Source organism: Oreochromis niloticus, linkage group LG22, assembly GCF_001858045.2.
Source record: "Oreochromis niloticus isolate F11D_XX linkage group LG22, O_niloticus_UMD_NMBU, whole genome shotgun sequence".
NCBI lineage: Eukaryota > Metazoa > Chordata > Actinopteri > Cichliformes > Cichlidae > Oreochromis > Oreochromis niloticus.
Window position 1 is genome coordinate 30,879,203 of NC_031985.2, and position 72,089 is coordinate 30,951,291.

The following is a 72,089-nucleotide window of genomic DNA, read 5'->3' on the forward strand; positions in this document are numbered from 1 at the left end:
CAACTACATCACAGAGCCGGCAACAGAGGTGAGGCGCATTCAGCCGAATGACAAGTAGCAGCAGAGTTCAGAGCCGTGGAGTTGGGGGCAAAGAGCTGAACAAAGTTTCGTATTGTTTTCGGCATGAGTGATGCATTCACTGCACGATTGCAAGAGGTTTGGTTAAGGCTTGTCAGATGTTCATGGAGAAGCTGTTTGAAAAGAACTGCTTAAAAGCTTTTCAGCACTTCTTTGCATTATGCTAGCTACTGTCACCAGGGAGCTTGTGTTTTTGGTAGCTTTGGAGCTTACACGTGTCATTCTGTCTGTAACTGCAAAAAAAGGTTTGAATGAACTGGAGTGGGGTCAAATTTGCCTTACATCCACCAAGGTCTTCAAGGTCAACTTAATGGTTAATTTATTCGGAAATTGACAAAAAGCCGTCTAAATATGAGTCTTACAAGTTTAGTGTTTATTGTCAACATATAGAAAGTACACTACAAAGATTTAGAACAGGGGAGGGCAACTCAAGGTCTTGAGAGCTGGTGTCCTGCAGGTTATAGATCTCATCCTGAGTCAACACACCTGAATCAAATGATTAGTTCATTACCAGGCCTCTGGGGAACTTCAGGACATGTTGAGGAGGAATTTAGCCATTTGAATCAGCTGTGTTGGATCAAGGCCTGGAATTTCCTACCCATGATTTAGAATATGTCACATTGACCTCTGACCTCTCTTTCAAGGTCAATAGATTGATCTGAAGGTCAAAATGATAACAATAATACTATATAGAGCTATTTAAAACTGTTTCTTTAAAAGTTGGAAAATATTTATTTACTAAACATTTAAACAAATTTGGGGAAAAAAAATTCTACTCGTGTGCTATAGCCACATAAATAAAAACTAATTGAACTCAACATTATGTCAAGTATATTAAAATGGGTTTCAACCATTGGGTTCAACAGGGTAAATAACAAAATCCTGGACTTTGTACTTGTTTCCACTGCACTAAAAACTTCTTAAAATATGTTCAAAAAGAACAAAGAAACAAAATAGATATATACAGGATACAATGCTGTTCCCTTAAAAATAAGTACTGCCTAGAGAGCAAGCTGCCTTGGCACTCCTCTAAGTGCTTCTTGTTAAAAATAAAGCAATTAAGTAAAACAACTCCACAATGCAGCAAATAAAAGAAGCCCCAAGATGGAACTGGCATATAACGTTTGGTCTAGTTACTTAGACTTAGACTATATGTTTGTTTGTTTTTCCTAACCTTGCAAAGTGCTTTGGTTGAGAGACTTCTGTATATAATTAACCAAGCAGTCCATGTGTAATTGGGATTTTACTGGAAAGTAATGACTATTGGTTTACTAACTCAAGTAACTGATCCCAGTGCTGTCCATGAAAACTCATTTAATTACGCCTTTGAAATGCCTCCTTACTCTTATTGTATTGCATCTTCTCGGAGTTGCACATGAAATTCTAAAATTGGTAAAATGTGTGCCAAAACACAGCGCAGATAGTCACAAGAAGCAGATATCCTCCTACATATCCTAACACTTTCCTACTTCCTGTGTAGACAGGAAGCTGAGAGCCAAAATATATCAGCAGAAATGTTGTACTTGTTGCTGGAAAACATATGGTGAACACTGAGAGCTGTTTTTACAGAGCTGTTTCTAGCCCTGTCTGAGGATATGAATGAGTGATGGATAAGTATTAAGTGGCACCTGTGTAATTTTTCTTTTAGTGGATTTGGAGGTGTGATGACAGGAAGTCAATGAAGATTGTACACAATCACAAAGGTATCACATGTCAAACCAACCCATGTTGGTTGAAAAACAAAGCAAAGCAAAGCAACTGCTCCGTTCTTCAGGTTCTTTTGTCCTCAGTATCACCAACATCTCTTAGGACGCATGAAGCTCATTTATACTGGATGATAAAAGAGTTCATGTTATATTGTGAGAACAGATTGTCTGAGCACACACTGATTCAAGAACTTCTATTCTCTAAGTAATAATTTAATGATAATTTATTATTATCAGTTCAGTTTTGAACACCTATCCAGTTTAGGGTCACGGTGGGGTTGGAGGCTATTACAGCTGTCCTGGATCAAGAGGTGGGAAACACCCTGGACAGGTCACCAGTCTGTCAGAGGGCTAACACAGAGAAGCAGACAACCATTCTGCTATTGTACAATGTGTACAGCCAAAGACTAGAGTCATCCAAACTTCCTATGTGGCATTACTCATCAAACTAAATGCAAGTATGTTACAAATCTGCCACAAATATACACGGTTTGCTTTGGTGGTTTGGTGTGGAAGTTTGTTTCTGCCTCTGAAAAAAAAAAAAGATGTCATCCATAACTTGAAATTTTGTGTTATTTTTTATGTTTTCTCAGTGGCAGAAACAAGCTTCTACAGTTTGGGGTGGGTAGCCAAATACTCGAGCACTTCTAATTGAAAATCGAATAATTGTTTTTGATTGAAGTGTCCATTCCTAGTTTTGGCTGAGCCAGCATGATGATCGTTGCATTTAATGAGCCTGTTCTGTATATAATGAATGCTCTAAAAACCCTTTATTAGCCACACTGCTGTCCTTTTGTTTGGTTAAACTATGATCCAATCCTTAAGTGAAGTCAGGCTGGGAAAAAAAGGAAAAAAAAGGTTATTTCGTCTTTTACTGAAACATATTGATCTGCATTGTTTTGCCTTTTCTCTTATTGATTACAGAGTGGCATTTGATACAGTCTGAAATGATACATCCTGGCAAACGCTCCTAGAAACAGATATTAAAGGCCAATTCCTGGACTCAGTAATGAATATGAACAAAAATAATGTGATTTTGTTCATATCTGCTTTGTGTAAGTTTTACCGGGATTGTGTTGAATATGTTGAAAAGCGATCAGGCTTATAATATGATTATGATGTCTACATAAAAAAGCAAGGTCATTTGCAAAGCAATATGATGTAGCTATTAAAAAGCTATATGAAGATAGGTTTTATTTCACGTAAAGGTGCAGACCTAGAGTTCTTTAACTTCCTCAATGATATAAAACATTAGGGTTAATTTAGGCCTGCCTTTCATTTGCTGCATGAACAAGCTTGATGTGTTTCCCATTCATGTGGCTATTATGGCTCCATAGGCCACGCTACCTCTTCCACTTCTGTTGTACCTTTGTTTGGGGAAATAAGCATAAAACAGTGGGCCCATAAAATAACGAGCTCTCTGAACCATTCCAATAAAAAAGAGCACACATTTTGGCATGAATCATTTGAAATATGTTCATGCTTGACACAAAGTCAGCATAGAAATTAGCCACCTGAAAAAAAGCCTGTTTGCTATCTGCATTACAGACCTCCATTCAGCTACAGTCAACAGTTGACCTAATCATCCTAAATATTCATCCACTTTTTGTTTGTGACCTTTTAATACAGGATGCACATCTCTGAGCAGTACAAAGAGAAATGGTTCCAAGAAAGATGTACGACTCTTCAGAAGAGAAACACAAAACAAGTTTGAGTAAGGTCAGAAAATCACAACTGTGTGTAAAAGAATTTTGTATTTTTTTCTTACTTCCTAATGAAGAATAATGTTTAAACCCTATTAAGTCCACCACTACTGATGTAGATCCTCATTTTTTCCTCTCTTTTTCTTGACCTTTGTTAAATTCAGGTGACAAATAGGACCCAACAGGTACCAATGACAGAGGGGAAAATTGTTGAGCTCTTATATTATCTCAGAGAAAATGTTCAGGAGCCAGTCGGGAGCTGTTTGTGGATTCAGACATCGGGTAGATGGAATCAAACTAAATCAAACTGGATTTAGCCGCACAAATTAGCTCTTACATGTGTTGTTTGCTAGTTGATACCAAAGTGTCCAAAAGATGTACTGGCTGAAGAGCTGATGAGCAAACTTACTATGTGCTAGCTTCTACAAGAATAAAAATGAATGATGAGCATACAGACCATACTGAGTAAAAGTTCCTAACTGTAGCAATGTATTACTGATGTAACTATGATCAGTAATTAGCTTGTAGCTTGTAACATTATGATGAGCCTTTTACTGAACCATGACGCTGTAGTTGTCCTTGTTTTCTGAATATATGTTGCCACATTTGTTACTCTAATCAATATAAATATCGTTAAAGACTTTATGTAGACACCTCTTACACCCAACTCAATTCAGTTGAGTTCTATTTATATAGCATCAAATCAGAACTACAGTTGCCTCAAGGTGCTTTAATATTGTAAGGTAAAGACCCCACAGCAATACAAAGAAAAGCCCAACAATCAGACAACAAACTATGAGCAAGCGTTTGGTGACAGTTGGAAGGAAAAACTCCCTTTTAACAGGAAGAAACTTCAGGCAAAACCAGCCTCAGGGAGGAGTGGCCCTCTCCCATGACCAGTTAAGGCTGAGGGCACACTTAGCAATAAACTAGTTTGAAAGTAAGTAGCGGGTATGCAGGAATTTAACAGCATTTAAAGATTATCCCTAATCGTAGCCACTGCTTGATAGCAACCCCAGATATTTAAATCACTGTGTCATTGTTTCATGTTAATTTTTCATAAGGGGTTACAGTGCCATTTTAATTCCCAATTCCCAGCTTGTCAGAAATGTTTTTGATTGTTTGCCATCAAGTTACTTTTAGCAGAATCCACGGAGGTGCTGTTTAATACAGCTCCAGCAACAACACAGTTTCTTGTAAAGCAGTTTTTGTCTTTGTTGAGCACGCATTAAATTGTGAATACAACTCAACAGGATGTATTGCTGCACAGAAATTAGATACATTTTTCCACACTGATACATAAGTGTATCGAGGTAGACAAGCCTTAATAGACCCATGGGACACATCTGTTTTTTGTCCACTGAAATGTGTAACACAGCTTATGTTATGACAATCTAAGCATTCAAAGTAAGTAGCCCCAGATGCCATTGACTGTCACCAGATCAGGCAGGGCCAGATATAGTTTACTATACTGGACACATGTTCCAGTCATCATCCCATCATATGTGTATATACAGCTAAATATAATAGTGTGAGTAATAAAAAAGTCATGGTGTCATTTTAATTCTCAGCAGTGAACCCTCTGTGCTAACGCCACCGGCTACACAGTAAACTTAACTCACTTCCCCAGCCTCCTCCTGCATTAGCATTTAGATTTAAGTGAAATCAGAATGTTTTTCCTGTATGTGTTCTTGCTCAGTCAGGTGTTGTGTACCTAGGGCTCTGCTGGGGGGTGGAGGGTTGTGAGCTTTGAGACTGTCTGTGTCACCTTATCTCACAGAGATTTGTTTCTGGGGCATTGGTGCAGAACCAAGCCACCAAATTCAAATCTTTGTTATCAATGCAGTAAAACCGTGATGCGAGAGTCCTGACTGAAAGGCAGTAATCTGATTGGCACGTGAGGCGACCCTGTCACATATAGAAAATTATATGAAAATATGCGATCAGTGATATAAGCGTGCACACACAAAGAGCACACATATTGTAGGCTTAGGTCACATGGAAATTGGTCTCTTTCTCATACAGGCAGTGTCAGATTAAATTGGAAACACTACGGATTCTTTTAGTATCTTATTTAGCAAAACAGAGCTGAAGACTTAGTAGCTCGTAACAACCCTCGTCCTTCTACTTGGTGTGTAAGCACAGACTGGTAGACATGTAACATGAACTGACCACTTATCTTTGGATTGATGCCTTAACATTTTACTTTTGGGCAACCACCATGGATGTTTTGTTTGTTTGTTTTGTGTTGTCTGTTTTTAAGTCCAAAATGAAGCTAACACTAGCAAACTTTATTTGCGAGCTACATCCAGCAACTGTTCAAATGCTTAGTGACAGACTAATAAAAAAGTACAATTTAACTCACCAAAATATTAGCAAAGAGGTTTTTGGACAGTCTGTTCCACACTAAAGGGCATATTATTTTTCAGAAAAATCCATTACAATGCTTTGAATAGGAAGAGGAGAAACCTAGCATGTAGCTGCTAGCTAAAGCTGCTAGTGCTAGCACATTTATGACCAATGTTAAGTCTTGACAAAATCCACATAGGTTAGTTATTTTTTGAAAAAAACAGTTTGTGTTTCTTGTACTAAGCTTAAAATATGTAAATAATAAAGCTAACCTTGGGTCTTTATGGAATTCTCTGTAGTGTTGATTTAGCAATAGCACTACATGAGATTTTCTTAACTAGGTAGCCATTTCTTCAAAGAAGGTATATGTTTATAAATCTGATTATTGTACTGCTGGCTTACTTTTTACAACCAATTACATAAAAGGAAAACAGGCAACAGTCAAACCTTGATACAAGCATGCTGCTGGGACAGTAACAATGTGACAGTTTATTTCACTCATAAGGCTCAGTGGCATGAAGATTGACAGTGATGAAGTCTAATCAATCATGTGCAAGCTTCACACAGTTGAAGGGAGCTCCATGGAGAATGATAAGGAAGGAATTATAGTTCTAAGATCAGCTGCATGTTTATCGCAGGGCCAGGACAACTTAAAGATATGCTCATGCTTAACATGAAATTCCTAGTAAATTAGTCAGTGTTACAAATCATTTTACAACCAAATTTTTTTGTATGAAACTTCGTAAGTGTATGCATGTGAAGATGTTGGACATCAAATACTGCCATTTTTCTAGATGTAGCTGGCATCACAATATGCACAAGATGTCTTTTGGTATTGATACTATCTTTTAGCATATGGGTAGATGCTGAAAGACAGACTGCGATCTAAAGAGCAATAAAAAAAATGATAAATCCCTCAAATCACCAGTGCTCATGAAAGGGAGTAACAATGAAAAGAAAAATGGAAATACAATAGCTAAAAAGGTCAAAAAAAAAATCATAGCTCATGGTAGGGTTTGTAGGTTTGGACAAGAAAATATAAGGCCTTTGTTTTACAGCGTTAAATACATTAAAAATTCACGCGTATCGGTTCAGGCCTCCTTCAGGGTTTCGACACACATACCAGCAGAGCAATTAGAGCTTCCTTCGTCACAGTTGTGCAACACTAAGTGCATGTGCCATTTTCTTTCTAGCCTCTAGGGGCAATGGTGTCACCCAAGAAGTAGAAAGCCCTCTCACAGGCAGTTTTACAACTTTTCAAACCAACGAAAGCATACATGCAGGAAATTAGTTTTAAAAAACCCCACATACATAGATACATTTAAGCCACAGCAATATCAATTATACAGCATTTTCATGAATGGAAGACCATAGTCAAACAATGCAAGTTCGAAGTCTTTAACAAAGTCATGTTTTCTACTTCTTGCCTGATTAGATATTAATTAAAGCCACTGATTATTGTTGGCTGATGGATGGTTGAGGAAACATTTTATTTTCACTACTTTAAGAGTTTAGTTTGAGTCTCAGTTGAGCCTTGATAAGTTTAATCACCGCAACGAAGAACAATTGTTGCTGCTCATTTTTCTGTGCCTTTGTCCAAACAGTTGAAAAAGAAGGCAATCAAATCTGAAGTGCAGACTGCCATGGTTGATAAGGGTGTTTTGTCCCTTGTTAGCCCTGACCCAGTTACTCTTTCTAAGGAAAAGTCTGCTTCTGAGCTCCGAATTGAGATGCACTGCTTACAGATTAGGAAGAGTGAACTTACACAGGAAGCTTCCCTGAGCAAGAAACCATAACTTCAGTGGACATCAAAATTGGCCTCCATACTCTACCTTTGAGATCACACAGCCGCACCGATTTCTCCCAGCTAATCAGTATGCATATTGATTTGTAATATGAAATCAATGTAAGTGAGGATACACATGCAGGATCTTCTGCATGAGCTCCTGAACAGTCTAAGCTGCAGCTGATGGTGCTGCTATATCAAAACGTAGCTAACCTTCTGCCAATGTTACATAATGATAAGCCATCACGGAAGATTTGAACTACCTGTGTAACCTCTCTAGAGTCCAGGTATTGCCTCATGCTACCAGTAGCACACCAATCATACCAATGCAACTAAAACTTATTAACCCCCTCTACTACTTAACTGACCACATCGATATCCCAGAAATGTAACTGACTTGATGATGTACCCAAAAAGAGTTTCTCTACATTTATTGATCAGTGTAAAAGAGCAGACTTGAAGAACACTGATTTGATTCCTTTTTACTGGCACTTTAATTACTGCATTGTTACAATTAGTCAGACGTGGTTTAATTGCTCCCATTAAGGTGAAGGTTATCTCTGGAAGGAAAAAGTCTCCATGGAGAAACTCCACACTGGTGAAAAATGAAAAAAGAGAGTGTAGGAAAGCTGAGCGCAGATGGAGAAAAACAAACCTCCAGGTTCATTATGACATCTATAAAGAGAAACTTCACAATTATAACTTACAACTGAGGAGTGCAAGGAGGTCCTACTTCTCTGACATCATCACCAAAAACAGTCATAACGCTCGGGTCTTATTTTCTACAGTTGACAGGCTAACAAACCCTCCTGTGTCAGTGGCAGCTGAACTTCATTCGACCATGGCCTGCAATGACTTTGCCAAATTCTTCACAGAAAAAATCCAAAAGATTAGACAAGCAATTAATACATCAACAGCAGATCCAGGAAATGCACTGTGTCCACCGAAAAACTGTTTAAACACCATCAAACAGTTTCACCCTATTAACAGCAAAGACATGGAGGACATCTTAGGTCAACTGAACTCCTCCTCTTGCTGTTTAGATGTCCTGCCAACAAGTTTTTTCAAAAAGGTCACAAAGACTTTGGAGTCAGACCTGTTACAGATCGTCAACTTTTCTTTAATGTCAGGTGTGTTTCCAGAATCACTAAAAACTGCTGTAATTAAACCTATACTGAAAAAGGACAATCTTGACAAGACACAAATGAATAACTACAGGCCGATCTCAAATCTCCCATTTTTAAGTAAGATTATTGAAAAAGCAGTTTCTCAACAGCTCAATTACTTCTTAAAACAGAATAACTGCTATGATGCCTTCCAGTCAGGTTTTAGACAGAACCACAGCACTGAAACCGCTCTGACCAAAGTGTTTAATGACATATGTCTGAATACAGACAGTGGAAAAATGTCAGTCTTAGTTTTACTGGATCTCAGTGCAGCATTTGATACAGTTGACCACAACATATTACTCAAACGACTGGAGAACTGGGCAGGTCTTTCAGGAACTGTACTAAACTGGTTCAAAACATACTTAGAAAACAGGAAATACTTTGTATCAATAGGTAACTTCACATCTGAGCAGACAAGTATCACATGTGGAGTTCCCCAAGGTTCCATCTTGGGACCCCTTCTGTTTAACATTTACATGCTCCCACTGGCACAGATTATAAAGAACAACAAAATAAACTATCATAGCTACGCAGATGACACACAAATATATATCACAATATCACCAGGAGACTGAGGCCCTGTACAGGCTCTTGGTAAATGCATTGAGGAAATTAATGACTGGTTGTGCCACAATTTTCTCCAGCTAAACAAAAACAAAACTGAGGTAATAGTCTTTGGTGCCAAAGAAAAACGATTACAGGTCACCAGAGAACTTCAATTTATACACCTAAAAACCACAAACCAGGCGAGAAATTTGGGTGTAGTGATGGATGCAGACCTAAACTTAGAAAAACACATTAAGACAATAACAAAATCAGCTTACTATCACCTCAAGAATATTTCAAGGATAAAAGATCTGATGTCTCAACAGGATCTGGAAAAACTAGTCCATGCATTCATCTTTAGTACGCTTGATTACTGTAACAGCATCTTTACAGGTCTCGAGTCCTCATTAAGACCAAAAAAGTGGACCACATCAGTCCAGCTCTGAGGTCTTTACACTGGCTGCCTGTCCGTCAGAGGATAGACTTTAAAGTTCTGATGCTGGTCTATAAAGCTCTGAATGGTTTAGGACCGAAATACATCAGTGACCTCCTGACCCAGTATGAACCTTCCAGATCCCTCAGGTCATCTGGGTCCGGTCTGTTATCAGTCCCCAGAGTCAGAACCAGACACGGAGAAGCTGCATTCAGCTTTTATGCTCCTTATATCTGGAACAAACTCCCAGAAAGCCTCAGATCAGCTGAAACACTCAGTTTATTTAAATCCAGGTTGAAGACTCACCTATTCTCAGCTGCATTTGAATAAAGCACCAAATCCACACTTAAGTTTAAATTTCAAAACCTACTTTTTAACTACTGATTTTATCTACTGTTCTGATTTTATCTACTGTTTTGATATTTGATTTTATATACTGTTTTGTTTGTTTGTTTGTTTGCTTGTTTTAATCAAATTTAAATCATGCTTTTTATTTGTTTTTGTTTTTAATGTCTCTGTAAAGCACTTTGAATCACCTTGTTGTTGAATTGTGCTATATAAATAAACTTGCCTTGCCTTGCCTAAATTAAACATGCACCTTACCAGTTTTGCACACTGGAAAACTGCACTTAACGCTGCACATTCTATTTAAATTTGACATGAATAAGTCCTTTACAAGCATCCACATGTGATCATTTCGGAGTGCCACTATAGCCTTGACCCAGTGGTGTGAGACACCAGCAGCTTTGACAAAACGCCAGCATTTTACGCTCTGTCTTACAGGTGGTTCTTGCCCGAGGCTCACAATGGCAGCGGCTTTTTCCAGGATTCAAAGGATTGCTCACTATAATCTTTTAGTGAGTGAGGGCATTTCACAGAACTTCATCATCCACTGAAAACATTTCTCCTTCACGTTTTTTTTCTCCCTGTGTTTCAACATTCATACACAGAATTCTTCAACAGCGATGACCCACTCCACACACTCCCCAATCACCCAGTGTAAACACAGATGAAGCTTTATAGTGTAAACATCATTGAACCTTTATAAGAAATAGATTTCTAGCTTCTTCATCCTTCAGTCCATGGGAGGATTTCCACTTTGAAGAAAGTTACTTTGTGCTTTTATATTTAAAAAAGAAGAAGAAGAAAGCACAGTGTGACGTAAGATGATGTTCATTCTAAAGGCTGATGCTACTGCTTCTTAGATACGTGATAGTCACCATATATATCCTGTAGAGAACTGTATTATTGTTTTCTGTTGTAATCAGTGAGAGATTTGTGTCATCTTCATGAGGATGAGCAACAAAGGGGATTCATGCACACAGCCATGAGAATGCATTATTATGCCCGTCATGTTGCATTCGGTGACTCAGATTTTTCCGGTGTCCCGGGTGCAGTTTTCCCTTAGTGTCAGTGCAGGTGTGATAAATGAGGGTCATTTGGACTTTAATTGAAGGTCAGCTGCGGCTGAGCCTTTAGTTGTAGAAACAGCTTTGAGATTTTGTGTCATATTTTGAAAAAAAAAAAAAAGTTTGTACCTTTTTCTGGCCTTGACCCAGGTTAAACACTGACACCTGAATCCTGGTTCTAAAAGAAATGTGTTAACCTGAAGGTAACCACCGCTCCCACCGAGAGAAGCTGCCACTGTGATTAGAAGCATTTACTGCCCAGCCTTCTCTTTTGGTCGGGTTGTGGAGGTCGCTCGTGTTAATCAGAGGATCAATCATGCTAATGAAGCCTTGTGCTCCTTCTTAGCAACCCAGTGCAGACGCTTTTCCGCGCACTGTGGACCGCGTGTGAATTTCTATGTTTTATAATAACACCTTCTTGGGTGCTTGGCTGCACTGTAGGTGGACAGCTCATTGTCAGCTCTTCAGCCTCAACATATCTCTTGCACGCACGCGCACACACACACACACACACACGCTGCATGCAACCACACATAGATTGCCCCATCATTAGAGTCTGGAGAACAGACACAGACATGAGAGGGGGGTGGAGTGGAGATGGATAGACAGAAAAAGGAAGAGGGGAAAAAAGAAGATGGATTCAGGAGGGAGGACATTCGGGTGCATCATTAGCACCGGAGATGGAGAGATCCAGGAATAGGGAAATATAATGGAGATAAGACAGTTCATTTGAGATTTTAAATGTACAAAAATATGCAAAAACACGGTAATGAGACGAGGCTTTTAACTGTGCGCACCCTGTCATTCCTGCACAAAGCAGTATCCCAGATCTGGCCTAATTATCGTTTGCTTGAAATTGTCATACAAAGGGCAACATACATTTGGCCCAAACTAATTAATCAGAAGTTTTTATTGTGATTAAAAATAAACGTAGTAATATTTTGTGAACGTGTTGCAGATCCTTTCTACTCAGATTTCAGGCCAATTTTTTCTTCTCAGAACAGATACGGAGATGAAACAAAATCCGAATGTGAGTTAATTATAATAAGCAGAGACAATTCGCTAGACAGACTCTCCAGATTATTCAAAAAGTCCCACGTAGATGTTTTATTTACAAGTGGGTTTCAGAAAAGTTGTGAGGTTCTGTAAAACAGGAAAAAAATGGAGGAATCATCTAATAATTCAACGCTATACTAAATGAAAACAAAACAAAAATGTCATAAATTATTACTTGTATTCTTGTTGTTGTTGTTGTTGTTTTGTTTGTTATAGTCAATATAGGGTTTTTTTTTCCCCAGTGCCAATAAAACATTTTCCTACTGGAGGTTTCTTCCTGTTAAAAGGGAGTTTTTCCTTCTCACTGTCGTCAAGCGTTTGCTCCAAGGGCGTAGATTTGGCTTGGACGGAAGGGACATGTCCCCACCAATATCCAGCGATTGTTGAATTGTCCCCACCAATAATTTGATCTCTTCCAGTAAAGAAAAACAAACCTGATAGAAAGAAAAAAAAAACGATCTGTCAAGGTCTCATTCACCCAGCGGTGCAGAAAGAGTTAAATTACGTTCTCTACTGGAGTCTTACCTCATGTGACAAATATGGCCAATGTGATTGGCTGTGCCTTTCAGGGAGCTCTGTTTAGTTTTAGTAGCGGCAAGCCTGCGCTGCGAGGACCTGCGAGGAGGAGAGGAGGATGGCAGCAAAAAGGAAGAACCTGGATATAAGAAAGTATTTTTCAAAGAAACCTGTAAGTCACTTAAAGTCAAGTTCACTCATAAAATGTGTCCGTCACAATAACGTTACAGGCTATGTTAGGCCATACATCCCAACCCTCACGATTTTTCTGGGAGAATCCCGAATTTCAGTGCCCCTCCCGAAAATCTCCCCGAGCCACCATTCTCCCCAATTTCTCCCGATTTTCCACCCTGGCAACAAAACTGAAAACCATATCCCAGATTGGCACTGCCAATTCCAGTTTCCAACAATGGCTACTACTACTGCAGCTAATTAGTTTTAATATTACTCTTATTACTCTTTCTGGGTCACAAAATAAACTTTAAACATATTTTCAGGTGAGAATGTAGCTGTGTAAACGTCAAATAACTTAAACATGTTTGGCCTTTTTCAGTGCTTTAGTTGTGTTTTATTTGTTTTATTTGTTGGTGAGTAAATTGGTTTGGCTGAGTTTAAAGTTATTAGATTAAATTAGATTAAATAAAACTTTATTAATCCCTCGGGAGGATTCCTCCGGGGTTCTCACACAGCTAAATAAACTGCTGTGTGAAAACAGCAGTTTATTCGACCATCTCACACTTCTGTTCTGGTCGAGAATCTACGCCAGCGTCCGGTTATATTTTAGACAGCAAGGAGCAGACGACAGAGGTGACGTAATTCTGAAGGCTAGACCGTCCAATTTCACAGTCGCTCATTTCCGGTCTACCCGGCTTTCGGAGGACCCGGCCCACTTAGACCGCGAAGGCCGGGTCCTCAGGTGGACGCAGCCTCTGAATTTGGACACCCCCAGCCTGTTTCCGGATGGACAATAATAACGATGACATTTAACTTATTTTCTCCGAGGAGAGGGCATGTGTTTGGCTCCTTCACATAGTGGACATTGAGTTGTTGTGTGGGACACCAGTAGTCCATGTCTCTTACTGTAACAGTAGTTCATGTTTATAATAAGAAATCCCAGCTCACTGACTTGATCGGGGCAATAGTGCCTAAAATGTTGCATAATTTTGCTGAGAGATCTTTTACTTTGTGGTAATCTTAGATGAGTAGTTTTGTGGACAAAACCCACCAGGTCATTCAGTGTTCCCTTAGTGCTAATGTGTAAGAGATGTTGTTGTACTATAACTGAAGTAATGTTGTTAAGTCCTTAAAGTCATATTCTTTAATTGTCATGACTGTATTTGAAGCTATTTTTATTTTAGTATGATACCTGATTTACAGTGGCTTGCAAAAGTATTCGGCCCCCTTGAACTTTTCCACATTTTGTCACATTACAGCCACAAACAGAAATCAATTTTATTGGAATTCCACGTGAAAGACTAATACAAAGTGGTGTACACGTGAGAAGTGGAACGGAAATCATACATGATTCCAAACATTTTTTACAAATAAATAACTGAAAAGTGGGGTGTGCGTAATTATTCAGCCCCCTGAGTCAATACTTTGTAGAACCACCTTTTGCTGCAGTTACAGCTGCCAGTCTTTTAGGGTATGTCTCTACCAGCTTTGCACATCTACAGACTGAAATCCTTGCCCATTCTTCTTTGCAAAACAGCTCCAGCTCAGTCAGATTAGATGGACAGCGTTTGTGAACAGCAGTTTTCAGATCTTGCCACAGATTCTCGATTGGATTTAGACACCAGACAGGTCAGGGATAAAGTTACTGAGAAATTTAAAGCAGGCTTAGGCTACAAAAAGATTTCCCAAGCCTTGAACATCCCACAGAGCACTGTTCAAGCCATCATTCAGAAATGGAAGGAGTATGGCACAACTGTAAATGTACCAAGACAAGGCCGTCCACCTAAACTCACAGGCCGAACAAGGAGAGCGCTGATCAGAAATGCAGCCAAGAGGCCCATGGTGACTCTGGACAAGCTGCAGAGATCTACAGCTCAGGTGGGGGAATCTGTCCATAGGACAACTATTAGTCGTGCACTGCACAAAGTTGGCCTTTATGGAAGAGTGGCAAGAAGAAAGCCATTGTTAACAGAAAACCATAAGAAGTCCCGTTTGCAGTTTGCCACAAGCCATGTGGGGGACACAGCAAACATGTGGAAGAAGGTGCTCTGGTCAGATGAGACCAAAATGGAACTTTTTGGCCAAAATGCAAAACGCTATGTGTGGCAGAAAACTAACACTGCACATCACTCTGAACACACCATCCCCACTGTCAAATATGGTGGTGGCAGCATCATGCTCTGGGGGTGCTTCTCTTCAGCAGTGACAGGGAAGCTGGTCAGAGTTGATGGGAAGATGGATGGAGCCAAATACAGGGCAATCTCAGAAGAAAACCTCTTGGAGTCTGCAAAAGACTTGAGACTGGGGCGGAGGTTCACCTTCCAGCAGGACAACGACCCTAAACATAAAGCCAGGGCAACAATGGAACGGTTTAAAACAAAACATATCTATGTGTTAGAATGGCCCAGTCAAAGTCCAGATCTAAATCCAATCGAGAATCTGTGGCAAGATCTGAAGACTGCTGTTCACAAACGCTGACCATCTAATCTGACTGAGCTGGAGCTGTTTTGCAAAGAAGAATGGGCAAGGATTTCAGTCTCTAGATGTGCAAAGCTGGTAGAGACATACCCTAAAAGACTGGCAGCTGGAATTGCAGCAAAAGGTGGTTCTACAAAGTATTGCACACCCCACTCTGCAGTTATTTATTTGTAAAAAATGTTTGGAATCATGTATGATTTTCGTTCCACTTCTCACGTGTACACCACTTTGTATTGGTCTTTCACGTGGAATTCCAATAAAATTGATTCCTGTTTGTGGCTGTAATGTGACAAAATGTGGAAAAGTTCAAGGGGGCCGAATACTTTTGCAAGCCACTGTATATGGAATATGGCTGAAGTAAACTAAAGCCTAAAATACTTCGTCAGTCATTTGTTTAATAGTAATTTAACATTATATAATTCACATATAAAACTATGAATTGTAATTTTTAAATGGTTTAAAAGCATGTAGAATAGCATATGTAGACAAGTATATTTCTCCTTTTTTTATCAAGAAGCAAAAACAAAAAGGAAAAATTAAGAAACAGGGCAGGGTTCAGTGGCTGAATCATCCGTCCCCACCAATGGCAAAACCAAATCTACGCCCTTGGTTTGCTCACAGCAGGTTGGTCTCTGCCTAACAGTATGTAGGGTCTTGAAGGTTGCTGTGACTTGATGCTATGTAAATAAAACTGAATTTTAATTAAACCCCAGCATCCGTGATGCCATGTGCACTCTTGCACATAGCACAGGTAACTTGTGAATCCATGAAGGTCCCATTAATGCTGAAGGCAATATTGGAGTAAAGTATGCTGTTTTTAAATGTTCCATTTTTAAAGAAAAAAACACAGCTCAAGGAGGCCCCTTACTTACAAGGACCTATAAGTGTTTTATTATCTATTACCAGGCCCTGAATAAGCATTACCCATTTTTCCCTCCACTTACTAAATGTTTAAAGAGTCTTAAAAAAAGAGGTCCAACACACTGGTAAACTTTATCTTTTTTAATTTGGAATGTGCTGCCTGCATTGATTTCCAGTCGATCTACATTCCTACATTCACCTGTGGTCCTGAGCTCTCAGTAGTGAACAAAAGAATGAGCACAAGCAGCAGAAATGAGCTTTCTCCAAAGAGTGGCCACAGGGGTTTCGCTTACAGTCGCCACTCGTCTGCATCAAAAGCAGCTTGTTGACAATGGTTTGGGCATCTGACTGGGGTACCTCCTGAGTGAGGACCCAGACATGTCCTACTGGGAGAAAACCTGAGGACAGACCCCAGATGAACAGACCCAGGCCCCGCTGAAGAGATTATATCTGTCAGCTGGCCTGGGAACACTTAGGTGTTCTCATGGATGAGCTGGAGGATGTGCTCGGGGAGAGGGCGGTTTGGGCTTCTCTGCTGCACCTGTGACTTGGCACAGGATAAATGGTGGGGATGGATGAATGGATGGATTAAAAACATTTGATTAGCTCTAACATTTAATATGCCGTTTTGTATGATTGTGAGTGACATTTCAACAACTGATCTGATGTATGTTTTCCATAGCCTATAGTAATTTTTGGAAACTGGATGGACAGATTGGAATTTCTGTCTCCTTTAATGAGTCAATGCTCACCAAAATGTGGATCATGGAAAAGTGATATTACTTTGTAATGAGAGGAACTCTTAGATTTTAAAGATGTAGCAGCACCCATTTATCTTAGCTTATTCTGCCGGACCTGAAATAGCAACAGTGCCTGGAGTTTGATTATCATTAATTTAGTTTAATTTCCTCTGCCATAACTGAAACATTCATATCTGCACATGAATTATTGGGTTTGAATACCCTACAAAAGCTAGCATCGCCAGAAAAAGCCTGTATGATGGACTTGAAATTTTAAGCAGGGCTCAATATTTCAACAGTGCATTCCAGGAAACCGCATGGAAGTTGTATTGACTTCTATCACTTGTGTTTCACTTTAGCTCTCAGAGTATATTGAGTTTATTGAAACATCAGCCGGTCTCCAAGGTACAAAATTGGGGTATGAAAAATAGACGAGGCTAAAAATATTGGCTTAGGGAGAGATTGATGAGAGGGATGAGGGGATGACAAAGCTGCACAGAAGGAACATTTGATCTTAGTCCTTTAATTCACAGTGGACAAGACTGTCCCGTTACATTTCTGTAGTACATGTCTTGCAGTAACAGTGACCCATATGAGACATTCTTAGTTCTTATGAGCCTTCTATGACCTGGGAGAGTCCACTAAACATGGGGTAGTCGAGCTGGCACGATCACTAACAGGTTAATTTACTGCTGATCATCATTAGCCATGCAAGCTGTTATCCTGATTTTTTTAAATAAGTTGTAGAGTTGAGTAGTTTGAACGTTAGAGAGTCAAAGCTTAAATGGAGGAGGGATAGTGGATATACTGGACTCAGGATGTCAAAAATGGAACTGCCAGCCGGGATGATGGATTGATGGATGACATGAAGAGAATTCTGGGATAGGGTGAGATGGAGGCAGATGATATGCTGTGGTGACCCTGAAGGGGACCTGCCAAAAAAGGAAGAAAGACCAGATTAATATATTTCAGTATGAACTTAAAATGATTGGTTACTGAAAAGTATATTTATTGTAATTTGTCTTTGAGTCTCCAAGGAACAGGCTTATTTTAGCAGACGCTTTAGATACATGATCTGATTGGAACCTGATGAGTTAGGTTGCGTTCTTCTAGCTGTACCTGAGAAGCTTGTAAAGTGCAGTGGAGTGCAGTTTCTCACTAGAGAGGAGTTACCTACTGCTGCAGCGCTGTCGCAATGTTTAATTACTTAATTTATTATGTCTTTAACTTTCCCACCTGCCTCCATATGAGGAGTTTTGTTGGTTGCTGTTCTTCCCCACAGGCTGATTGAAGGAGAGGTTATGAGAATGTGTCAATACTGTGGCAAAAATACCACAAAGCCCAGTCTAGGTCTTGGTCAGGAGGCTTCTGAAAACTCATCATGTGGTATCTTTAATCAGGTGATCACAAAGATTTTAGCACTTAGCTGTTTCCCTAAAGAAGAAATGCCACTGTGCGCCATACTAGCTTATGTATAAAGTGAAGTGTATCACCACTTGTTCAGCTGTCTTTCAGTAAGATGTCAGATGTTACACGTTTAAAATTAATTTAAGAGTTCTTCCAAAACACGCTCATCTCAGTGTGTGCAGTGAATACATAGCAGAAAAGCAGTGGGAGAAAATTTGGACAGCAAACAGACTGTGAATGGAAATATGAGTCTGAAATACAAAATAAGTATTTTTTTAAATAATGGAAGAAAGGAGGGAGCAGAGGTAATGACAGAAGCAACGAGTATTCTCACCAACTTTAAAAAGAAAAGTCTTTTTTTTTAAAGAGCTGAGGTGGTTAAATATATATTTATACATGTGTGAGTGTGCATGCGTGACTGTGTGTGAGAGACCTCGTCTGCACATGTAGCTGTGTGTGTGTAAGAAAGCTGTCAACTACTCCAGACGAGAGAGTTCCAGCAGTGTGTCAACCTAATGGGCAGAAACTGGGGCATAGTGAATAATTCAGCAGCTTTTTAGGGGGAGAGGAGACGCTTCCAATATCTTCCCTTAGGAGAAATGGAAGGACCCTGGTCTCATAATACAGTCACACACACAACACAGTATGTGAGCAAGACGAGTATGCCATCAATTCAGTCTCTGCCAACAGGTTGTGCTAAACTATGTATCTAAGCGGCTAGCTTAAACCCACTGAGACTCTGCGTGTTATTTAAGGGAAATGAGCAAAGCTGTGGAGAAATTGTGTGTTGGTCAACTCGCTTACAGAAGTATCAGAATCACTGTTGTGTGCCTTGGGAGACGCAGCATTGCATCACCACCATCCACAGTTGTCAGGAGTAAAAGTAAAGCCATGTAACAAACAACTACAACCCCACATGGAGTTAAAGTGCATTTACATTGAGATATCTTCAAAAACAACAGGCGAACAAGTGGAAAAAAACGGATACGTGGATGGATTTCTTGAACGGCTGTTGGTGCCTTTGTGATGCCACAGACTGCGAAAGCGAAGCATAACCAACTTCAAAACGAACAGAGAAGCAAAGACGGCACATTTACTGCTTTTCCCTTCATATCCATTTAACCGCACAACCAACTGTAGCTACTGCACGACTATTAGTGCTCGAGGCAGCTTGCTGAGTCATTTAAAAGTGGATAGCTTTTTAAATAATGTTACAGACAGGCATGCCAAGGCCGTCAGAGAACAAGCATTGGCAACTCTACACACAAAACTTTTGGAATAAAACACAAAAATTTATACAAAGCTGGGAGTTATGTAGTGCTTAATCCCCTTAAACTGTCTGTGGGAGAAGATTTTTGATCTCAGCAGTGGATTTGCTCACAAAATTTCTGGATAAAAATCCTCTCAAAAAAGAAATACCCAAAATTGAAAAGTGTTTGCAAACCTTTTGCTTTTCACTCATGCTTTTCCCAACTGCTGTGATTCACAGGAAAGATTTATTCGGAAATGGCCAAAATCAGTATGTTGTAATGTTGTGCGAGCTCACCTGTCGTCACAAGGCGAGAGGCAGGCAACACCCTGGGGTGTCATGAATCACTGGCAAAGGGACCTAAACGGACAGTCGCAGGCAGGCGAGATTAAAGAAAAAGTGAACCTTCATTCAGGACAATTACGGTGTTCAGAATAAAGCCCATGAAAGGAAGACTCAAACCAAATCCACAGTAGGGAAGACAGCACCATTTTTACACAAAAGGGTACACAAGGGAAGGTGGAGAGCTAAAACCAATCGAGATGACAAAGGAGGAAGTAAAATGAGACATAAAATACAGGATTACCGAAATAAAAGAGGACATGCTTAACTAGAACACCAGACAGAAGAACTTGACACAGGAGGGTAGACTAGAGAAAGCCATAACTCAAACAGACTTAAACTGAACAGGTTCTACTATACCACTTCTTACACTCTGCTTGAGCACCCACAACACTTCATACTACAAGCCTCATTCACACAAGCACTCGTTTCTTTGCCTAAGTGCTTTCTGTCCAGCATTAACACGCCAGTGAACACACTGGGAGAAACTCAGGGTTAACTATTTTGCCAAAAAGATACTTTGGTGCACAGACTGAAATACGACCAACCCCTTCTATGCCACAGCCACCCCAAGTTGAGACTAACTAAAAACCTAACAGGAACACAGAGCAAGGATCTCTACTGAATCAACAGAAATAAATGCTTCAACTATATAAAAAAAGAAGAAGAAGAAAAACAGAATCTAAAAAGCCTCAAATTGAATGCCCTGGGTTCAAGATCCAGAACCATGACATGGACAACCCACAAATCCATCAGAGGATCAGGGCTGCCACACAGAAACAGACAAACAGGCAGCTTTTCATGTGCACACCTGCAAACAATTTCAAATAACCATTAGCCAGACTGTGAGAAGAAGCTGGGAAACTCCACACAGTGTGCTCCAGCCACACAGGAGGTTAGACGTGGAACTAAACATTTGTGCTGTGGTGTGATAGAACAACTACTGCACCACCATTTAAGACTTGAGAGTGACAAACTTTGATCAGATCAACTAGCCAGGTGTTGCTAAACAAATGCAATTAATCAAATGCATTTGTTTAGCAACACCTGGCTGTTCATTAGCCACTTAATTCCTATAGAAGCAGTAAGGTTGGTTTTCACACCCTGCTTCTGCACTTTGGTTTCATGTTTGTTAAATAAGGTTGTATTGATGTAATTTTAAAACCCACTAAGGTTTTTATTGATTACGTTTATTATTTCCCGATAACACTTAATTATATTTAACCCAGTAGTAAATTGTTGCACTGACCTCCTGTGAACCATAGCATCAATTTTAAAATATTGTTGCTCACCTATAAATACTTACATGGGTTCGCTCAACGTTATCTAGCAGATCGTTTATGTTCCCATGCCTCATGCCACTCACTTAGGTCTGTTGATCAGAACCTTCTAGTACAGGCTGGCTTGTGCAGACTAACAGTCTTCAAATCCCTTAAACTTAAAACATGCTGCTTTTCATTAGCTTTTTCATCTTCAGAATAGCTTTAGCTTACTGAGTCATTTTCCATATTGCATCTCTTTCATTAATATCATTTTAATCATTATTTATATTACATTTTTCACTCTAATTTTATCCGTGAAATTATTATTTTTATCCTTTTTTCTTTCCTTCAATCAAGTGTATTGTTTTTTGATGATTTTACTTGTGCAACTGCTGTGTTGAAATGTGCTAACCTGACTTGGCAAGCATAAGGATTTGAGCAAGTTTGACAACAGCCAAAGACCAGTCAGGGTGTCCATGCTGACATGCTACGTCATGTGGACGATGGAGTGTCAGCGTCGCTTACCTGGGGAACACATGGCACAAGGATGCATTATTGGAAGAAGACCATGTTTGAGCATTGCCTTCTTGAAGTGGGTTCTGTTGCAATGCAATGCATTGTGGGAAATGTTGTCCCCCACGGAAAACCGCCAAAACATTACACCGTTGTAATTTGAAGTAACATTCGATAACTTCTAAAGTTACAATTACTTGGATTTGAATTTATTTATAACACATTCACTGTGCACAAAGTACGAATATATTTCCAGTTAAAAATAAAAAAAGACTGTTTATCGAAATAAATTTAAACAAATCAAAACAACAAACACGTTAGACTTACCAAATTCAGGGCCGCTGATGAAAAAATTAAGGTGGTGGTCGTGGTGGTTTGAAGTTGGGGACCCTTAATCCACACGGGCTGGCCAAATCTTCCCCGCATCAAGGTAAATTCAAGATGGCTGACTCAGCTTTCCTGAGGGAGCGACAAGACTCCACCCACCAGAACATCACTAATATATGCTTCTTAAACTTTTTGAGCGTTCCAAACAAATTAGCTAAAAAATATTGAGTCCTATTCAATTAAAGTTGCATAAAAGTCAACAGAGCTCAATACTTTATAGTTTGCTCAACTACAAAACGACATTTGAGTGTTGTGAGCTTATTAGTTATGAGCTAGAACAACTGTTAGCGATTACAGTGTGGGAAACCTTGGGTCCTGTATCCATGTGGATGTTACTTTGGCACGTACCACCTGCCTAAGCATTGTTGCAGACCCTGTACACCCTTTCATGGAAACGGTACCCCCTGATGGCTGTGGTCTCTTTCAGCAGGATAATGTGGCCTGCCACAGAGAAAAATGGCTCAGGAACGGTTTTGTGAGCACAACAAAGAGTTTAAAGTGTTGACTCGGCCTGCAAATCTCAATCTAGCTAGTGGAGGATCTGTGGGATGTGCTGGCCAAGCAAGTCTATCCATGGATCACCTCACAACATAAAGGATCTTGTCAGGGGGCTTGATTTCTTAGATTATATTGAAATATGTTCAGTTCTTGTGGTGTTATTCTTAGTTAGGGTTTAGTTGAAATTTAGTCTAGTTGTGTTCTCTCCTTGTCTGTGTAGTTTTTCCGGTGTCCCTCTCCCTCTCTCGCTCCCTCTCTCTTTGTCAAGCTTGTGTGTCCCAGTTCATGTCTCTCCATGTTTCCTGTTTTATTTTGTAAGTCTTGAGTTTCCATGTTCAGTGTGTTTGGTTTTGCTTCCCCTGTGGCGTCTTGTTCATTTGTGTCAGCTGTGTCTCCCCAGGTGTTTCAACTTCCCTCATTACCCTTCTGTGTATTTAAGTCTTCCTTTGTTCAGCGTCAGGGTGTCTGTCACGTCAGGTTTCAAGTGTTTCATGATTCTGTTAAGGACATGTTCATGTTTTGTCTCATAGCTTCTGCTCAGACTCATGTCTCTCTTGGTCATAGTTATTATCATCTAGTTTTTTCCAGTTTAGGTTTTAGTTTTCTCCACTGTTCGTTTTGCCTTGTTTTTGGATTCATGTTATCAGCTGTAATAAAAGCTCGTCTTTTCTTTAAACAGCAAGTTCATGTCTCCCGTCTCTGCTTTTGGGTGCCCTTCATAAACACACCGGCCATCCCGGCCGTGACAGATCTGCTGTTAACATCTTGGTCCATGTACCACAGCACACCTACAGGGGTCTGTAGGAGTCCATGCCTCCATGGGTCAGTGCTGTTTTGGCAGAAAAATGCAATATTAGGCAGATAGTCATAATGTCACTCATTACTTTAAAGATGCTCCGTTATGACACCTCAAACTCAGCATTTTCACCATCGTCTTCTCAGTGATCTAAAGTCGGACATGAAAACCGATGGATCTAACTCAGACGTCAACCCTAAAATCAGAGCCTGTTTTGTCTTTTTTGACTCCAGTATTAACCATCATTTACAAAAGGAACATCATGTTATATTAAAATAAAATTGAATGAACAATAATAATAATAATAATAATAATGATAATAGTAATGAATAAATAATAACTTACAATTCAGACCAAATGATCTACTAAGATAATAATTATCATAGACTTCTATACATCTCTACAACAATCCCCTGCCATTACAAAGAAGATAGGAAGAAAGAAGCTCACTTTCCTGAGCCAGAAGGTGCAGCCATCTTTTATATAAAGTCTGCGTATGTAATGAGTACACAGAGCTAACATGGTGACAGAAATAAAAATAAAACTAGTCATTTTGCAGCTCGCCACTCGAAAAATCTCCAACATTCAGAAACCATCTGTCCAAAAGTGTTTCTCTTTTTCTTTTTTTAAGTCCTAAACTCTCTGCTGCCAAAGAGCCCAGCCTTATGTAACATGTGACATTTACAACGAGGTCCGTTCCCTGTCTACCTATCTGCCACTCTCTCCTGTGTTTTCCTCCCAAACCCCACTCTGCCCCCATCGTCCTCCCCCTCCAGCTTCTCTTCTCTATCCAGTCTGAAGCACTGACATTTAATTAGTCAGTGAGTGGAGGGTGCCTCGCCACATCAGCCCTGTAGTGTTGCTGACCTTTTCTGACTGGGTCACTCATCTGCCATTAGAGTACCACCCCAACCACCGCAATCTGCACACACACAGACACACACACACACCCTCATTACTCTCCCAGATCTAACAAAGAGTACTTGAGATGAGCCAGCTGGTGATCTGGCAATTGACAGTAAGGTGGAGTGTTCTTTTCCAAAAATTGGATGACGTCAACGGATATGTTTCATGATTTGAGATGCGGACAGTTGCTGTGTGTGTGGGTGTGTGCTCGTGTCCTCTGATCTTCACATCTGTATATCGATGCAGGTTTGATCATATGTTGTTGTGGGCCTTTCTTGCAGACGATTGCATCACTCTAATCAGCCATCACAAGAGAAGACTAACGACAGTTATCCTTTCATCTTCGGTCAGCGCAAAATGCCCTTTTGCAACACACGTGCGTGCAGAAGGCTACACGCACGCACACACCTGTGCACCCGGTCAAAGCCAATCAGCAGTTTCCTGTTCTGTCTCCCCCCACATCTCCTCTCCACTCCTGAGTGCTGTGACATATCAGCCAGCAACATCGGCTGCCAGACACCTCCTATCAGAATCGCTTTGGAGGCCTTTTAATCCGCCCTCTAAAGAAGTCTTTCCTGTCAATGAAGGGAAACGTGACCCCAATACCAAAGACGGAGGAGGGAGGGGAGGCCGTGATGGAGAGATCCGGCGTGAGGGTCTGGCAGAGACCCAGAGCTACCCAACTGGCCCCGTTTGGAAGTGTTGGGTTGCAGCCCAGACAGATTTTTTTTTTTTTAATGGCTGGAGATGCTGGAAAGCATCCTCTACACACACATAGAAAAGAAGCAAAATACACCTTATTGTCAAGGGTGAGAGGATTGTGGTTCACTGGACAGAGGAGTGAAAGTTACAGAAGAACACATGCAAAAAATCTTCCGAATACAGTGTCAAGAACTGCAAAATTTATCTTAAAAAAAACGCATTTAAGACTAAGTTTTAGGAAAGATTTTGCTTATTTCACTGCAGATCGCAAAGGTATAACACTATATATTAGAATTTCATATATTCACTAGGATTTAACAAACAAAGGCTTCAAAAAATCAACATATAACTAACACTTCTAAATCATGTAATTATTGTAGAAGAAGAAGCATTATGGAACAGCTAAAAATGAATTTTTGATAGCATGTATAGAGGTATAGTTATGTCAAAACAAAGAATGCACAAAAACATAGCAAAGATTTAAAAATACACAAAAAGCACAGACAGTGGCTGCAGTGGATACTTTTTTAATACATAGTTTCACTTCACTTGTTTGTGTCTAATAACTTCTGTCTTCTCTGTGGCTGATGGACAAACACCAGCACAAGCAAAAGTAGCCCACAGACCACTCATACCACAGGTTTTTGACACTGCCCACATCTGACAACGGATGACAACCATGCAACCAGTGGAGGGTTCATCTGTGCTCTGAGGGTGAGAAAGATTCAGGTACCGTGTGTTTTAATTGCATTTAAAATGTATTATATATTTTTTGTCTGTTTTTGTCTATTTCTGTTGTTTAATTAAACTTCAATGGCATTTGGTGACTTTTGCAACATTTCTCTATTTGCTGGTATTTTATTAAGTTGCAGTGTGTTTGACCTCTTATGGCCACCGTACATCCCTTAGTTTCTTGTCAGATGCACCCATTGCTTAACATTCAGTAGTGATGAGGACACAAAGTGCTTAATTGGAGGCTTGAAAACAGCAGTTCATAAAAACTGGGTCCATTCACAGTTTCTATGTCCATCTTTTATATACAGACTTTGGTCCACAAAAAAGTGAAAGGTGGGCTTTTGTTTTTTCAAGGTGAAAATTAAAAACCAGCCAAAAAGGTTTATCTGAGTATTTCAGAAACTGCAGATCTACTGGGATTTTCACCATCTCAAGGGTTTCCATATTATGGTGTGAAAAAGAGAAAATAGTCAGTGAGTGATAGTTCTCTTTGAGAAACGATGTCAGAGGTCAGAAAAGAATGGCCAAGCTGGTTCGAGCTGATAGGAGGGAAACAGTAACTCACATAACCACTCATTACAACCAAAGGTATGCACTGGGTGTCACTCAAATGGGGTCCAGCCCAGAGCTAGTAAGATGTACCTGCTGAAGTGGTTGGTGAGCAAATCCATTTTTTCCAAATACAAATTTAGATGCTAATTTTCTAGGAGTCAGTCAACATTTTGCTGTCAAATAAAAGCAGAGTTAAATTGAACAAATAAGGAAAAGGGGACTTTTTCTGATTGGACTGATTACCCGTTTTCAGTCATGAAAAACAATATCACCAGTTTTCCTGTTAGAGTTGTTTGTGGAAACATTGCTAGACATATGACCCTTTGTGACTTGACAGCCCTGAAGCGAATGAGGTGCTAAGAACTATCATTAAGGCCCCATCATGTCATCATGTCGCTGGCATGGTGTTTGTCCATGTGTCATCTCTGTGGCCTGTGGAGCTCCAGCCAGAGCATGACATCTCCTCCTCTGATTCCAGAGTCACTCCATTGCCTAATAACTGGGATCATGGATGGCCCACAGATTTTGTTGTTCTTTTTTTCCACTCAGTGGTTTCAGCCGCTGTCCTAGACAGAGAAGGAGAATTAATCAGAGAAATAACCTGGTGCGGTCTATGGAATGAAAAGCTGCGAGCTTGTAGACCTTAAAGGCATGTGTTTGCCCACTACTCTTCATGGTTTCCACACTCTGTAATCATAGCCTTAAAAATCGTTTTTCAAGCCTCGATTTGGAGACAAGAAACCTCGACAGCTTGGCCACGCTGCCAAATAATGAATGTAAACTACTACAGCAAAAAGAATGTCACCGATCCCTTAGATATCAGATGGTCTGGAATACCTGCAGAGTCCAGATCAGATAAATGCAACCAGGCCAAAGCAGCCCTGGACTGCACCACACTCTCTTTCACAACAGATGATACCATTAGGTCAGAGCAGATTGTCTTTCCATCACTCCTCCACTCCTCTCGGTTCAGTCAGTTTTACACCAGGCTGTTAGACATTCGTGCTGGGTCCCTCAGTGCCTCACTTAGCACCTTAGTTCAGGAGAGAGCTTGGCCAGTGAGCAATCTGTCACCACTGTAAATACTCGGTCATCTTGGAAGGATCACCGCTAACTGAGAGAAGAGAGCTACAACATTTATGTCAGTTAAAAAAAGGAAAAATATGACCCACATAAAGAAAAAACAGAGAACAAGATGTGCACACCCAGAACTCATAAATGACTAACAAATTAATGAACCCATAATAATTTTCAAGTCAAGAGCAGAGAAGGCACTGATCCATATAGAAAGCATGGAAATAAAATAATAATAACAATAATAATTTTAAACCGTGCAGTCTTGACCTTCAGGTGGAAAATTGAAGCCAATACTGAAATGCCGAAAACCTGGGGGGGCTGAGGGAAATAACAGATTTCAAAAAAACATTTCCTGGTTTGATGAGTCCTGATTTCCACCAGTAGGATAAGAATTTGACTAAACAGCATGAAAGCATGGATCCATCCTTCTATCAACAGTTCAGGCTGCTGTTGGTGGAGTAATTGGTGTGGGAGTTATTATCTTGGCACACTTTGAGCCCATTAGCACCAGCTGAACATCATTGAAATGCTAAAGCTTACACAAGTATTGTTGCTGACCATGTCCATCCCTTTATGACCACAATGTTCCCATTAAGGCTGAGCAATTAATCAAAAATGAATCAAAACCGACATTCAGACTCTCTAATTGACGTAATCATGCCCATTTTGGTTATTTTGGTGTTAGTACCCTACCCCTCCCCAGTGTGCACTGTCCTCTTTAAAAGAAACTAGCCAGTTTGTGGTCACATGACTCTGCCCTTTTCAGTTTGTGACATGCAAGCTTCATGGAGGAAAGCTCAAACACCAAAGCCGGCCACAGAACTCAAACAGTTTGTGACGAATATAAAATGACGTGTTTGTTGTTTCGACATATTTTGGGGTTCAGTAAAGCCCATATAAAAAAGGGGGGAAAGCAGAAAATTGCAGGAAAAATAGTTCAGCTATTATCAGAGTATAACATCAAGTCAATTAAACTTATGCACGAGATAAACAGAAAGTTATTGGAAGCGTCTTTGGGTTTGAACGTGTCATGTTTTGTTGTTTCCACCATTCCACATTAAGGTGAGTGGATCTCTTGTAATTAATATAACATGACAAAATTTAAGAGCTCGACACGTGGTAACAACTGTACTATTTTCATGTCAAGCGCAAAATATATATCATGTGAGTAAATTGTGGGGAAATCTAATCCTTTTCGCCTCGTGTAATAACACCGGAGAACACCCTTAAGCTGGAAAATGTTTCCAAACCACATAATTTTACTTCTCAATTCAAAGAATCCCTGTGCGCCCCAGGGATGATCTTCCATTACAGCCCCTGACCTGTAATCTCCAAGAGGTGAGAGGAAAGGGAATTTCCCCTGGGATCAACAAAGTATTGCTTAATCATTATTAATCTGGGCCAAAAAAAAGAGAAATATATTAAACAATTTGGTTGATGGAATTTTAGATCAAAAGAGATTTAGCAAATCTCCCTGTTTACCTTTAGCCATAGATAAAGTGCTTACATTGCCAAAGGCACCACACTAAGACGTTAAGGTTTTAAAACTCTTCTACTGAGCCCTGGGAAAGAATGATAAATGAAGGAATTTATTATAATCTGCTGCTGGTTATTTCATTCATAAGCGTTGTATAGCTCTCTCTCTGCTGGCTAGTTTGACACAGTTTTTGCTTCAGACAGAAGGGACCAATGAGTGGAAGTACAGATACTAAGCATACATTTAGAATGTTTACTCCAGTTCCATGAAATGTAGATCCTTCTTTGAGAATCTTTATTTAAATGTAATATTCTTTTTTTTTTTGCATTCAGAGTGAGATAACATTCCCTCATGTTGTACACATGAAGGGCAGAAACCAAAGCTCAAGTCTCTCATAACTTAAGAAGCAGCCAAGTGACATTGTGCTTTAATCGGACCGCACAAGTTCAGACCTAATGTGACAGCAAACAACAGCCTCACTCGAGAGTCTTTGACAAGACACAAACTGCTTATGAGCTCTATGGCTTCTTAAAGACTCTGGTTAGTAGTAGCATAAATTGTCTACCCAAAGTACAAAGCCATAAAATAGCTAAATCGGTAAATCTAGTGACAAAGTACCTCTGAGAAGCCGAAGTGCTTAAATCAACCCGCTTTTGCTGGTAGTTATTACACTGCATTGATTGTCCACAGTATTTCTGCAGCTCTGTGCTTTTTGGACAGAATCTTTGGCGCAGCTCTTCAGTGCATTAATTTCTGCTTGTTTAGCTCATGTCTGCATACCTTTGCTTTTGCTTTTGTTGCATTTGCAATGGAGCTACTGTGACAAAAGACAATTAATCACCCATTCTGCTATTGCAATTTGGATCTTACAGCACAAACCCACTCTGTATGCTGCTACTACAAAACTTTTCCTGAGATAGAAACTGTATCGCCCAAAGTGGGAAGAACTGGTATTTTAGTCTATTTTAAGAGAATAATTCTATATTTAGATTCATCTCCAGGCATAAAAATGATGCAGTTGTTCCAAGCCAGTGTTGGCAGCCCTACAGGGTGGGCCATTTATATGGATACACCGTAATAAAATGGGAATGGTTGGTGATATTAAAGTCCTGTTTGTGGCACATTAGTATCGGAGGTGGCAAACTCCTCAAGATGGGTGGTGACCATGGTGGCTATTTAGAAGTCGGCCATCTTGGATACAACTTTTGTTTTTTCAATAGGAAGAGGGCCATGTGACACATCAAACTTATTGGTAATGTCCCAAGAAAAACAATGGTGTGCTTGGTTTCTACGTAACTTTATTCTTTCATTAGTTATTTACAAGTTTCTCTTTGTTCACAGCCACTGACATGTCGAAGAGGTTAACACGTGAGGAGCGGATCGAAATTGTGTTGATATCTGGTGAACGCAGTAACCGGGTCATTGCAGCAGATTTCAATGCAAGACACCCTACGAGACCACCCATCTCCCATGCTACAGTTAGCAAACTGCTTGCTAAGTTTCGTGAAACTGGTTCAGTGTTGGATTTGCCAAAATGTGAATGCAAGAAAACTGTCACTAATGAAGAAACATCAGTGGCTGTCCTAGCTTCATTCAGCAAGAGCCCACAGCGTAGCACTCGCCGCATGTCACTGGAGAGTGGCATTAGTCGAACATCCCTTCGGCGGATATTAGCTGCTCACAAATGGCACCCTTACAAACTCCAGCTACTGCAGCATCTCAACGAGGATGACCCAGATCGGTGCACAGAATTTGCAGAATGGGCAAAACAAAAATTGGAACAGCACCCTCAGTTCACGCAGAAGATTTTGTTCAGTGATGAGGCAAACTTTTATGTGAATGGTGAAGTTAACAAACAAAACCACCACTATTGGTGTGACACTAACCCACATTGGATGGATCCCTCCAAGACTGTTGGCACAACAAAAGCGATGGTTTGGTGTGGTATATGGGGTACAACGATAATGGGTCCATTCTTCATCAATGGAAACCTCAAGGCCACTGGATATTTGAAATTGCTACATGATGATGTGTTTCCCTCTTTATGCACTAAAGCTGGCACGTTCCCTGAGTTTTTCCAGCAAGATGGTGCACCACCACATTATGGGTGCCAGGTCCGAGCATTCCTAAATGAACAGTTTCCTGGAAAGTGGATTGGTCGTCGTGGGCCAGTTGAATGGCCCCCAAGGTCTCCCGATCTGACCCCCTTAGACTTTTTATCTTTGGGGTCATCTGAAGGCAATTGTCTATGGTGTGAAGATACGAGATGTGCAGCACCTGAAACTACGGATACTGGATGCCTGTGCTGGCATTTCTCCTGCGGTGTTGCTATCAGTGTGTGAAGAGTGGGAGAAAGGGTTGCATTGACAATCCAACACAGTAGGCAGCACATTGAACACATTTTATAAGTGGTCAGGAACTTATAAATAACTAATGAAAGAATAAAGTTACGTTGAAACCAAGCACACCATTGTTTTTCTTGTGACATTACCAATAAGTTTGATGTGTCACATGGCCCTCTTCCTATTGAAAAAACAAAAGTTGTATCCAAGATGGCCGACTTCTAAATAGCCACCATGGTCACCACCCATCTTGAGGAGTTGGCCCCCTCACATATACTAATGTGCCACAAACAGTATCACCAAACATTCCCATTTTATTACGGTGTATCCATATAAATGGCCCACCCTCTACATAAATTTCCAACTTATTTGTTTGAACCCAGTAAACAAATGTAGGATTGATCGCTAAAAGAAAAGAAAATTTAAGATGGAAAAAGAACACAGGATAAAGACGTGTTTGTTGAACCTGATTGGATGAATCTGACTTTTTCCTGAAAAAGGTTGCAACATAATGTCTTCTAATTCATTAGAAGACATTATTCATTCAATCCTAAAAAAATAGTAATATTGCGGCAGCTGGAGCGCCAAAATAATAACAGAAAATAACAGAAAATAACTTTCTCATAAAACTACGGTTATTTTCAGTAATGACAATACAGTTTGTTGCCCTAATTGTACATGGGATTTTGCCTTTTTCAAGTGCTTTTAAACATTAAATTAGGAACATTTTAATGTGATTAAACAATTAAATTACCTATAAACAAGGTCAATGAATGCGGCAATATGAATAATAACACTTAAATGTACAGAAATATACAGTTAACAGTTGGTTTAAATAACAATAATGGATTGCATTTATATAGCACTTTTCGCGACCCTCAAAGCACTTTACAATTCCACTATTCATTCACTCTCACATTCACACACTGGTGGAGGCAAGCTACAGTTGTAGCCACAGCTGCCCTCGGGCAGACTGACAGAAGCGAGGCTGCCATATCGCACCATCGGCCCCTCTGGACAACACCAGTACGTGGTAGGTGAAGTGTCTTGCCCAAGGACACAATGACCGAGACTGTCCGAGCCGGGGCTCGAACCGGTAACCTTCTGATTACAAGACGAACTGCCAACTCTTGAGCCACGATCGCCCTAAGTATTTAATGTAAAAAAAACGTTTATAAGAATCATTTCATATATTTTTCCATAGTATTACATTTGAATTTAACAGTTCAATCTTTCAAATAACGGACAAATATTTATGAAATTATGATACATTTGTGAATGTATTTCAACAATCTAAATATGCATATGTACAGACAAATATATTTAAAAAACAAGAAAATTATGTTTTATTACATTTACAGTGATTTTTTGTTATTCTACATTTGAAATGTGAAATCACAGTCTATTTATGTAAATTTAATGATATTCTAGAAAAACAGTACAAAACTCTAAAATACACAGTACAATACTTTTATATTACAATTTTTTTTTTTACAGTGCAGGCTTCTTGAAAGACAAAGCTCTTCTTCGGATGTTTCTGCTTTTTGTTCTGTTCTTGTCAAGATGATCCAACACTGCTTCAATAGTCTTGAGTTCCAGCTCTGGGGAGGCCAATCCATGCAACACGTTCTCATCCCAACACGTAACATACCGACAACTGTGACAAATCATCGGTATGCTACGCATTCGGAGGCATGAGAGTGGGTTGGAATGAATCTATAAATGTCTTTTCATGTGTGACATGAATCACTTTGGAAAGTACTACGTCATAGGGTTAAGGTTATGGTTAAGGTTAGGGTTAGGGCTGGAATGGACAGCTGGAGCCTCTGCTCTAAGAGTGTCCTACTGCTGCGAGTGGCTTTCTATTGGACTCAACTGATCAGAGTGTCTTATTAGGATGTGGAAGAGTACCTTGTGCATTACTATGCAACGCCTAGGGGCGTAACAAATCGTCTGTATGTTACGTATTGGGAATAATAATGCTCTGGTCCATGACTGATAGTGTTCCATACTGTGTTTTCCGATTCAGGTTTGCTTTCACTGCATTGGCAGTGTGTTTAGGATCATTGTCATGGTGAAAAATGAAGTTGTTGCTCATCAGATGCTTTTGAGATGACACTCAATAGTGGATCAAAATCTGATGGTACTTTTCTGCATTCATACGTGCCTAAAGATGCACTTTAAAGCTTCCCAAGTTGTCTGTTATCTGTAGATAAAACACTGGTTCATCCTTTGAGTTAGGTGTCTTTTTTATGCTTGAATCATCCATAGATCAGGCTTAACAAACAAAACATTCCATTGAAAATTCTTATGTACAAGGAATGAGGAGAATTTCAGTGGAAAACCCCCCAAAAAGCCAAAAAAATGTCCAAAAAAGCCTTGAAAAATCTTTAGAAGGCCTGGAAAACTATTGCTCAAAATAGCTTTAAAATTTTAAAAAAGTCTGGGTCCTTAGGAATAAGTGGCGGTTCAATACTTTTACTTTATTACTTACTGTAATTTAATGCAAACCATTTGCTTTTTGCTATTTAACATTGTACTTTTCCCAATAATACCAGGACATTCTGGACATATTTGATTAATTTAATCAAATGTGTATTTTGTTACAGCTGCATTGTTGTTTCATTAATAAATAGGCCTTGAAGAGACATAGATCCTAGTTTTGTAATATCGTCCAGCTATTATGTAAAAATATTAATAATCTAAAGTGTTATCTTCTCAGGGGCATTACTGGAATATTTTGGACTATGCCATCTGTCTCGTCAGCTGACATGACCGCTGCTAAGTAAACACTATGAGAGACTTTAGGGGCATTTACTCCCTCCTCTGATATGACAGCAGCTACAGAGGTCACGACTAAGCCACAGTCTTTCTGTTGTTCATTTCTCTGTTATGTGCCAGTTTGTCGCTCTCATACTTTGCAGTTACTGTTAGCTAACTTCTCTTTTGGCAGTTTGTATTCGTTTGCATTCATTCAATAATGAGTAGCACTGGTTGCCTTTTAGGAACACCAAAATCCACTGTTGGCATTGTCTGTTGGACACGTAGCATAGCCAACTTCTCCCTCAGTATCAGCACTGGCCTGCATAGCTTTATAGCCACTCTGCTTTCAACTAGGCCTACACATACCAATACATTTTTTCCTCCATTTCTCAGTTATTTTGTTGCATTGGTAATAAATTAAACTAATTTTAGTAAACTAAAATTTAAAGTAAACTTTTTTTAGTTATATAATTTTAATAATAGCATTTTGGAGATCAGTATCTTGCCCGAGGACACTTAGGACACTTGCACACATAAAACCACCATCCTTCCGATTAGTAGATGACCTGCTGTAACTCCTGAGCTATAGCCACCCTGTGCCATCTTCATCATAAGGCTCAAATGTGCTTTCTATACAGATTTGTTTTTTTCCTGCTCAAAAATGCCTGAAAATGGCTCTAGCAAGTGACACTGTGGGTAGCTGGCAAATTTGTGAATTCATTAAAGTTTTCCTGTTTGTAGAAACGCTAAGACAAAGTTAGTTAAAAGATTACCTTAATGATGAGAGAAAATAATTCTCCTATCCCAATTTTTGCTGTCACACATGCAAAACCAGTGCAGAATTATAAGATTTTTAATCTATCCTAGACTTGTTAACACTCCAGCAGTTTTTCTAACAACAAACCCTGGATCACCAGTTACCTGAAAGCGGTACTGAATGAAAAGAAGAAGATACAGCATGAACTGAATGCAGGATTGAGATGGTGTAAAGATGCATACAGGAAGAAGCTGGAGGCCAAATTCCAAGAATTTGAAGGATGTTATAGGAGTGTACTTAATGCTCTTTTGCCTGTATGTCATGGTGCTTCTGGTGAAAATAAGGTGTGTTTATATATCAATTTAAAGAGCTTTAGTTTTTTAGCACTGATCTGTTACACATAAAGTGATTCTCCAAAGGAGGATATCCTCCAAAATACAATATTGACAGTGCATTGGTTCATTCATTCTGTTCTCTACCTTTGTGTGATTGTGATGAAGTTGTGGTAAAGTGAGTGGGAACAGATGGAGAGCTCTGCCCTACGAGCACAGCCGAGGGTCCCTCAGTGGTCCAGACTTGACCCACGACTCCACTCACCTGGCACTGGATCCCGGCACGGATAACAGACTGTTCCAGGGGATACAGCATGGAGGAGAATGTTGTTTGTGTTTATATGTTACTAACTGGATTTCCTTTGGTATTACAAGAGCCAAAGAAGACAAATGGCCTTTACTCGTGTCTTGGTTTTAGACTCACAGCAACTATGAAGACAGTCCCTGAACAGTGAGTGAGTATAGCACTCAGAGAACTTCTAGCACATTTTGCTTCCACTTTGTTTTTAAGTATTTCAAGGGTAACATACTCAGGTTTGCAGACTCTGAGCTCCATCTATGTTGTCAGGAAATCTTTTTTTAAATGTTTTGTCTGTTTAGCTAAGTCAAAATATTTTTAGAACTTTGTGGAATTTGCAGGTTCTCCTGCAAGTGTCTTCAGTCCAGCTGAGTCAGGTTGGTTGGCATCTGGGGTCTAGCCTAAGACCTGTACTGGATACAGACACCCGGGGAGTCAAACCTATGACTCCTGTTCTAAATGCATTACCACTATGCTATCCAGCTGCATCCAGCTTGGAGCCCTCTGTGCAGTGACTCCCAAGCTTGGCGAGTGGCTCCAGCAGATCCCAGGAACAACACCTGAGATCTCTGTCCAGAAGAGGGCAGTGCTAGGAACAGCTAAGGTACCGCGCAGGACCCTTCAGCTCCCCAGCCACTGGTGGAGGACCCGAGCTTGAAGGAGAGACCGCCCGCAGGGTGAGAGGGGAATATATATGTGTATATAGCTAACTGGGAGGAGAAACGCTGCATTTTTCTTTTGAAAATATCATGTTTATTTCATCAACCACATATTATAAATGCTAAAGGAAATGAAGAGCTCATGAAAAATAACTCAAGGAAGCGTATCATCATCCTCGTTTTTGTGATTCTGCAACAGTCTTCGGTCTAATATAAAACCCAACTCAGCTCGGCAATGCAGTACCTCTCAGGCAAGCTAAAATGGGCGAGGTTATGACACTGAGTCGTGTGTGGTGGAGCCGCTTTGTCGGCTGCCGCTCCCTAGCCTAGGAGAGATAAACAAAGCCCCGATGTGAAAGTTGAGGATTTCTTCAGCTTGCATCCCATTACTAAATCCCTCACCTCTCTGCAACTCCTCCAGTTACAGAACCCGGCGAGAGCAAACAGAAGAGCTTCATTAGGCTTTTCCAGATGTAAAAAGTTAACTAACCTCATGCGGGTACACACCAGCATTTGCCTTTTTTTTCCCTCTCCCTTCCTGCTGCTCTCTCCCCTTCGCCCCCTAAGGAGTTCTCGCCGGTGACTCGCTGTTCCACAGGATGCTTCCAAAATGGCGGCTCGGGGAGCGCTGCAATTCCCCAGGCTGCCCAGATGAGATGCAAGGTTCTCTCTTGTGGGCACAAAAAGAAGAAGAAGAAGAGATACAGAGGAAGATGTATGTGTGTGTGTGTGTTTTCCCCCCCTTTTATTTCCTTAGCTTTCTCTGATCTGATCTGATGTGAAATCACAAATTGGCCCCTAGCCGCTGCCCCCTGTGTACATAACAGAACTCATTAAAGCGAGGAGGGTTATTAAAAAGTGATGGAGCGAGGGAGGACTCTGACAAGAAAAACTGATTCAGTTTAATAAAAGAAGCGGAAAGAGAAGAAGAAGGTGAAGCTCCACAAAGAAAAAGGAGGCTAAGCAACGAGGGAGCCGCGACGACAGGTTTACTGTTCACTTTCACACAAGACTTATGTAAATACGCCAGATTCTGCCGAGGCTTCGGACATTCTTTATTTTCCGACAGATGATAACATGGAATGGGACATCATTCCCACCGGTTCAGTTTGTGTGCTCTACATATGGACAGACAGTACAGCGTGAAGGCAGCTACTCGGCCGGCAGCAGAGCAAACTGTATGTTGTTTCTTAAATCCCGGCAATCGGCAAAGGCCCTTGTGGTCTAAGCTAAAAATACAGCGTGTATTACTGTTCACTTAAGATAAAAGCATCTGTTAAATGACCGTATCATAATGCCTCCACTCCTCTGGGCAGTATTTTTGTGTGTAACAGCAACAGGAGACCTCTGGCATTCTGCTTCATGGACGTTCATTTATAATTCATCGGTTTTGACTGGGAACACACGTGTAATGGGAGCAAAGTATATCTTGGAGGATTACGGGGCGAGGACCAGAGGGGAAGATGAGCGGATAGCGAAAACATAACAAAGAAAGAAAGACTGAAAGAGGTCTGGTGGGGGGAGTTCCAGACTGTTTGCTCTCCAGAGGCTAATGTAGATCCACAAAGAGCGAGGCTGAGAAGGGAACCAAACTTACTTCTTTTCACTTTTTTTCCACCTGGAATGAGTGGCAGGGGTAGAGCTATATCGTCAAAAGCAAGAAACTAAATGTAAATGCTTGGTCATACATGTCTCTGCGCATCACCGTGCTCAGGGGGAGGGCCTTCTGCCCCCTTTGTGGACGAAACAAATGGGAAAAAAAGTGAGAAAGCGTGAGGGAGATAGGAAGGGTGAGTCACTGATTTCTGTTGGCTTTGCTGCTCTCCAGCGAGTTGCCGTGCCAAGCAACCAGCAATAACTGGAGTGACTATAACCTGTGGCCCGCAGCATCCCACCTGTATGCCTCCGCAGAAACTAAACCACCTGCCCCATCCAGCACCCTCCTGAGGTCTCATTTATAAACATAACATCCGCTCAGAAAGAGTGGGAAGTTGTGTGCAGCGTTGCCCAGACAAATGTCAAGCTTTAGAAAAAGTAAGCAGACAATCTATAGCGTTGCTTTATGCAAACTGGTGCACTGAGCTCAAGGCTAGATTTGACTGCTATGGTAAAACCTACAATAATCCATCATTCTTCCTCTGCTCTGTCCAATTTGTACAGCAAAAAACAGGCCTGAATACTGTTGTGTTGTTCATTGATTATACCCATCCATTCATGTTTTTAACGCCTCATCCATCTAGGGCTGCAGGGAGGTTGAAGCCTATACCAGTTGACAATGACCACGGGTCATCAGTCCATCAGTCCAAGGCCTCCATCAATTCAATTCTATTCTATTTATAAAGTGCCAAATCACAACAACGGTCACCTTGAGCGTTATTCTCTAAGGCAGGGGTGCCCAATCCCAGTCCTTGAGGGCCGGTGTCCTGCAGGTTTTAGATCTCACCCTGGGTCAACACACCTGAATGAAATGATTAGTTCATTGCCAGGCTTCTGGAGAACTTCAAGACATGTTGATGAGGTAATTTAGCCATTTAAATCAGCTGTGTTGGATCAAGGACACATCTAAAACCTGCAGGACACCGGCCCTCGAGGCCTGGAGTACGACACCTGTGCTCTAAGGTAACGACCCTAATAGAGAGAAAACTCCAGCAATCAGACGACCCCCATGATCAAGCACTTGGTGACAGTGGGAAGGAAAAACTCCCTATCTAACAGGAAGAAACTATTAGCAGCCCTAAATAGAAACTTTGTCAAAAAGGAAAATGTTATGCATAATTGGAATGTTCAAATCCAGAACCTTCTTGCTGTGAAGCAACAGTGCAATCCACTGCATCGCCGTCCCACTGTCTTACATTTACCACTTTATTTTTGTGATTGAAAATACAGATATTCTGGTCACGTAGATGTCTTCTTATTCTACTGCTAATATTTTCCTGAGTGCAAAACATACAGTATCAGTAGAAACGTTGAATATGCTGATGTGTGAGGTGCATTCAAGTTCTGCTTTGGCAATCACCAACTTCATCTTTAAACTCAACCAGCCTTCACACTGAGGCTTACTGGTATTCTCAGGCTGCAGCCCAGTGATGAAACAGCAGTTTCCAACACTGAAGGTGGTGCTCAGGTCAAGAGCAAAAGGAGAAGCCTGCTTGTTGCTTCTCTCTACATTCAAAGGGGTTGCGGTCAGGGGTTAAAGTAGGATTCAGGAGGTGGGGGAACTCTAAGATAGGGTGCAGCAGTGCAGCTTGGGGAAAAGAACGTCTTAGACACGAGTCACACAATAATGTGTTTTGTGAGCTCCAAGAGATCTTTCTTTGTGCACAGGCTGTGATCAGCTGACCTGTGCTTCTACTCTAGTATTCACTACTATCTGTGGATTCAGACGACGGGGTTTGAGTCACAAAAACATTGGATTCAATTAGGTAACGATCCAATATCTGATTTTAAAACTCTCCCACTACATGTCAGATTAAAGTTTCCACTTTATAAAATTTCATTTGGTTAAAGTACTTTTTGTAGCAGTCATTACCTAATGTCTCTTTGCACGTTAAGAGTTGTTTTTCTTTACATTTCACATTAACTGGACACATTTTCTGACAGACTGTGCAGAAACAGTTTGTGTGTTTGATATTTATCAAGCTGTTTTGAAAGCTGCATTTCAAATTATATGTCACTTAAAAATAAAAATAAAAAAGTTACTCTGGTCATATTAAATCCTCTTCTGTAGTGCTACTGCAACTTTATTTACATCTGCACCATGAACGCCCCGAAGGGATGAGGAGAAAGGGATGTGTTTAAGGTGTAAACGTACCGCGGGACATCATTATTTTCTTATTACTGCGAAAGTGTCTCCATGCCCCCACTGGAAGCAACACCAGGCTGCGGCACATGACATGTTCACTCATTCACTGTTATGCATTAACCTGCCTATCAGATTAAAGTGCTCATTAAATGAAAATGCCAGAATGCCATTCCAGATTGTTCCACTTTCCACTTTATTCCCTGGTTATAGTGCTTGAATTCCTCCTCAGCATCAGACCTGAGGATAAAAACGACCTCTGAGGTAAAACTTACTTGATGCACTCAATCACTTGCACTTAACTTCATCCTTGTCCCGAGACATCATGATAGACGGTTATTATTTTAAGACAGTGGAAAGAATCCAATGTGGATATACAAGTGACCAGAGCGGGGCTTTAAGGAAACAAGTGGATGTGCATTTGAAGCAGTGCACAAGGAAAAACCGCAAAATCACTTCTTATGAACTGAAACACATCAGAAGCATTTTTTCCTAAAAACAGGGCAAGAACAAATGTAATATAATAATATTTCTGACAGTTTTTGAGACTTTACATCATCAGTCTGGCTTTTTTTCCCCTGAAAAAACCTAAATATATTTTACAATACATTTTTAAGTAATGAAATGCATGACAAATGTCAAAAGCAGCAATAGGTTGAATAAACCCTTCTAGTTTATAAACATAAGAATTTTCTGGCAACTCTTTCATGGTTTAGGCTTTATTGGATTAAAGTTGGGGTCAAGGTTGGGCTCATCAGCAATGATAGCTCAAATCTCAGAAAGTTAAAAAAGTGCATACTGCAGTAGTGTCGCTTTTGGTATCGATCTGATACCAATGAATACAGGGGGCAGTATTGCAAATACCAATATCGATACGGATACTTTTATCATATAAAGGCAGCTCAGTGTGGGGAGAGCAGTTTGTCATGACTTATGAGATGAATTTATCATCATTTTGCAAATTCTGAACCCCTTTAATGACATTTTAATTGCTTTCTACATAATTAGTTAAAATAACAAAACACAACTTTCACCTTTTCATGTATTTTGAAAATTCTTGGGGACCTGGAATGTAAATGTGCCTGTCTTTAAAGCACTTTGGGTCAACGTCTGCTGTTTAAATGTGCAATAGGTTATACAGTGGTCCCTTGTTTATCGTGGGAGTTACGTTCTAAAAATAACCCGCGATAAGTGAAATCCGCGAAGTAGCCAACTTTATTTTTTACAATTATTATAGATGTTTTAAGGCTGTAAACCCCTCACTACATGCTTTATACACTTTTCTCAGACAGGCATGAACATTTTCACATTTTTCTCTCTTGTTTAAACACTCTCAAAGTTCAAACTTTGTAGAATAATAAGTGCAGTATTATAGAATGAAACCAAAGGCACCCACAGGTGATGACATTTCATCGACGTTGTGTTTTTTGGGGAGAAAACTTACAAACATACAGTGCAGCACTTCAGAGTCACACTGCTAGAGATCGAAGATTTATGTAAATTTGAGAAGCTCAACGCATTCTGTGCTGTACAGGAGACACAGCACGAGATTGATTGACAATGGTCTATAGCCAATCAGGACGCAGAACACAATGCCCTGTGAAAAAAAAGAAAAGAATGCAAAACTGCACAAAAAAAATCCACAAAACAGCGAGGCCGCAAAAGGTGAACCGCAATATAACGAGGGACCACTGTAAATAAAACAAGGTGGCAGTCAAAAAGCTTCAGACATTTTCATAGTATGTTTTTTCATGTATTTAACACAATTCAGTGGGCTACATACTGAACTTAAGAGACTAGTATTGATCCTATTGCGCCAGTATGAACCCAATACCAAGACCAGCGTTGGTATCGATATATAATTGGATCGATCTGCCCACGTATAGGCTACTGCATTATTCTCATATATTATACCATAATATTAAACACATCCTACAGATTTGCCCATGTGAGCTTCATGACGTCCCACCCAAACCTATGACATGTCCGTACCAACCCTGCATCACTGCTCCTCAGCATCCGCCTCGACACATCACTCCCCAGTTTATAAAGAACATCTCCTGTAGAGCCTGATGAGCTCAGAGCCTAGATTGCAAACTCTAACTAAACTCTGCTGGTATAATGAATGTTTTCTAACTTGAGTGCTCTGATTGAAGTTCATTAGTGTGCCCCCCCCTCCCCCCTCCATTCCCTGTCATCCCTGTTTTGCTGAGCTTGGTGTCTCTTTGTTAGGAGTGACAAGCTCGCAGCCTAGAACCACATATCAACACTGAACTAATTAGGGAGCTGGCTGACTGGACTGAAATAATTAAGATTTTAACATAGATACTTCTCTTTAACCCTGTAAAGTTAGAGTTAGGGTTACTCCTCTTTAACCTTCAGCCTGAACCCTAGCCTATTAGAATATCCAGTGTTTTTTGCAAGACAGGTTCTCAGAGGCAGGTAGATGGAGCACCACTGTATTTTTTCTTTAGTTTATCTTTTGTCTAATGTGTGTAGATTGATGTGCACTGCATGCAACAGACATGAATCTCATGCTTAGCTAGCAAGACCTTTATCCAGACCTCTCCCTTTCTGCATAGTCGTGCGTAAGTCTCCACTCAGCATGCATATCTGCTGACAAGTGTAAGCACAATTTATTTTTATAGAATAAACACTCCCTACAGGGAAGCAGGAAAGCCAGAATAATGTTCAAATCATTTTATTTGTAAGCTAATGCATTCTGCACATCCCACATGAATGAACTGTAATGAGATAATTTGAGTATTATTGTGGATTACCGTGTATGCTTTCCCGTCGGGGGTGTTTTACTGGGAGTGTTACTTTGAGATTGTCCTATGTATCCTAATTAAGCCAGACAGTTTGTGCATTTAGAAGACAAAGTGTAGCATCTTGACTGCCATTCTTCCTAATTGTCGCACTTTTTTTTTTTTTGCCCATTATCTCTTTTTTTTGCATGCAAAAAAGCATGTAAGCACTTTGTTCTTTGCTAACAATGAGTGCATTTTTTTGCGATTTATCCATTTTCTCCACAATGAACTCTGTTAGTATATTTAGGACAATGAAAAATACATTTGAATTATTTATTTGTTTTTTTTTAAGGCATAAAGACCCTGCAATAATACAGACGAGCCCCATGAGCAAGCATTTGGCGACAGTGGGAAGGAAAAACTCCCTTTTAACAGGAAGAAACCTCCTACAGAAAAGGCTCAGGGAGGGGCGGGGCCATCTGCTGCGACTGGTTGTGGGTTGACCAAAGGAAGGTTGACAGTAACTAACGATTACATAGACCGTCCTGTCAAGTAACAGTGGTGAGTGCTTCTAACTGTATGATCCCTTTTTAGTACTTCTTAAAAGTGCTACTCACTCTGGGGTCCCTTAGATAGACACTGACAAGGGAGACCCCAAAGACCTGGAAGCGGAAACCAGCTCTGACCAACAACTAAACCTGATTCCAACAGCTGCTGAGCCGTAACGCCAGCAGTCGATGAGCCACGGTCAGGCAGCAGGCAAATAAATACAATTAGTGTAAATTAGCTGTGACAATTAGCAGAAGCTACCTCAGCTCACCTTTGTGTCCTCGCAGAGCCACACAAGTCCCTCGTCGATGATGCTGTACATTCATCTTCAAAGCTCCTAATGACTTTCTCTGCGAGGTACATAATACAAAGCCAAGGTCAAGCTGTGTTGGTGACAGGAGTGCGATGAATAGGAATAAACAGGGACAGGTTGGGTTACCTTGCAGCCACAGGAGACACTCGCACGCCCGCTCGTGTCTTTACAGCCACCGTGTCCATCTTTGTCTCGTCTGCTCCAGTTCCTTTGGCTTTGAAGGGCACGCCTGCTTGCGTGTGAGAGATTAGAAGTGTGTGTGTGTGTGTGTTGATGTCTTTGTCCTGGAGGCGTGAGGAGACAGAGGGCAGCGGAGTCATGCGGACTTCAACTCTGGGAGTGTGTGCGTGTGCGTGTGGAGACAGGGAGAGAATAGAGGCACTCGTCTGTATAATGGAGCGAGAGCTCAGCCAGCTTCTAGGAGCTTTCATCTGTCTGCTGCAGCACCAAGACACGCACGCACGCACTATTTCTCTTGGCCCACAGACCTAACCAGACCAGCTGTAATTTGTCATTTGGCTGCGATCTGGCCCGTCAGCGCTGGGTTACTTTCAGCTCGCGGCTCTATGGTAATCCCTCCCTTTGAAGGCCGGCCAATCCAATCCCATGGCTGACATTGCCAAAACGGACTTCACTATTGTGACCTTTATAGCGCACCAGCTAATCTTTCTTCAACAAGCACGGGGGAGAAAGTGAAAAAGGGAGGGAAGCTGGCAATGAGTTCAACAAGCTTACTTGTCCTCCTTAACGCTGCTCTCCCTCCATCCTATAGTCCTTTTTTTTTTCTCACAAGAAAAACATCCCCCCAGCATACGCTGCCTAGTCAGTTGGTGTTTTATTTTTTTTTAAATGAAGGAAAAAAGTCATGGTTGACATTTAGCGAAGCCTCATGTTTCTGCCTCTAGCCTGGCACAGAGGTGGCGTGCACTGTGTTCTCGTTCCCGCCACCATCTGGCACATTTACAAACAGACTTGTCGGTTAAAGCTTTTTCACACCTAGTTGGTTCAAAGCGCATACCTCGCCGGTTTTGCTGCTAATGTGGCATCTCGGGCCAAATGAGAAGTCAAGAATCAAACAGAGAACTTGCTGAGAGGTAGGATTTGCACTTCTTCTGCAATTCACCTGGAGCAAAACATCCCGGATGTAGACTATGATTAGAAACTTCGTTCAAAGCAAAATCCCATGAGAAGGTGATTTCTGGCACTATGTATCGAAACAGACGCATGGAGTTTGTTCAAAAAAAGGCTTGAAAACAGAGGCAAATGTTAAATAAAGCTCTTATAAATCATTTCAAGAACAAATCAATATGTCCCTCTGATCAGTACTGCTGTACAAGCTATATTTTGCTCAAGTGCCTGAAGTGACAGTGCTTGAGGGGATTACTTCCCCGTGGAATTTTTGAGCATCACACGCATTTCCTGCACTTTGGTGAATTGGTATCCACTAATTTTCTTTTCTTTTTCTTTTCTGTCCCCCATTCATAATATAAATTCCTTTATCTATGTAAAGGAAGTTGGGAGGAGTAAATGTGAGTGTGTTACATTTTGACAAATTAATTTGTAACATTTTTAAAAGTTCTGATGTGTTTCGGGAAGAATATCCTAAAGTCAGTCCTATTTTTCTGGCTGTGTAGACTGACTTTCAGATCCATTTGGTCTGCAGGTAAATAGTGTACTTCCAACTGAAACACATTAGTTTCTACATTGTGGTGTTTTAATGGGGAACTTGAGTCGATGTACATGTACAAACAGACTGTTTTTATGCAGTAAAAACAGTAAATGCTACTCTAAATCTCACTTCCTGGTTTCCATGATGTAACTCTTCCTGTCATCTGCCCACCTTCAGTCTGTGTTTGACCTTCTCTTTCATCCCCCTTGTGCTCTAGTTCTTTCATCTTTCCTCCCTCTTTACCTGTTATTGCAGTAAATTATCTAGAACCACTGGCCAGTTATACAGCAACTTGAAACAAATTTGACTTGGGACTCTAGGCTATATAAATTAATCTAACTTGTATTCATGAATATGATGTTAAAAATTCAGATGAGTGGTTAATCACTGGATGTAACGTGAACTTCAGGTAATCAGTGGCTCTACAGTGAAGCTTCATAAGGCAGATTATGAAATGAAATGATTGACTATTATTAGTGCTGTCAACGTTAATCTCGCTAAAATGACGTTAACGCCATAACTGCATTAACGCGGCAAATCTCCGTCAACGCGTTAGCACGGTTAGCTCATTAATATGTTAGTGCCCCACGCATGGGGTGATCTATGCTAACTCGCTAACAGAGATTTGCCGCGTTAATGAGGTTATGGCGTTAACGTCATTTTAACGAGATTAACGCTGACAGCACTAATTATTATCATTATTATTGTGAAAACGGTCAAAAATAGCACACGGTTTAAAAATTGAGGGTTATGAGTGGTATGAATATTGGTTATACTAGTATGAGGTTTCACCATTCCTCGTCACATCTGGGATTTTCCAACCAAGATGGCGAGAGCATAATTCCTCATTTTGAGCCTTCAAAACAGGACTTTAGAAACTAGCTATAACCAGTCGCTGTTTATGGCTCTTTCAGACATCATTGGCTACTAATCTAAGCTGATTTTTCTTTAACTCGGCTTTTTTAACTGTGCAAAAGTTTGTACATAATAAAATTAGTTACTGGCCAAACCAACTCTCTAACCATGTCTGAACTCTCGAACTCTGTTGGTCCGATAAAAAGATGTCTTCACAAGATGTTCACCCATTGGATTCTTTCTGGTGTATGTGTTTTTGCATGTTTTTGAAGCACTGTGAGACTCAAACTAGTCAGTCATAACTCATCACTGCTGAAGCATCCCCAAATACAAGACTAAGGCACCTGAAGGAAATCAAAAAGGAAAATAAACTGTAAGTGCAATCCAGTGCATCAGTCAAAAGTAACAAAATAACAACTGGCAACAAAATAACAGCCTATAGTCTTGGGAAAGCACTGACATGTAAAGTCATGCCTATTTGTGGCTGTAGCATCAATAAAGAAGCGCTGAAAGTGCCTCTCTCACTCAGTGCTATTTCATTTTGTTTTTATTTTGGTCCGCCAGCCCCCTGCCATCGCTTCATCTCCTCTTTTTTTCCTGCCAGACCAGGCCGAAAGGGGTGTGGGCTCAACATGAGCTCGCATCAGCGGGCTACCTCCAATCTCCCGCCATTTGCCAGCATGGTACCAATCAACACTTTACTCCCACCCCGCTGAGAAGCAACCGACTCTGAAGGAGACAGAAGGGGACCTGGTGTGATGGAGATATGAAGTGCGTGAAAGAGAAGAAGAAAGAAGAGGGAGAAAAAAGACAGAAATAGAAGCAGAGAATAAGAGAAAGCAGGAAGGCAGCTTCTTGTTGAGCATCCTAAATTTACCCTAAGTGCTGAGACCCCCCCTCCCCGTCATCATCTTCAGCTCTTGCTCTGTCAAAAGATTTGTGCCCTGACACACATGCACTGGGACCTACAGTTAAAACTTCCTGAACATCCACTGAGATAACACTCAAATTTAAACGTTAAGTGCAAATTTCGAGGATGTACCCAGAATGAAATGTTCTCAGGCTATCAATAAGTTTTAAAAAATAACACCTTTGAATATAACAAAACCGGTTAAATTACACCCCTTCGGTTATTAATCTTTTTTTTCCAATAAGAGTTTCTGTGATTTCATATATTTCTACAGTTTATCATACTGAAGTCTTGCTGGCTAACCCCTCACTTCACAAGAGTACTATTGATCCAAGCTCTGTCGTGATGAAAGCAATCTTTTACACCCTGACCAGCTTTTGTAATTAAGATTCTAATGGCCCTTGCACATCTTTCATTCATATACATCTGAGGTATATCTAGATGTTCTGAAAGGGGTGGCTTCTCATTCTGCAAATAATAAAATTAACTATTGTGAAGATTACATTTAAACTCATTCAGCTGCAAATCTGGCCTTTCTGTTTTTGAGGCTGATTATAGACTTTGGTTTTCCTTGTAAAGGATCCTGTGATTATTCCACCCCTTTTTTCTATGAATGTCCAGCTTGTGATTGCATTTTTTTCTCAGACTGTACCAAACTGTTTGTTTGACCACTTCTAATGTCCCTCCAGTCTCTCTGATGGATTTATTTTAATTTTTTTTTTTTTTTTTTTTTTGCAGCCTAAGGAAGACCGTTTTCACATCATTTAACATTTTTAATGCCCCACTTGTTAAAATACTGTATTTACCTGAACTATGAGGAAATAACAAAACCCCACACTAGTCCATGAAACAGCTTTTGAGTGTACGTTCAAAATACATTTGAGGTCTTGAAAATAAGGTACTGTTAATGCAGTAATTTCGTTTGGCCACTCCAATTCCAGTTTAAAGTCTGTAATCTAAGACAATATTCATAATATCACTTAAACTTTGACATGTTTTCTTTTTTCAGAAACTGAAAATTACAAAACTTGTGCCAGTTTCCAGAAGTCGTGCATTTGTCTTGGTTGTATTGTGTATAACATCATTGTGAGATCATGAGTGGCCTTTATCTCTTGATGATACCACCAAGATTCCGATTAATAGATAACCTGCTCTACCTTCATAGCCACAGCCACGTGCATATACCACCTGGTATTCCCAGGCGGTCTCTTATCCAAGTATTAATCAGGCCCGACTCTGCTTAGCTACCAAGATCAGATGAGATTGGGTGTGATCAGTGTGCCAAGCTTATGGTGGTAAGCCAATAAAAATAGGCTGAATTGTGTCGGTCAGCTCTGGAACACTTGAAAATTATTGTCAGTGACCACAGTTCAGGACATTTGTAAGAACTTGATTGCCAAAGCCACAGTTACACAGGCTTAGAAAAGTCACTCTTTACTCATTTACTTAGAGAATGTGTATTTCCCAACCCCTAATGTGCGATTTTAAGTATGTGCTTATTGTTGCTAGGAGAAATTATTTGCAAAGAGGTATACACTACCAAAAACAGTGGGGAAAAGAAAACAATAATGCAAACCACATATGGACAATGTTTCCCTTTTTGCACCTTTTAAAATGTTTTATTACCACTAAAACACAACTTTTACTTTGAAAGTGAATATTTTTTGGATCACACTTTTTTCATGTTTAACTACTGCTCAGTGGTTAGGTATCAAGTGTCTGCAGATAAATAAGCATTGTCCAACCAATTTACGGGCAACTGCAGCAATTAGCTAGGAAACAAAGCAATCACAAGGAGGTTTTTAGCGCAGTACCCCCTCTGTGACCAATTTCACCTAGTAACAACCAGCAACCACCTGCTAACTGGTCAGGGAAACACATTTTTCTCTAACAAGCGGAAGTCTCTAGGCCTGTGCGACCGGGGTTTAACTTGCACATCTGCAAAGGCACCATTAATGTTAAATGATAAGTTTTGAAGCAACATATAAACCAGTGTCCTGCATTTGGTTCATTCTAAGACAGACAATATTGGAACAGCTTAAATCCACCGTTGGGGAAGAATGAGAAAACCCTTCCCTTCCAATTACACCAATTGGTTTTCTCTTTTCCAAGTACATGCATAATGTTATTAAAAGAAGAGGTGATGCAACACAGCAGCAATCATGCTTTTTTTCCATGTGGCTTAAACTGTGAGTTGCAATTCTGGGGTCTTTGTTTTTGGTCAGCAAAACATTTCTACATGCAAAGGATCAAATATCAATCCAAAACAGTTTATAGATGTTAGACAGTAAGCCGTGATAGATCATACACAATCTGTTGTCATTTGACAGTCTGCAAATACGCTCTAACAAGGTCTGATCTGTGTTGACAGCCTTCTGCTCTGTGACAGCGTGCAAATGTAGCTGATGACAACAAAACCTTTCTGCGAGAGCATTTACCTGTGCATCAGTTATACAGATAGTAATGTTGCCACCAGGCTAGAAGAGGAGAGAACATTTATATGAATTAAATAAAATATATTGATCAGGATGTATATTATGTATTATGTTACTTACAGTAGTATCATCTGCAGTCCTTTTTTATTTAAATCACTTTAGCAAATTCTTAGCCACTGCTTTCCTTTTTTCTTTTTTTTTCGCCTGTCCCGTTTGGCTCTTTTGCCATCAGAATTATTGTCTAAAGGCAAAGAAAGATGCCCAACGGATTTACTTTACCAAATGGACCATCCCAGCCTTGCCAAATTGGTCTATTTGATTCACCTTTGCTTTTATTGTTTATTTTATTTTATTTTCACTTGCTAAACATGGGACAGACTTGACTGGGGAAAAGAAAAGGGAGAACGAAAGAGGGAAAGAAAAACTGCAGGGAAGAGGAACGGTGATAAAGGGCAACCAACAAAACAAACAGACAAAAAATACATATATCAATCACCTGGATCACCTGTTGAGAAAGAAAAGAGAGAAAACAAGCAAAAAAAAGAGAGCAATATAATAGATCATCGTGATGATGTTGTTTATGTGAATATAACAGTAAATACTAAATATTGAATATTATTGTGCAGCACGTAAGATTGACAGCGCAGGGTATAGTTTGTGTGTGTGAGCACCCGTGTGTACACCTGTGAGCATGAGCGCGCTTGTATTTAAAAGGTTCCTTCATGTAATGATCAGAGGGTGTGGGGGGCCACAGCCCCGTCCTCCAGGGCATGAAGTACACATCCAGAGGCCCTCAGAGCACAAGAGACCAAGGAAGACCAACGGAGGGGCAAGCCACTGCTTTCCAAAATGTCGGAATATTGCTTCTGTCTCATGTGGGCAGCGATACACCGGACACATGTTTGGCAAGACACAAGCATCACTATACTGAAAAAAAATTGTTCTCCTGAGATGTGCTTACCTGTTTCTCAGTGTCATCTTTCTGAGTTTTCAAATACAGAGAGTACAGGCACATGTCCCTGAAAACAACAGCACACTTTAGCAAAGAAAAAATAAAAATAAAGAGAAAACACAATGTTTTCTAAATTATCCATCCAAAAATTGAATTTGTATCAGGCAGTGCTGCACCACATTCAAATATACTGCTATTTAGCGAGTATTTGAAAATGAAGCTAACGCACAAATGCAGTTTCTGGACTGGCCACTTGAGAAAGTGGCAACGTTCCACAGGTTGCCACATTAAAATGCCCAACATTTTTTAAACAACTGCATGGTGTGTGAAATTATTTATAAAGCTTCCATTTGGAGACGGTCGACACGAGCAGCTGTAACCAACAGCTGTATGCTAGCGCTAACCTCGGCTAATTCAAGACGCGTAGCTGGCCCTGTTGTTTGTGCCTTTTGGAATTTTAATCCAATCACAGGACACAATATGAAGCTATATGTGTAGCTCAGACCATCCAGTAATTTTTCGCTTCATTTTTAATGAGGGAAATGCTGCTATCTTAGGAGTCTGTTACTTAGCAATAATTAGCATATACATGTGTCACACCCATAAACTTCGCAGTAACCAAAATGCTAATGTCAGTACTTCAAAATGCAGTTAAGAAATGCGTGGGCCAACCAAAATGGGTATTTAGTTCTAACAATGCCTTTATTAAAAACAAACAAGTTACTAAAAAAGAAGCAATCATGGAAAAGATTAAAAAGAAAAGAAATTAAGGAGGATTCATGAGAAAGGCTGTGAGTCAGGGACGTAACGAGTAACTGAAATAGGCAGTGGGGGAAAAATAGACTCGCTGAAGTGGAGTTAAGTGAAAAAGTAGACACATTGGGAAGCAAAACAGAGAGGCAGCGATATTGGATCAGGCAAATATTGAGCAAGAGCAACAGCAGAGGCAGAGCATGGAGCCGAGGCAGAGATCAACAAAGTGAGCCGAGGAAAAGCACAATGACAACAGCAGACATTTTCAATGTCTGGCCGGCTGCTCCGGCTGCAGCTGTGTGGTTGAGAGCAGCGGCGGCGTCAGTGGAAGGGCCAGAGCAGGAGAGAAGGCCCACAATGCAACATTTGGCCATTTCACAGTGTGCTGCAGCCCACCAAAACAATGTTGAAGCAATCAGAGGTAATTGCTCACTAATGGCTCCCTTTCCACTCTCCTTTTTCTAATTGCCTGCAGCGCCATCTGCGCGCACACGTGCACGCCTGAATGCATCCCGCATACGCAACCAGCTGACGAATGACACGCAGGTCAAGGAGTCGAGGAAATAACATGTTACATTTCATCTGAGCAGAGCATGAGAAATATTCTCAAAATGTGCCCACTGAGCCAAAGAGGGCATTTACACTGGCGGTGAACCTCAAACATGTTTGCATTGATTTATTTTTTTTTTTTGCCTTTAGAGCCCGGCAGTTAAAGTAACCATATAATCATTTGTTGCGATAAATGGATGCGGCTTAACAGGGAAGAGGAGGGGGAGAGGGGCGGTTTGTGACTTGAACTCGATCGCTGACGAGCCCGTTATTGAGGCTGCTGATGGATCTGCCTGTCACGCGCACCATTTTTTTTGCTTCCCCCCTCCACCTCTCTCTTCCTCCCGCCTGGCTCGTGGATCCATGAAGGGGCTTTGCTGACAGGAATAGCTTGTCACCGCTGTCATCTCCGCGGCTCCTACGCCGTGCATCAGGTTTCTTCCCTGCAGTTCTTTGTTACCACTTAGCAGGAAATCTTTTTTGGCTGCGCAGTGTGGAAACCATCACCGCAGGCAAAAAAAAAAAGGTGAAACAGGTACGGCGGGGGGTGGGGGAAGTGTTTTAAAGTGCAGCAGTTGCCACGGAAACCACCTTTACCCAGGTTCTCCTCATTTGCTCACCTTGCAGGTTTTCAAACGTCTCGCTCGCTTAATTGACAGATGCGGAAAGATGCGCACACACACACACGCAAAGATGGTCCTGGAAGTGATTAAATCCGCTGCCCACCTGCTTGCTTCCACTCTGGCGACCGATCCGTCTCTGTTTCCTGTTTACTGAGACATCATCTACGCTGCCATCTGTACCATTCCTGTTTGCAGTGAAAACATAATTTTTTTATCAGAACAGGTAGAGTTCCCCTTTGCATTCCTGAACAAAAAAACACTGCTATGATTTGTTTCTGGTCAGCGACACACACTCTCAGAAACAGGGGTACAGTAAAAGTCCAGTTCTCTGCCTATAGGGATTAACTATACCGATTTACCATCTAGGGCTAATTAGCATAACTCAAAGTAACGATGTGTACTTTTCCCAACAGTAACAAATACATAAACGCACCATTTTGTCAAGACTTTTCAGAAGGCAGGCTGTGTTCAACCAAATACAAAAGTATTAGGTGAGAAGAAATATTCATTTTACCCTCAGATTTTCAGGTTTTTCTGTTTAAATTTTTAAAAAGCACTCAATACATTCTTTCTTTTTTTAAATTTTGCTTTCAGTTATTGGTAGTACACGGGTAAGTGCTGACACCTGACGAAATGTGCTCTGGGTTTGGTTATTAAGACTAGACAAGTGTATAAATTATTAATTAATGGACTGACATAACGACACTGACAGTTTTCTGGAGGAGAACCCCCACATCCCCTATCATTGTCCTGTCCTACTCTTGCTACTACCAACATGGTCCTCATACAGCGCTTTTCTATTCTGAATACTCAAAGCCTGTTTTATTACAAGCCTCATCACATTCACACAAGGGCTTTTTTCAGTACTTAAGCACGTTGTCTACAGTGTTGGGCAAGTTACTTTGAAAAAGTAATTAATTATAGTTACTAGTTACTTCTTCAAAAAAGTAACTGAGTTACAAGATTCTAAAAGTAATTAATTACTTGAAAAGTAACTATTGTGTTACTTTAAAAAAAATGTTTAACCATGGGGTCCAGGTTATAATTGGCCATTTTTAGCTACTTTTGATTTTGCCTCTACATTTAACCTTTAAAAACTATTTACTTTGCCTTCTTTGGTATCATTGTTTTCAGCACAACCTCACGTGTCTGAATTTACAGTATGTTTTCATTTTGACATACTGTATTAACACAATTGATCTAAAATCAAACTATTAACATAAAGATCAGCTGTTCTGCATTCAATAAGATGCCACACAAATTATTTGTGCCACTCCAAAAAAACAAGTTCTGTCCACTATAAAGGAGAACATCACAGCCTGATACCTGCAGACAGCAGTCGCCTCATTGTTCTGACACACAACACAAAACTATCCACAACACTACACACTAACTACACAAGACAAGACATTAATTACACGCTAAATGTCACAAATCTCTCACATCTCAAAACTCGCTCTCTCTCTTTTTCTGCTGTCTTTCTTTCTCTTCTCTTCTTTCTCTTCCTAAACAACCAAATGTCATGTTGCCATATCATTTTTTGATTGGTCGACATGGTGCATTTTTCCACTGACACGAACGGGCTATTTTGGGGGGTTTTTGCTCATAAGCAGAGAGTGCTTGCTAGCGCTGTCCTTAGACAAACTATTGAGGAAAAAACACGCATATATATTGTTTATCACGACTCTGGTTTTACGTGGCCTATCGACACAATTTAAAAACTGGTATATGTCACCTTGTTGCATTGTCATCTTAAAGTGGTCATGTGATTGGCTTACCACGACTACTTTATTGTTCCTCAGCCAAACAGCAGGACTCATGCGATTGTTTTGCCCCCTTAGCTCCAGGTGTTGTGCCAAAAAGTGATTGCCGTCCGCGGGAGCGCGCAGCTACTTAAAGCTGTAGCGCCCAGATTACTTACAGCTACTTCCGTGCAACTGATATAAGATGCGGTAAGCTGAACACAGCTTCAACCGTCTGTTTGTTGAAAAATAGTAACGCGACCGCACCGCATTTTCTTGTTAGTAACGGCGTTGTAACGATAGAAATAGTAATAAGTTAGATTACTCGTTACTGAAAAAAGTAACGCCGTTATTCCCATCACTGGTTGTCTAACATCCATGATGAATACATCAGAGGTAACTCAGGGTTATAGACTCCAAGACTATAAAAGTTGACCCAGGTAAACTACTCAGCCTCGTTCCTGCTCTTGCAGCTCCACTCAGGCACATTAAACACAGCACAACTACTTACTGACACTTTCAGTTGTGCCAAAATAATATTCACCTGCACACCGTCTGTTTCGACTGACTACTCTGAGCTTCACTTCAGGTGCTGCAGAACTCTTCTGCTGATTCCTCGATCGCTCGACTGATAAAACACACTTGTGCCACCGTCTTGTCGCCTTCTCTCTCGTTTACCTGTGTTGTTCTGCATCAGCTGACCGTGCTCTTATGAGTGTTGCTTTCATGTGTTGTTGTTGTCTGCTGTTAACCTTAGACAACAAAATACCATCTAACTAGTGGTCATGGGAATTTTGTGGCACAGCATTTGGATTTCTTAAAGTGGAGTCAGTGCCTTTGAGACGTGCTGCTGAGATCGAATTGAAAATGAGCTCATATTTATCTTTAAATATTTGATTTCTGTTTTCTATTGTGAATAAAAACTTTATAAGATTTGCAAATCATCGCACTCTGTTTTATTTTACGTTTTACATAAAGTCCCAGCTTTTTTGGAATTTTGGACTTTTTGAGTGTTAGCACAGTGTTTTGTGTTAGCATTAAAGATTGTGATTAAAAGAGGTTAGCACGTTGCAGTTACAGGTGCTTATACAGCTTCAATGTCACATTCATGGGATTGGGTTGTTGTTCCTGGATTTGGCGACTAGGATACCCACCGCATTAATCTCTTTATGTAACCCTGGTAACGTCATCACACAGCCACATCCATTTATATGTTTACATCACAAGAAGCCACTGCTTCTCCTGAGCAACAGGTGTCGCCACTCAGACAAAACCTCTGGATCAGTGCCGATACGGGACGATAAGAATTCCAGATTTGTTGGGTTTTTAAGTTTTTTTTTGACATAGTTGAATTTTTTCAAACTGTTGCGACATCTTTCTCTATATAATGTGTCACTCTCTAAGCTTCTGCACTGATACATCATTAAAATGTCAGTAAAAACCGATACAGTGAAATGGTTGTGTTTGCAGGAGTGGTGGCTAGCGACATTAGACGTGACGACAATTTTGTTGTATGCACGGTGGGTATAACGGGGCCTTTTGTTAATAAATTGGAAGTAATCAACGCTCCTCAAAAGCTGGACATCGCTCTTCCAGTTTTATCCTATTTCATGATCCATGGTCAAAGGATTGTAGTGCAAATGTGCGTCACACTGCCTGACAGAGATGTATGCTTGGTCAGGTGAGCATGGGCATGGGTAATCTGTGGTTAAAATCCTTTTTTAAGAACTGAAGTAAAGTTCATAGAGTTCATGTGGAGATAATGTCCTCATACGTCATAGACTGTGAAGTGATTCACGCTCTGTATTACAGGAACTGAACCGAGTGTAGGTCTTTCCGTTTAAACACCCACGTTTATTTCTTTCTGAACACAAAAGCTCGAGTCCAGCTCCACGAAACATTCAGCATTTGTCTGAGCTGACGCAAAGACATGCAAGATAACTGAATTTATACCACTTCACACTTGTCAGCTCGGTAAAAACAAAGTGTCCAGATGCGAGGTCGGAGTAATGGCGTTCTGTCTGAGAAAAGATACGCAGCTTTGAAGCATGCTCGCATCGCGTGTGGTAAAGAAGAAGAAGATAGCCTTTCAGGTTTCTGTCTTTTCTAACACCCTTTGAATCTCTCGTCATACTGTTTTCACTGCATTTTCGAGGTAATCAAACCTGTGCAGGAGTTCCAGTTTGGAGTCTTTTAAAGCTGTTCTTGCTCTTAGTCAAACTAATAGTAGGTGAGGTGTTTAACCACACTTTTATTTACACTCTGCATCACTGGTTACAGTAGATTACCCTCAGCTACCAGGGTTAGACAAACATTTCACAGGAAGTAATGAGTGCGTGTGTTTCAGCAAAATAAAGGCTGACTACAACTTTATTTTTATATTCACTCTTATTTACTGTGAGTACTGGGACCAGGCCTTCACATGACCACAAAGACTATATGTGTGTTTGTGTGTGCGTGTACTTTAATGTGCCACAGTGTTCTGCACCTCGTCCCCGAGTGTGACAGAAGCAGATGTTAAACTGAGCTCCGGCCGCGGGGCTTAGAACAAAACTCCCATCACACAAAGCTATTTCCCCCTCCTGACAGTGGCTCTGCAGGCCAGTTCAGCGCTTTTATCCAGTGTTCACTCCCTTTGTTCATCATAAATCCTCTGCTGATGCCAGAAGGGGGAGGAAAAAATAAAAAAACAGGAAAATGTCAACGCCCAAACTGGGACAAAAAGTTCTACTTGCACTGCTGCAGCTCAGGGATTTCAAAAAGGCTGTTTTATTTATTTTTTATTTTCCCCGTCTTCTCTTGATACTGATGTCATTGCCTCTTGAATGGGCTGTCAGCACATTTAGGTCACTGTATAGTTTTTGATGGACAGGTGACAGGGATGATGGGCAAACACCAGGAAGCCAGGATTAGCAAAGGGCGGACAGGTGTGCTATTTAAGCGCTTCACCAAGTGCTTTCCTGTGAGTTTGCCACCGTTAAGTGACACAAACTCTACTATTTCCTAACCTCGCTGACATACAGCTGCTGTAACCCCTGCACGCCGGTTTCAGGCCAGGGTTTTGAACTAGCAACCCGGCAGACACTTTGAGAGCATATTTCCCTCAGAGGCATTCGGGTCCAGACCTCTTGGCAGAGCGTTCTGACGGAGAGCAAACACATGTAACCAGTGGGAGTCAGCCCATCTGTCTCTGTCTCGGCTGTAGCAGCGCGCACGGCCGCGCGCACACTCGCAAACACAATTCTTCATGAAAGTAAGACATGAGCCTGTGCCGGCAGTGACAAACGAACTGCACAGCGTAGGAAAACCGGTTAGAAGATGAAGTGACCAATAGATCAGACAACCGAGACTCTCACTTGTTCTGCTTTCACTCTCTTGAGTCTCTTGCTAACAGGATCTTAGTTCAAATCTGCAGGACTTTCTGTAACACACAGGACCCATTTTCATGCATTCTTGCCTAGCAATATCTAGTCATTTGCTTTGTTTTTAAAGCTGCATTTTACAGTTACAAAGTGTGAAGAGCTAATGCTCGCCAGTACACAAAAATGTTATGTCCTTTTTAAAGATGATTTAATTTTGTAGTATTGCACTCTGTACAGTTATGTGAAAAACAAACATATTGATCTCTATGAATCAATAACATGTAGAACCAACTTGAAGTAATTGATTTCTGCCTGACCTTGTCAGTCTCCCAAATGGTTGTGGTGGAATTTTAGCCCACTACATTCATTGAGGTTTGCAGGCATTCGTTTCTGCATGCTCACTCGCCAAAGCATTTCGGTCAGCTTGGACTGGACCATTGCAACAGCTGCAATTATGTTGTAGATTTGCTGGTTCATTTGGGATCTTTGTCCTGTTGCATGATTAAGTTTAGCCGAGCTTTAGCTGTTGGACAGATGACCTCATACTTAACTCTAGAATACTTTGGCATCTTGCAGTCATCGAGCTGACCATGAACTCATCTGTATGTCAAAGTCCCGTGACTGCAAAACAAGCCCAAATCATCGCCCATCCACCACCGTGCTTGACAGTTGGTATTGTGTGTTTGTGCTAGTGCTTTTTGATTTTTACCACAAGTATCATTATGCATTATAGCCCAACATCTCCACTTTGGTCTTTTCGGTCCAAAGGACATTATGTAAATCTTGTGGTAGGTTCTGATAACACTCTGCAAACCTAACCTGTGTTTCCATGTTCTTTTTAGAGAGGAGAGGCTTTCTGATAGCCACCCTTCCAAATAAGCCATCCTTCTTCGGTTTTCCTCTAATTGTACGGTTACAGATTTTAGCATGCAGTGGTCATAGATTTCCATGTTAAATTGCCCTGTTAAATACCATTACAACCTGGTATAAAAACAGTTTGGGCTGCTATCAGTGATTGTATTCATAACAGCTGCACAGGGGATGTTTTAACTCTTCTATTGGTAAAGTTTAAAGGATTTTTGCTGCTTTGACTGACGGACGTCCCAACTCCAGGAGCTGCCAATTTTCTATTTCTTTGACACAAAAAAGTGATGTCACAGTGATACATCCACTCTTTCAATTAATCCTTGATATCCAAATAGCTAGCTGCTACATGGACTAAATCATTCTTTTCCAGAGGAACTTATTTTGCTCTTAGCAATGAGGCTAAGCTAACGTGCTTGCTAAGTAAGTCATCCATTGTTAGGTTTCTTTCTTTCTTTCTTTCTTTTTTTTATTCATGGAAAATAGTTCATCTGTCATGTGCTGTGAACACCACAAATAAAGTTACGCTTTCCTTTCAGCACCATTGTATTAGTGACATCTCAAAACCTGGGGGCAAAAATGAAACCATCTGCATGGCTAGATACCAGCAGAGGTAAGTGAGAAAATGTCTGCATCTGTGAATAGTGTGAACCCTTTAATTCAAGTCTGGTGGCGATAAGGGTGGAAAGATAGGTGTGTGCATGTGTGTGACAGAAAGAGAAGGGGAAAAGAAAGCGAGAAAAAGGAGAGAGGGACAGATTGTGAGCGTGTGAGGAAAAGGCGGAGACGGGTTTCACCTAAAGCCGGATTCATTACCATGCATCTGTCAGAGCGTCGACGGAGGTCTTGTTGCCAATGGCAATGTGGAAAGGAGTTAAAGAGCATCAGCATCTTTTCCTCTCTCCTCACTAACCCCCCCCCGCTGTCTGCTGCCACTGTCTCTCCTCCTTTCTCACTTTCCGAGCCAGAGCAGTTAAACACATCAGCATGTCTGTCATTGCTCTTGCTTCACCATCTGCAGACGCCAACACAGTGCAGACAAGAAAAGTCCATTATCGCTTCCCTCAGTGTGACTATTTATCTCCCTTACCATCTCGGCCTGTCACTTGCAAACCCACCCACCTACCCCACCCTGCCTGCAATAGCACACACACACACACACACACAGACAGCAGTCAACTAGGACTGTGACGGGCAAAACATTGCATCACTTGTCTTTCTTTCAGAGAGAGCTGCCGAGCACCCTACTTTTCCAGAAACGTGTATGTAAACATAGTGTGTGTGTGTGTGTGTGTGTGTGTGTGTGTGTGTGTGCGTGCGTGTTTGCAAATGTCTGCATGTTGACACAGACTGAATAATGCCCCCAGCAACTATCATCCATGTGTTCTTTCCACAAGACATTTAACCCCAAACTGCTCCAGCAGTGATGCTCAGAGACTAACAGCTGAATCACAAGTTTTCTTGTGTTTCCCTGAGCTGAGAAAATATGCAGGGTTGATTAACAGTACAATATTTTTGCATGAATCGCCTGCTTACTTTCCTAGAGCAAGGTAGCAAAAAAAATCAATACTTAACTCTTGTTTTTGTGCCAAGTATGAAGCTAGGCTAGGGTACAGACTGAACAAAAAGCTCTATAACGAGTATCTCTTACCAACTTTGACACTTGACCCTTTAAATGCTTTTAATGCCAAAACATAAGCGACATAGATACTTTGGGAGCACAGCTGAAGTTATATATAAACCAGGATAGGTCTGCTTTTTTAATAAGGCAGGCTAGTTTCTTCTGGTTTATATGCTAATCTAGGCTAACAATGCTTTTATGCTAGCGCTAAGAAAGGATTTAAAGTTTTCTTGTGTTTTCCGGGGATGAGAATATGTACAAAGCTGTTTAACAGCACATCTGGAAAAAAAAAAAGAAAAGAAAATTCTGCAACTTAGAAAATTTATATTTTCTGTTTGTGTACTAAAGAAGGAATTACAGCACACACACAGCTAAACTAGCTTACAGCATGAAGGGTTGAGTGTTGTTATCTGATCTATATCAGAAACCCAGTTTATTTTCACATGTGTAAAAATGTCATATTAGAAACTTGAGTACTCAAAACATGGAAAGCACAGAAAAGGTCTTTATAATAGAAAACTTTTTTAATTGAAAAGTAATTTTTTTTTCTTGTTTTGGTTCAAAATAACTGATATAGCGCACTAATTAAATTATTTATGTGTGTTTTTATCAGTGTGTATATTTTAACATGGAAATTATGTCAGTTAAAAGTCAAGTTTTCCTTCATAAATTAAAAAGGTTTCCAGTATATACATGAAAACACTTACACAAAGAGAGAGGAAAGTGTTCAGCAACTGAACAAATCAGCTTTAACAACAGAATATATTTTAAAACATAGACATTGATGTAACAGCAGTACTCTCATTTTAATACAACACCAAGAAAACCGTCCCTTTCAATCTATAACACAGTACAGTTAGCAGTGGCAGGAAGTATTCGTTTTTCCCACATGCATGAAACAATTCATTTTGTAGTACAAAACAAGTAGCAACACTTTTTTAATAGTAGCACAATGATTGATTGAATCATAACTTTGTTGTTTTTCACTGCAATTCATGTACAGTTTCTAAATACATGTTTTAATTTGATATGTAAAAATGTTGGGGTGGGTAAGCCAACACACACTGCAACAATACATTTCAATTGTCAGTTTTTACAGATGGCAAGTACTTTTTCTTCTAAAACATTATCCAAGTGTGTTAAAGAAAGAAAAATTTGATTATAGTGCAAGTATAGTACAAAAAGGTATATTCATTTATATCAGCAGTCATTGATGGCTCTAATCATTTGGGTGCTTTGGGCAAGATTAGGTTTCTCTGAGTTTTTTGTAGGTGTACCTATATGTTATTTTGTAATATTCGATTTTTTCTTTAGTATTCCGAGTGTATTTTTAATGAAAACAAAAGTTAAAGTGGCAAAATGATATTCTTCATATGTTTAAACTCACCCACCTTAGCTCATGAACCACGTTAGCTGAGCTGTGCATGCCTTGGGCCTTATGCTTCCCGTTTCTTGCCATGTAGATATTGATTTCCAGTTTTTAGATACTGTGAAAAGAATTCAAAACTTTTAAGACAGAATACCTTTGAAAATAGTTGTTCAGGTCCATTTGGGTATGCCGAAGTTTCTCCTTGGACTTTTGGCTATCTGTCAAGTTGCGTTGGAGCAAAGCAGTCACCTGCTGTGACCCTCATTTTAACTACAAAAACGCTCTGTAGTGGCAAAGCCAACCCTATTTATGCTGCTGTCATCTCTTCAAACATGCTTGCCCGCCTACCTCCAACTGCTTTGTAGTGTTGAGGTGGAAGCAGCGTGTCTGAGTGGAATGGCTGACTGGCTAGGTACGATGAAATGTCGGGAAAAAGGAATATCCCATCAGGAAGAATCTCCGTCAGTGCTGCGGAGACCTCTTAGCTTTAAAGCTTCCAGCACACTGACAGGAAGCTTGAAAGGAGGTCTTTTAAAGCAAAGGCTATCTTTTGAAGCCAGAACACCCACATACACATATACATCTTTGGTCAAAAGTTTCCTTACGCTCATCACCAGCATGAATGTCAAGGTATTTTGGGGCTTTTAATCATTTCTTTGAACTCTTCTTTTTCCAGGTTGTAATGATTGTACATGTCTTTAGTGACTTTAAGTATTAGGTTCAGTAGTTTGAAATACCTTTGGATTCTGCACAAACGTATAAAGTGAAAGGTATAAATACACCTCTGCTAACATTTGATTAAATATCCCTTAGAAAATTGCACCTCAAGCAGATATTTCTAGTATCCATGACCAAGCTTCTGCCATAATTCTGTCTGGACATTTGACCACTACTCTTGGCAGAATTGATAGAGTTCACTTAAATTAGTTGGGTTTCTTTGACAGATCCAGCTTTTTTTTTATAGAATAATATTTAATTTTATAGAAAATTATAGAATATTGAGGTAGTCCTCCTTCTTTATTATACTAACCACTTTTTATAATGTATCAGTACCACTGGCAGTAAAACAGGCCCATAGGATGATGCTAACAGCATCGTGCTTGACAGCTGGTAGAGTGTTTTTAGATTTGAAAGCCTTTTTTTACCACCAAACATGATTCTTGCCCTCGTGGCCAGATAGCTTGTTCTTAGTCTCCTCTGACCATTACATTTTCCTAGAGAAGGCATTTGGCTTCTAACTCCTAACTACTGTCTTAAAGATGTCAGTTTGGGTATTCTTCTAGACCTTGGCAAAGTGGTAACACAGAAGAATAGCTTGTACTTATGCACAATTGTTTGTGCACAATCCTAGAATCTGCAGTTGTTCAGAAATAGCTCCATTAGGCTTCTGGAATGGGCTTTCCAAAGCCCTGACATCAAACCTATTGAAATAGGGTTAAAAAGTTTAAAAGCTTGGATCATACCAGGAACAAAACCAATTTAAATGAACCCTGCCAATCCAAAATTGTGCACCCAATTTTTGGTCTTTAAAGACTTTAAAGAAGTTTTCAGCAATAAACCAACAGAAGGAAAAATCCAGTCAAAGAACATCACATGATCCTCCCCCACTAGTGGCAAAAAGAATATTTCTGAAAAAATTATGTTGATCTGATGCATAAGTATAGATATTTAAAGTCAAGCTGAGGTCAGGTTAGAATGTCAAAACACTCGTTTGCATGACGTTCGCTCAATACTGACAAGAGGCGGAGGACCAGTCTAAAATTAAACCACCAAGACTTCTCTGGTGGTTTCCGTGCTGAAACATACCCCCAAAAGGAAGCACCGCCGTGTTGTCTCTGCCATCGAGGTGCACCCCATGTCGTGTTCCTCAACCAACATTTACTCCCATATTTATCTACATCTCACCAGACCCAGCTGCAGACCACTGATTGGTTTTGGCTGAGTAATGAGCACAATCGACAGAAAGTACAATTTAATTAGGAGCCTCGAACGGCAACACTGAGATGGAAGATACTGGAAGAGGACGGGGATGGCGATTAATGAAACAACGCCTACCCAGTGTTCCATCATTTCAATCTGATTTATTAATTACCCATGGCGGTGGGGTTTTTATCTCACTCGTCACGCAAATTGGCAAAAAGAGACACACACGCATAGAGTGGAAGGCAACATATCATAGAAAGGCTTTTCTTTCTTCTGCGTAATGTTGACTGGTGTGACTCACTGTGGGTTTATTTCAATATGTGCTTGAACAAACTTACCCGATCCACGCAAGCACACAACGGCACCGCTTCACATACGTGTCTGTTGTTTTGGGCTCTTTTTCTATTTTTTCTTAGGTGGCGAGGTCAAGGTTGGTGGTTGCAATGTATTTTCAGCCGCTGTTGTTGTTGTCAGCCTGACATCGCTGTCATGAGGCAGTCAGAGGGAAATAAAAAAATGAAATCCCACTTTTAATATCCAGCTGCTGGATGCCGCTAGCAGGGATTAGGACCAGATTACGGTTGAGTGCACCGCACGTCCTCTGTGATGTACTGTATATCCACAAACACAATTACTCAGAGAGATGGGAATACGGAAAATACAGAATTGCAGACAGACAGATGCAGCACAAGTGTTAACACAGAGAAAGGGTTAATTTCTCTTGTACCTTTCTGTCTTTTATGCAAAAATCAAAGCTGCATGATGTCAAAAAGAGGCAGACTTACAGAAGAGACGTACATGTGGCCTTGTACGATTCATTCATAATAGTACACGTGGCTATTTCAACCTTTTCTAGTGCTTCTACCTAAAACCCCATCACATTCTTTCCCCAAGTCCTCTCTGTTGTTTCCTATATTATCTGCTTTTAGTGAGTTGGATGGAAATTTGGATGTTTTGTTTTACTCACAAGAAAAATGACTCGTTGAAGAGTCAGTGCTCGGGGCTAACAAATTGCTTAGATTTTTTTTTGCTTAATTTTGCTCATGGATCTCTGGTCGTGCAGACCGCATTGTTTGCAGTTTCAAAAGACAAGAATTGATCCCATGTGCATTCATTTCTGCTGCAATTATATCACTGTGGATGAGTGAGCTGCCACATGCTCACACTATAGCCAACAGCTCCAGTGTAGTATAAGCCAGTCTGTAAGCTTTGTGTGCAAGGAAAGGAAATCTACCCACTGATTGTGGAGTGACAAACCACAGAAACAAAATGTTGGAGAGCCAGTAAAACCAAGGGATAAACATCTGCAAGAGAAAATCAAATGTGTGAGGAAAAAAGAAACTCAAAAAGGTTTATTAACAAGGGGCCTAAAAAATTCACAAATGCAGTATGGATTTAAAAAAAGTACATAAATAATGAATGAAAAGAAAAACATCAGACAATGACAGACAATGACCCACAGAGAAATGTTGTTAAAAAATTGAATTCATTTTACATCAAAGTCCATTTTTCATGCACTAATATTCTCCAGAGGAGGGGAACTTGTACTTCCAGCCAACACTGTTTGTAATTTGCCTGGTGTCTGTTTGGATGGCCAACAACACCACATTAGGCATTTTTCTCACTGCCTAAACTGTATTAGATATCCATAAATTATATTTAAGGCCTCAGTGACACAGACTTAGAGACCAATCTCAACTACCAGGAGTGAGTATTCCCTAACAAGTTGTCGCTGGCAGTCACTGTGAAATAATTTGTTAAAGCCCCATTCAACGAGGCCTAAAGACTGGTTAATGACATCTCTGTTAACCCTGTGACCCTCTGACTTGTCTCCAAACACTTGCAAACTACTCACCGAGTGGTAGTGAAATTGAGAAAAGGGTGATTCAAACTGGAAATGAAGAATGTTCGCCTTGAAAGTAAAACAAGTTTCTGATCGTTGCAACCAAAACAATTCAAAAGGTACAAATTTTACGCTAAAGATGAACGTTTTTTCATCTTCGAGTTTTTCTACGAGCATCAATGACAGCATCTTTCATGCAACCAAAGCAATCGAAAGGAGGTTTAGGGTGCAGAACCCTGTAGGTTGCCAGCAAGGTTGCCAACCAGTCTCTAGGTCTATGTTGAAGGAGGCCTAAAAGACTGTGATGTGATGTCACCCATAGGTTTTCTAAGGAGCTTGGAAAGAAAAGCGTCTGGACTTCTTTAAATTGCTTGAAGATGTTTCAGGTGAAACGTCTTCAAGCAACTTAAAGAAGTCCAGACGCTTTTCTTTCCAAGCACCTTAGACTACGATGACCTGGATGACTGAGAACCTTCACAGACACCCATAGGTTTCTGTACTCACATTTTGAGTTTGTGTTCTGGCATTTGGTTCTTGTGAGTTAGAAGTGCTAAGTGAGAGTGCTAGCCCAAACTATATGAGTGTAACACACAGGCATACGTACGTGCTAAAAGATCCAGTATACTAGAATTTAACTCAACAAAACTGAAACATAAACTCGTCAATGATCTACAACATGCAAAAATCACAATTGTTGTTGTTTTATTCTATTTAAAATGCAAACGTGGTCAAGAGCCCCAGTTCAGTGACTGAATTAGCAGAGGTGAGGTCTAGTGGAAAGTTCTTGAACTCAGCATTTTAACATGGGTGACTCCATTAGGAAATTCCTAAACTTCTATGCTGGCTTTGCCCCTGTAGCTTGTCTTTTTGTTACCAATAAAATGGAAAGACAAAGAAGAAAATGCAGTGACTTGCTAGGTATCTTTTACCACAGTGGTGTTACACTTCTGTGCAAAATCATTTCATAGGAGATGACAGACAAGAGTGACAATTTACGCTCACAAGTATGGAAGGGTAAAGATCGATATGAAGGAAAGCATTTCTTTCAGATTTTATATAAAATCAATCATTGTCATGGATTCATTTGGTCACGAAAATCATGTTGTGAAAATCTGATTCTGTGACAGCCTCTGCCATTGCAGGAATTATTCCAAATAAACACAAACACTACGTGAGTTTACATATTCAAATCAAAAAGGGAGGGGAGATCTGTCTTATATAAGTGTCCATAGACGATTCAAGGCTATGAAACTCGGTATGAAACAAGGTATGAATGCGTCAATGAGTCTAAAAGCCCAGACCCAGTGTTCCCCAAACATATTCATAAAAAAGGTGTATCCTATCAAAAGAGGTACAATTGATGACATAAACTGAATTACATCATAGGTGATGTCCATGCTTACGTCCAAACCATTGCATGGTCGTGCCTTTCAAAGAGCACGACCACAGCTTATGCTGTAACACACATCCTCCTTCCCCAAAACCACCCCCCACTTCTTCCATCTCTCTGCCTCCACGTGGAAGCAAAAGACCTTGATGTTTCTTTGAGGGTTTGCCACGGCACATTTCCACGGCAAATCTAGCGTGTTATGCCTGTGCCAGTGTTGCCAAGTCCTCATCACTCATTGTGATGACTCACAAAGCAAGGCCGAAACAGAAATGTCTCTCTGCCATCGAACCCTCCCCACCGCCCCCTAGTTAGAGAGAGAGAAACACGTCTTAATATACGAAGAAGAAAAGACTCGTACTCGTTGGCTACTGTTGCCTCCCCGCTTTGAAACCATGCTCATGAGTGAGCCTGAGTATCTCTATCTGAAGAGATAAGAAGTGTCCTCATGGCTCATTTTACAGATTGTGGAAAATTAATTGTTCTTAATTACTCCTTATCTTCCCTTCATGTCGTTCTTTGTATTAAATCACACACACACACACAAAAAAAACAACTCAAGACTCAAACCACACTGATACGTAATGTGACATGTGGCGCTCACCAACTTTCTTATAAACTAGAATCCCACACCTCGTTCAATACTCCCTCGTATTCCCCGGAGGTGATGAGAATTCACATCCAGCTAGCGCAAAATCAATGATCACTTGAGTTCACGGTACAAAAAGAGGCGGAACTCATGTTTGCAGTGATCAAACAGGGTGGCAAAACCGGTCCCCGAGGCATGCCATCTTTCCGCCCACTCGTAACAAACTAGCACACACGCGCGCTCACGTATACAAACACAGTCACACATACATACACTGCTTCCGAACCTGCGCAAGGCGGCTAAAGCAACATTTGATTTGAGGTGATGGAAACATGCAGGAACACGAGCTTGTAATCCTGTAACGGTGACTCCAGCGCATTTGAAATGGGTCCCAGTGGCAGTGCGGTACTGGCCCGGGGGCATTGGTAAATGAATCTGTCTGCAGTCACGCAGCCAAATGAACATGGGGAGCTAAGTAAGAGAGCGGCGGGTGCGGCAGTTCATTTATGAAATGTATTAGGATTTATGAGGCAATGAAGTGTAAAGGTGCTTTATTACTCTCCCACCGCCGTCAGTCCACCAAGACGGGAAGCAGAAATGACACTCTTAATGTTTCAACTCCTGTTTTCTTTCCTCCTGTCTAATGGCAGGAAACCAGGATAATGAAGAAAATTGATAAATCAATTTTGAAAAGTTCACATATCACGCACACAGTACACCCAGTATTTTCTCATGTTTTTCTGGGAATATCTCTGTATTTATATATTTTCTCTTCAAGGAAATGGCCCTTGCGTGGTCCCACTATCACCCAGTCTGACAATATACAACCTGAAGCCACATGTGACTTATTTTCCGAGACATACTCCATGTCTATAAACCACCATTAATATGCTACAGTGTGACCCTTGGTTGAACCAAAGCTGAAAGCTGACCAGGTGTGGAGAGAGCGAAAATGGTGCTGATCTCCAAAAGTCATTTAATGCAGAATGAATAGGATGAGGTTGTGTGTGTGTGTGTGTGTGTGTATGTGTGTGTGTGTAGGTGCCATGGGGCTGAAATGTGAAAGAGTGGTTTTGCTGGTTCACTGCATCCTCATCGAGATCAAAATCATCTGAAAGTTGTGTGAATGGGGTCTCCAAGGAGGGTAATGGAGAAAAAGGCCAACTTGGTGGTTTGTGGTACATTGCGTGTGTCTGTGTGTGTGTACACTCAGGAGACTGTCTTCCCGCAAAACATGACCTAGTAGGTTGTTCTTATAAGCAGCTTATTAGGATCTCTAGTTGCATTGTAAAACTGACCGACCTTAAGCAACTGTGTGAGCAAGTGCCTGTAAAATTTACTCTAGCACCATAACGTTTGGATTGGGAACCCTACTAATGTGGAACACTGGTTTTCCAGCTTGTTGTGCTCAACACACATCAAAAAACATGCCAAAATTTTAAAGCTTGATTTTATTCAAATCTGTGCCAAAACAAACTTCTAGTTCTGTCATGAAATTAAAAGTTTCTTGGATTTGGAATGTAACTAATATGAAACAGTTGGAAAAACTGGCAGCATGGTCACAGCTACAGTCATAGTTTTCACTCACAGACTGTATATAAAAGACATGCATGGCCTCTCTTTAAAAAATGAAGCCAAAGTGCCTTAAACCTGCGTTCTTCTAAATGTCAGCAGGTCTGCCTGCTCTGGCTGCAAAACGTCCAAATTAATAGAAGTCTATTACATAATTCAATTTTATTTATATCGTGCCAAATCACAGCAACAGTCGCCTTAAGGCGCCTTGTATTATAAGGTAAAGAGCCCACAATAATACAAAGAAAACAGAAAAAGCAAGTAATGGTTACAAGTAATTTTTTCTCTAATGGTTAAAATCTTATTTGCTGAAGAGAAACCTAGGGTTGTTCTTATTTCCTTCAATCAGCAGTGAATAGTAAGATGTTCTAGCTTTACGGAGGGCATTGAGGAAATACTTAGGTGTTTAGTTTCTATGCCATATGTCAGAACAAGATCTAGAGTGTGATTAATGTGGTGAGTGGGCTCTTTTACATTTTGAGAGAAGCCAAGTGAGTCTGATAATAGATTAAATGCTGTGTTGAGGCTGTCATTTTTAGCATCTACAAAGATGTTAAAATCACCCACAACAATTATTTTAGCACTAAATCAGATATAAAGTCAGGTGGACAATAGATAACAACAAATAAAACTGTTTTTAAGTTTTCCAGCCAGGTTGGACAAGGCTAAGTATCAGGTTTTTAAATGAATTAAAACTCTGTCTAGGTCTTTGGTTGATTGACAAGCTGGAGTGGGAGATTGATGCCCCCCTAAAGTTGGTTTTAGTGAAACAATAGTGAGGAAACTAATTGTAATAGGTATACATCCATCTCTTTAATACAGTCTATTACAGATTTCACTATTACAGTCTTTCCCCAAAACTTATTTTTCCCAGTTATATCCGTGAGGAGACAGTAGCATGTGAATTTTGAAGCAATCTACCAGCAAAGGGCAGGGGAGACTGCGAGCAAGTACATCTGAACCCAGGACACTAAAGAAAACTTGACTTTGCAAATGTTTTTAAGGAATGAGATTCATTCAGCGCTGTTGTTGGGCCCGGGGGTCCACACAGTGCACTTTGGTAAGCAACTCTGAATGTAAAACAGAAACTTTGTTTAGAAGAAAACTCCATATCCTTAAATATAATCCTTAGAAGTCTGATAAATAAAAGCCGGAGGGCATTAGATCATTTTCTTCATACCAAAAATCAGCAAGTATTTGCCATTAATTTGATGAAATACGACAAAATTTGGCATACTTGGAAACTCTTGCAAACTAAGAAGGGACTGAAAGTTTATTCATTCATTTGCTGAACAAAGTAATGAACAAAGTAAGAGGGCATATATCTCACATTTTTGCATTTTTCCAATGGATGTTGCTCTAGGAAAATGGGTATAATTTGGGTTTCCAAGGATACCAGGTCTCCTTTAAAATGCTTGTTTTGTATTTGATGTATAAATCTACACATCCCACTTTTCTTGTGCATTCTGCATTCATTCTGGTGTGAAGCATGACGAGGCTGTAGGTGTGTTTTCTTCCACAGCTCATGTGCCCGCCATACTGTCTGGCCTCTTGACTTCCCACCCAATAGGGAGTATTTCATTAGCACCCAGTAAGAGAAGCAGGGAAGGCACAGTACCTGACCTAACACTCAAAGTCTGAAGATGCTTTCAGGGAAAAAAAAATAATCTCAAAGCCTGATTAGCTGTCGGCTCTTCTCTTCGACTGGTAACTACAAATATCACGGACATTGGGGTTTATTAAGCAATCGCTTACAGTCTGTACACTGTGACACATTTGATCACCTAATTATGCCACCACCTAATGTTGGGTTTATTTGAGGTCAGGTGTCCACTGTGCTGAGCTGAGAATGCTTTTTAAAAAAAAATACAGAGGTAATTATTGGCGAGAGGCGCGCTCTCATTAGAAACGCTGTGTCTGAGCGGTGCAGGGAGAGTGAGAACAAAATCTAATTATCGCCCTCTTCTCACCCACCCCTCTGCGACATCAATACTCCATTATAGCCCCTTGTCCCTGGGGTGCAGATAAACTCTGACTCCCACACATGTGCCGTGTGCATGTACACATATACACACAGATACAATGCATCGAGTCATTAAAAATTGCTCTATTTGCTGCTTTGCCGTATGGTACGACAATCACTGTTTTCCTGTTTTTATTGAATCAGCTGTGGTGCATAACAACTTTGCTAAAAGGGGTTTTGTTATATTACCCAGTGTGCCCCAGAGGCTGAGACAATGTACAATTTTTTTTATTCAGATTTGCGTCATAAGGGATTCTGTTGTTTTGGGAAAACAAATGGGAAGGCTGATAGCGTTTCATGCGACTCCACTGGGCCAGATGGAGCGGTTCACCATAACTGCTGCCTGAAATGTTTCTAAAATAATAACATAGCCAGAATGAACTTGAAGAGGAGAAGCATCATCAAACATTGGAGACACAAGAAATATGGACTTTGTTTTCTGTACAGGAAGAAGCTCGTCATGATGACATGTACAAAGTCCTTCCAACTGCAGTTTTCTCATTTTTCTATACAGCAAGGTTACTGGCTTTACTAGCTATACTGCAGCTTACCTTAAAACCATAAACAGCTTCTGGGCTTCCCAGTTGAAGCCAGTACAGATGAGTTTTAAACCTGAATTCTTGTTAATGGCCCCCAGGAGTGGTACCTGTGGTTGCAAGAAGATTTCCAGTCGCTTACAAGTCCTAAAAGAAGTGTATGGAAAATTGTCCCTCTGCCCTGACGTCTGTGAATATTTTTCTGACAGGTTTATGGGCTCAGGTATGTTTTTTGGGGCCATACTGAATTAAATATTTGGTCCATTTTGTAAGTTTTGGTGATTCCAAATAGATGCAGATGATACCAACCAGATAAAACACACTAATTAGTTAAACTGCAGGAATGTCTTAAAGACGTAAAGACCTGGTTGGGTCTCTATAAAACTGTACTTGGCCCTAAAGCCTAGAAACAAGGTGTCTAATCAGATAACAACAAGCAAGCTTTACTCATCACATAGAAATGTGTTGTGTCCCAGCTGCAGACCTAGCCGCGCCATTCCAGGGCTTGGTTTTTCAGGATGATGGGTCTAGCTTACTAGATACAGGGTCGGAATCAAACCTGCGACTCCCGCTCCAAAGGTGTGTAGTCTTACCACTACACTACCCAGCTGCAGATGCGTAGTCTGGATGGTATTATTTTGGCCTTCCTTTGACACTGAGGAATCTTGGAGTTGTTTGTGACCAGACATGTGCTTTAATGTGCGTATTAAACAAATATGTCAGACTCCTTTTTTTCCATTTGCGTAATATTTCTAATATCACCCCATTAGAGCACTTCGCTCTTGGACTGCGGGCTTACTTGGGGTTCCTATGGTATTTAAAAGTAGAACAGGAGGCAAAGCCTTCAGCTTTCAGGCCCCTCTTCTGTGGAACCAGCTGTGAGTTTGGATTCAGGAAACAGACACCCTTCTATTTTTAAGATTAGGCGTAAAACTTTCCGTTTTGATGAAGCTTATAGTTAAGACTGGATCAGGTATTATGAGTTACTGTCTCTGTATTATTGTAGGGTCTTTGGCCCTAAAGTATAAAGTACTTTGAGCCAA

General features: G+C 40.5%; 2 long non-coding RNA genes across 4 annotated transcripts; both read right to left on the minus strand.

Annotated features, from left to right (window-relative positions):
* Positions 1 to 17,303: 17,303 nt before the first annotated feature.
* On the minus strand, positions 17,304 to 20,802 carry LOC112843424 (uncharacterized). 3 transcript variants are annotated; one of them, XR_003215744.1, is made up of 3 exons: positions 20,522 to 20,802; positions 19,958 to 20,065; positions 17,304 to 17,936 (listed from the first exon to the last, which is right to left on the minus strand). It is a non-coding gene; the product is annotated as an uncharacterized LOC112843424 (long non-coding RNA). The 3 variants fall into 3 exon arrangements; XR_003215746.1 differs by having other exon boundaries at positions 19,958 to 20,020; positions 20,373 to 20,802; XR_003215745.1 differs by having other exon boundaries at positions 17,305 to 17,936; positions 19,958 to 20,020.
* Positions 20,803 to 23,128: 2,326 nt separating this feature from the next.
* On the minus strand, positions 23,129 to 44,073 carry LOC112843425 (uncharacterized). The gene is made up of 3 exons (XR_003215747.1): positions 43,596 to 44,073; positions 43,428 to 43,506; positions 23,129 to 26,919 (listed from the first exon to the last, which is right to left on the minus strand). It is a non-coding gene; the product is annotated as an uncharacterized LOC112843425 (long non-coding RNA).
* Positions 44,074 to 72,089: the final 28,016 nt, after the last annotated feature.